This window comes from Lactuca saligna, chromosome 4 (genome assembly GCF_052625555.1).
Source record: "Lactuca saligna cultivar CGN05327 chromosome 4, ASM5262555v1, whole genome shotgun sequence".
NCBI classification, from domain to species: domain Eukaryota; kingdom Viridiplantae; phylum Streptophyta; class Magnoliopsida; order Asterales; family Asteraceae; genus Lactuca; species Lactuca saligna.
The window spans coordinates 281,088,061-281,160,149 of record NC_136420.1 but is presented as its reverse complement, the minus strand read 5'-3'; the positions used below and the strand labels follow the sequence as shown (position 1 = coordinate 281,160,149).

At 35.3% G+C, this 72,089-nt stretch overlaps 2 protein-coding genes across 2 annotated transcripts; one reads left to right on the top strand and one right to left on the bottom strand.

The window, feature by feature from the left end:
• Positions 1-17,927: 17,927 nt before the first annotated feature.
• On the bottom strand, positions 17,928-20,779 carry LOC145043670 (HECT-like ubiquitin-conjugating enzyme (E2)-binding protein). The gene is made up of 5 exons (XM_078992386.1): positions 20,344-20,779; positions 19,991-20,069; positions 19,286-19,882; positions 18,955-19,206; positions 17,928-18,254 (listed from the first exon to the last, which is right to left on the bottom strand). The coding sequence occupies exons 1-5, from the start codon at positions 20,765-20,767 to the stop codon at positions 18,101-18,103; spliced, it is 1,506 nt and encodes a 501-aa protein (XP_078848512.1). The 5' UTR covers positions 20,768-20,779; the 3' UTR covers positions 17,928-18,100.
• Positions 20,780-38,504: 17,725 nt separating this feature from the next.
• Positions 38,505-41,284, top strand: LOC145043669 (peroxidase 72-like). The gene is made up of 4 exons (XM_078992385.1): positions 38,505-38,759; positions 38,911-39,102; positions 40,397-40,562; positions 40,642-41,284. The coding sequence occupies exons 1-4, from the start codon at positions 38,529-38,531 to the stop codon at positions 41,052-41,054; spliced, it is 1,002 nt and encodes a 333-aa protein (XP_078848511.1). The 5' UTR covers positions 38,505-38,528; the 3' UTR covers positions 41,055-41,284.
• The last annotated feature ends 30,805 nt before the right edge of the window (positions 41,285-72,089 follow it).

Here is a 72,089-nt window from a genome sequence, read left to right as displayed (position 1 = left end):
ATCTGATTGTAGATTGTCTAGGTGTTTTAGACATAGCACAAGTTTGATGCAGTGTTCATGAGTACTCCTAGAATAAGATTCGAGTATTGGAGTAAACTCACGCTCATCTGAATCACTTCATGGATTTTATTATGAGTGATTGTGAGATGATAATATCTTATATTCTTGAAACCAAGACATGTGAGTTGTAATTTACAAGTCGGTTGCACATTGACATATTTAACCGGACCAGTAACTTGGTGTTATAAAACATATTGTCAGGTTTACATATCACCAGGACAATTTGATAGGATGGATACATGAGTAAGAGGTTATTTATGATTTATTAATATATTATAAGCTCTAATATATTAATATGAAATCATATTATTTAATTAGTATTGATCAAGAATTAATTTGGAATTAATTATGTGATCAAAAGAGACTAATTAAATATATGAGATTGATTTGGTAAATCAATGATTCTTATAGTGTGGGCCAATTGTTATTTAGGATGGGCTAAACCAATATGGTAGTCCATGGAGTTTTAACCCATGGATCCTAAGTAATATGAAAGGTCATGGACATTAGGGTTTGCATTGATATAACCCTAGACTTTGCCACACTATAAAAGGACTCCCTTAGCACCCAAAATCGTACACTAGAGTTCTTGGAGTTCATTAGAGCCGATTTTGGAGCTAGCATTACCTTTCTCAAGTTCTCATTTGTCCTAGGTGTGTTGTGAACCGTTTGAGGCATCACACTTGGGGTGCTAAGTTCTTCAAGGCCAAATACAACAAGTTCTACAAGCTACATAAAGAGGTAAACTCCTAACTAGTATTTTATGTTGTTTATGTCAATTGCATGCTAGTTGCAGGCTTAATGATTTCGAAACAATATTGCATGTATAGTTAGAGAAAACATAGATCCAAAGCATTTAGGGTTGTATGTGCACAATAGGATGTTGTAGTATACTAAAACCCAACACTTTGATCCACGTAACATACTCTCCTTAGTCGGACTCGATATGATGTGACCACTAGATTCAGAATAATAATCATCTTCTTAGTCATTGTCGAAACAATGGTAACGACAGACATGAACAAAACATAATCAATTGATATGATCTTTTTATGATGCAATTCAAGATCTGGATGTTACCTATTGCGAACTCAAGTTCTGGATGTCGATGGTTTTTTAGTTTGGTTTTTCGATACTTCCAATTAAAGCTGAGGAAGAAGGTCGGATTTACTTTCATTTTTAATTTTATTAAATTGATGGTGGATATGAACTGGTAAATTGTTTTGATTTTTTATTTTTGAATTTTGATATCAAGTTCTGGATGCCGATGGTTTTTTTAGTTTGGTTTTACGATAATTCCAATTCAAGCTGAGGAAGAAGGTTGGATTTACTTTCGTTTTTAATTTTATTAAATTGATGATAGATATGAACTGGTAAATTGTTTTGATTTTTGATTTTTGATTTTTGATATCAGATGATTTTATGACATCTTTTTCAGTAGTAGATCTACAAGCGTTAATTTCTCTCTCTCTCTCTCTCTCTCTCTCTCTCTCTCTCTCTCTCTCTCTCTCTCTCTCTCTTTCTCTCTTGTCATCGTGACTCCATTTGACGATTATGAAATTGCCAATTCTTCTTCAAGGAGATTTGTTTGTCACTAAATATATACAATCCATCTTTCATTCATTGATATCACCATTGATCGATGTGATATCATAAAAGGCTCAGCAACTCTAAACAACAACTGGAGCACCAAAACGCATCGTGTTGTCCTACTTCCTCCATCTCTCAATATCTCTCTTTTTTGTTGAATGTCTACTCTTTATGTTGAATCTCTTGTTGTCTTGTTTTTGCATTTTGTATCGTAAAAAGAGTGAGCTTCGTGAATTTCCTTACTGATTGGTTGATTTAAAAACGTTTTATATGATTTTATGCAATGTTGTAAAACTCGCAGAGTTGGCTGATTACTCCTCCGAGTACTCGTTACCCGGCCCTTACCGAGGCGAGTTACAAAATTATGAGTACTCCATGATCGGCCCCTTACTAAACTGAGCAGTGTTGTAAAACCTGGTCAACTCGGTGATTAATATTTATAATATACTTAACGATTTATTATTTAACGCTCACACATGTGATTATTACTATATATATATATATATATATATATATATATATATATATATATATATATATATATATATATATCTTAAATTTTCATTAATTATTCACAAAAGTAGACCATTATGTGTTTTTCAATTTTTACGTATTCACATTTATCTAATTTTGTTATATATTTCAATCAACTTAAGATTTTATCTTATGATTTTGATATATATAAGTTCCCTAAAAATATTTCTACATGAATTATTGAATCCGGGTACTCTCCGAGTACTCCCGAATACTCCCTACTCGGTAGTCGGCCGAACAGGTACCGAGTAACGAGTTCTACAACCTTGATTTTATGCGAACATTGTGATTATTGAAGCTGATTTTGTATTTTGTTTGTTTTTTTGGTTATTATAGAAGTTGTTTTTGTTTCACTAGAGTTGTTTTGTGATTGTCATTTAATTTGCTCACATGATTTCAACCGAGGATATAGATCGATACACCATGCTTCATTTCACTTGTAAGTAATATTGACAATTAAATATTCGTGTATTTTTGGCTTTGGAATGGAAGAATGATTATTGTTATATGTCTTTTACTGATGGAAAATGGACCACTAGCAATTGATGCTGGTAGACACCCTATGCTCAAAAGTCTGCATAATGATTTTCTTGTATATTGGTTTTTATTTCTCATTAATGTCGCTTCATTTGTGACTCTTAGTCAGTGGAAAGCCTACTTATAGCTAATGTTAGGTGATTGAATTTGCATTGAATCCCAACAATATCTTTCTTTTAGAGGCTTCAAAGAACCTCCAACAACATCTTTCTTTTGCGACCTAAGTCAACTCAAATCAATAGGTCAAACATACAACTCTTTTTACCTTAATCATATAATCTTTTATCCTTTTATTTTTATATATAAGGTGTGTGTCCTAAGTCCTAACTAACTTGTAAAGAGATATCAGATATAAGAGACAGATGGGATTTAACAAGATGCTTAGAATAAAGATAGGCCCCAACCTCAACCCCAACTCCAACCACCATATCCTCATCCTAGTCAAACTCTAGCACCTGAACTAGCTTGCTTAGGTGCATCCGTGCATCTCTTTTATTATTATTTTTATTATAGTAATCGTAAATCATAATTATTAGTTGTCTTTCTAATATATATATATATATATATATATATATATATATATATATATATATATATATATATATATATATATATATATATATATATATATATATATATGACGAAATTGCAAGAATGGTCCTGTGGTATGTCAAAACTAGCAACTTTGGTCCAAAATGGGTTTGGCTCGCAAGGATGGTCCAATAGTGTCATTTTGTTGCGATTTTAGTCAAATTTCCTATGAAATTTTTATAATGACAGATTTACCCCTTATTATTTTATTTTCCAATTTTCTTTTATTACAATGATTGAATAACAATTAAAAATAAAACAAAAATTAAATCTCTCTCTTTCTTACTCTCTCTCTCTCTCTCTCTCTCTCTCTCTCTCTCTCTCTCTCTCTCTCTCTCTCTCTCTCTCACTCACTGATAAACCAATACAATCAACATATATCCTTGTTCTTCCCTTCTACATTCGTTCCCAACCTAGAACACAAGAGCATTCTTGTTCTTTTCATGTATACCTGCAAATGAGAAATACAACCACTCCTTGTTATTACTTCATCTTCTTTCCATGGAAATTTCAAGAAACCAAAACACAAACCTAAACCTAGTGATTTACACCCCATCAATTATGTCAAGCAAAACAAACATACACCCATCGATTTCCTATAAAAGATTAACCTCACTCATCCATTCCATTTATCCATTTCTGTCAAGAATCAATCAACAAACACTCATCTTAACCTAAATCTATTGACTAAACCCCATAGATTTACAATCAAAGTAAAAAGAAGAAAGATGAAAGGAAACATGTGATTGTCGAGCAAACAACAACCCCGAACACCCCCCATTGCACCTGCCCTTCTTCCATTCGAGCTCCATTGCCAAACACACCACCTACACCGATGTTGTTGCTCTCCTAGATTAACCAGTTCTCCCTTCCACATCGTACCTTGTTAACAGAACAGGAAGAGAGAAGCTTCACTTCCTTCCCCTTCCTTCTCTTCAGCCCCATCAATTTTTGGAAATAAAGCTTTTGTAGGAAATCGACCCTCACTACTACCCTACCCATCCCGTTCCTTCACATGTTCCATGGTCGAAGACCACGTTATACCCACCGACGATCTCCCTTGTCGCTATCAATCAACCCAGCAACACCGGGATTAGCCGCCCGCGAGCCTTCTTCCCTTCCCCTCCGGTCCCGTCATGCGCCGGAGGCACTTCATCTTCTTCACGATTGGTCATCAATCGGAGGCTAATGTTTGATTTCATTCATTTTTCCTTCGTGTCTACTGTGGTTTATTCGCGTTCATATCACCCAATCAAACATCGAACACGGGCACAAAAAGCCTTTTCCCTTTTATCCATCTAGATCGATTCAAGAATCCAAATAAAAATTTTGCATTATTATTTTTTGATAATTTGGATTTTTAGGGTATTTTCCTTTGTAATGTTCTTGGGTAATGTTCTAGGTGATGATGATGATGATGATGAGAGAGAGAGAGAGAGAGAGAGATTTACTTTTTTTTTCTTTTTTTCTGTAATAAAAAAGTTAAAAAAGAAAAATACCAAGGGCAAATCTGTCATTATAAAAAGTTTTAAAATTTTTGGACTAAAATCGCAACAAAACAAAACTATTGGACCATCCTTGCAAGCCAAACCCATTTTGGACCAAAGTTGCTAGTTTTGACATACCACAGGGACCATTCTTTCAATTTTGTATATATATATATATATATATATATATATATATATATATATATATATATATATATATATATATATATATATATATATATATATTGCTGGGATTAAAACCTTAATTGAGATTTGATGAACAAGATGCGGAAAATAAGAACAAACACAAATATGAAGATTATGTCGAATGATCACTCGATTTATTCATAACAAGAGGAATAAATTACACTTTCAGCATAGACTAAAGAATCTAACACTACATAAGAAACCTCACGTGGCGGCTACATTTTGCCTCACTCTCTTAACCCTAATTATGAATAATACATGACTATTTATAGGGAAAAGACAAGTCTTGGGCTTTTAACCTACACTTCATCAAGGGGCCCATTGCCATCATCCATGGAGTGATTTGAAACCCTACAATCTCCCCCTCAAAGTATGGAATGGATGACAATGCTTTAACTTCCAAAACAAGCATCTAGCAAATAAAAAGATCTGCAACGAGGAATATATGAAGCAATCCACAAATCTTGATTCTTCAATAGTCTTCAAACACGGGCTCTAGGATATATGAATCAAGCACTGAAGTAATATCTTTAAACTTCATTTTCGAATGTAATCCCAAAGAATCTTCATGAAAACCAAACCCGCCATAAAAACCCATTTCAGAACAAAGAAACCGAATCACTTCTTGTCTTTGAAGAGCTCCCCCTCCAAGTCACAATGATCTTTAAATAAGCTAATGATATAAGCCATCAAAAAATTTCATGTAACAACCCAAACTTTAAGATTCGTAACGCCACTTGATCGAGAAAATACAAGAAGTCAGAGATATAACAAGTCCTTAGCAGAGCTCGATAAAGAACTTCCGATGTAAAGGATACTTCTCTGTAAAAGCTTTAGCAGAGTTCGATGAAGAACTTCCGTTGTAAAAGCTACTTTCATAATTCTACCACAAGCTTTATAAAAAATCTTCAAATTTGAAAAGTTACAAATCCAATTTCGCATGACCATACCAATTCTCCCCCGATTTATAATAAAAAAACATGATTATAAAGCCTTCAAATGGTCATGAGAATGATCTTGAATGGATAAAAATTTACTAAGCTCCCCCGCGACAAAATGATATACACAATGAAGTATAAGACTCGAAAAAGTCGTGAAAAATTTGACGTTATCACAAAAATGACTTTCCGAACCGCCAAGACTTGATGGAATCATTATTTTGCTGTTCACGAAAAAAAATATGAGCGTTGAAAAATCCAAAACTGTTCACCGACCCTCAATGTAGTAAACTTTTTTGAACATTGGGCCGAAACTGTCACTTGCTGAAATACAGGGGCTGGAATGGTAATTCAGCATCAATATACACCTTTATTTGAAGCAAAAACTAGAAATGATCCAAAAATACCAATCTGTGAAAACAACAGGGACCAAAAGTGCCAATGCGCTGAAGTTGCAGGGACCAAAAATTAAACTTTACTATCTTCTTCCCCATTTAGATGTAGATGAAAGAGCACAGCATCATACTCCAGTTGATCTTTTAACGATGACTCAAACTAGACGCGAAGCCTTGAAATTGGCACATATAAACATCGACTGCAATAGGTTCGCTCCGAGTACAAGCAACCGAAACCAAGTTCGGTCCAGGTTCATTGAACCGAAACCATGTTCGGTCCGAGCACAGGTTCGCTTTCGGTTCATCCTCTGTTCGCTCCAACCATTATCAAGCGAACCCAAGTTCGTTGTTCCAGGTTCGGTCCAAGATCATCAACATTTACCCCAAGGTGAATCTCCATTCACAGGTTCGCTTATTGTTCTCACTCTACATTCTCATCAAGAGCTTTCGTTCCAAGTTTTAACAAACGAAACCAAGATCGTTCTAGGCTCGTTCCGAGTCCGTCGATCAAAGCGAATCCACATGAACGAACGTTAGAGCTAGCCCAGAAATAAATTCCAAATCCTTTCGCTCCGAATCAGTCTCACATATGTTCGTTCGATCATTCGTAGGTAAAGTAATTTTGACTTTCGTTTGACCAGTGTTCTTCCAATTGATTCCCTGTTATGATTTTATTCCGATAAACTCTCAAATCTGATTACATTCGTTCTCAGTGAGTTCACTCGCACCAAAGATTTTGCAATACCAATTTTGACCTGCAAAAGCGAACAGACACACAAAGACCATTCCATCTCGTTCCGATTGACGCCATCCAACATCACAATTCTGAATATGTCTTTCATTTTCGGTTCTGATCGATCCATTGCATCATCGTTCCAATTCCGATTTTAGTTCCAAATGCGAAACCATCTCGATCCAATTTTGACTTTTCTAGATTGACCAACCAAATCGAAATACAGTCTGTACGTCGACCTTATTTTCTTCCAGTCATTATCAAGCAATTATCATTACGATTCACCTTTCACAATTACAATCACTTCTTATAACAAATGCACTCCGAAATACATAACCACAAATCTATTTGATTTTGATTCTTCAATACACACCTTATTTTGTATATACCGAGATTACTGATTCAACAAATACGAACTGCATTTGAATGACAATAGAAAATCGAAAGATATTTAATTGTTTCATATATAGGATGAAATCGATGATCTCAATCAAACAAAACGCCTGGATAAGTCCACAAGTTGCCAAACGATTTAAAAGAAATGAGATTCGTTTAAAGAACAAAAAGTCAATTGAATAAGGAATACATCAGAGCAACAATCAATAGCATGAGAATCATGACTCATAAGGAGCTTGAATCGCTTACCCAAAAAGAGATTTAGTCTACAAAAGACGATACTCGTGAATCGGTGAAGAACGTCAACAGGAAGACAGAACACATGTGATGGATTAAGATTAAACGAACAATGATAAATTGAATTGGGGCCAGAAATAAACAGATGAACTGTAAAGAACCGAATCTTTGGGCCAAATCAAAAGAAATTGATCTACGAAGCAATATATTGATTTTAGACTAAAAAATCGATCAGATCTAACAGAAAGTATGAATAAAATACGAGATGGATTAAAATAATAATCAAATGAACAGTGACAGAAAACATAAGTTTTCATGAACAGTTTCTTGAATAGAAATTTTGATTCCATACCGCAAAAACACCAAAATCTTCGATAACTTGTGCAGAAAATCACCAAATCAAGAACCGATACTTCAAAAATCAGTAGATCTTCAAAGACTCGCTCTGATACCACTTGTTGGTATTAAAACCGCAATTGAGATTGGATGAACAAGATGCAGAAAATAAGAACAAACACAAATATGAAGATTATATCGAATGATCACTCGATTTATTCATAACAATAGGAATAAATTACACTTTTAGCATAGACTAAAGAATCTAACACTACATATGAAACCTCACGTGACGGCTACATTTTGCATCACTCTCTTAACCCTAATTATGAATAATACATGACTATTTATAGGGAAAAGACAAGTCTTGGGCTTTTAACCTACACTTCATCAAGGGGCCCATTGCCATCATCCATAGAGTGCTTTGAAACCATATATATATATATATATATATATATATATATATATATATATATATATATATATAATATGTGAGAACTCAACTATAAAAGTGGAAGAACAAGACTCTTGAAGAAGATCAAGGACTGCCACATGGATGGGATTCCAAATGTCATCCAAAAACTCTTTCCATCAGGTTAGTTATAATTGATAATGGTCCATATTTGAATTTTCTTGAATTATGGTATTTGTTTTAATCATGGTGTAATGGTTATAGGTAATTCTAAAAGAAGATAACAAACAACTTTCTGCCATTGCTAGGTACTAGTTATATGAATTTGAATTCTAAAAGAAGAAAACAAGTTCATTTTTAATTACATGTAATTCAAATGTAAATCACAAGTGAATCACATTTGAATTACATGTGTTTCACAAGTAATTTACATATGAATCACATGTAAATCACAAGTGAATCACATATAATTTCATGTGATTCACATATGAATTACATGAGATTCACTTGTAAATCATATGAATTACATGTAAATCACATGTAATTCACATATGAATCACATGTAATTCATATATGAATCACATGCAATTCACATGTAAATAACAAGTGAATCACATATGAATTACATGTGATTCACTTGTAAATCACAAGTTAGATCACATATGAATTACGTCTATATGCAAACATGTATTTTGTGTGAGTGTTCTTCGTTAATTTTTTTAAAAAAATTCTTGTGAATTCCACATTTGAATCTTAAAATATACAATCACATGTGAATATCTCATTATATAAGCACACGTAAATCTTACATTATATATACATATACATTTTTATGAATGTTCTTGCATTAATTATTTTTTTATTTTCTTCTAGATTTAAAAGAATTTGTGGAAAATATTGAAAGGGTGAAATTGATAAATTGAAGAAAATATGGAAATCTTCACATGAAGACATTAAAAACGTTTTGAAATTTTGTAGTATTTTTTGTTTTTTATATTTTATTTTGTATCGAATAAAATATTTATACTATTTGTTTTATAGATTAGTAAGTAAAAATGAGTTTTTTTAAAGATTGACTTACGAATACTATAGTATAAAAAATATGTATATATGCACTTGAAAAAAATATGCATATAAGTTCATGAAACGTTTATTTTTTTGGTTAAAAAATTATAGTTTTTGTTTAATATTCCAGTTTTTTATAAAAATTATTGACTTTAAAAATTTTACTGTTTTAAAAAAGTTACAGTTTTTAATATTTTTTTTTCAATTTTTCTAAAAAAAAAAAGTAAAATATCAGTATTTAAAAAAAACGAAAAAACTAATATTCACAATAACACAAAAAATTAAAAATTAAATGAAATTGATAAGATAACGATCATCCCCTTAATGAGTTAATTTTGATCTAACGTTCCACCTCAAGGCTTACCTGAAGTAAGTAGATTAACACCAACAGACGAGATAAACATATTTATAAAGTTGTTAGCTGCTCGACACGACCATATCAAAAGAATTGTGCATAAGCCTTCTAATAGAGCCTCAAACTATTGTGAGAGCAATGTTCCCAACTATTATCACATCAGATAGAGGTAAAACTAGCATAAACCAAATTAGTTTTGTTTTAAACTCTCATATAATGATCAATTAATGCATGTTAGTTTAGTAATTTTGATGCTTGTTGATTATAAGTTATATCTTCTATAATTGGAAGTTTGGTAGTTTAGTTTATATTCTTACTTTGGTATTTTCGTTTATGTTAGTTTGGTATTATAATATATATTTGATAATTGAAAGTTTGCTATGTAGTTTGGTATTTTGGTACGTTGATACCTTGATAGTTTGATATGCTGGTAGTTTTGGTAATTGGAAGCTAGGTATGTTGGTAGTTTTGGTATGCAATAAGTTTGCTTTATGTTAATTTGATATTTTGGTATGTTAATAACTTGGTAGTTCGGTATGTTTGTAGTTTTGGTAATTGGAAGTTTACTCTCTCATTGGTAGTTTTGGTAAGAAATGTTTACTCTCTCATTGGTAGTTTTGGTAAGCAATGCATTTGGTTTATGTTAATTTGATATTTTAGCATGTTGATAACTTGGTAGTTTGGTATGTTGGAAGTTTTGATATGTTTGTAGTTTAGGTTTTTTTTTTAAATTTGGTGTTTAATTACTTTGGTAATTTGTACTTTGGTTTATGTTTTTAATTTTTTTTTGATAATTTGTATATATTTATTTTGTAGCCGGCGGATCCTATAAAAACTATTATTAAAAACCAAGTATATGGCAATTACGAGACCGATTGTTACAACAAGACGATGTATTGGGTATAATCGATGTTTTGAAAACCGGACCGGAGATTGAACCGGTCGTCTTACCGGTTCGATGGTTCAGATGGTCCAACCGGTCAGACTGGTCTCAAAAACCGGGAAAACCGAATGATGTCATAATTATATTTAATTATATAAAAAATACAAAAAATAAAAAAAAATAATTTTTTTTTAATTTTCCGGTTTTGACCGGTTTTGCCGGTTCAACCGGACCGGTTTGTACCGGTTCAACCGGTTTTTACTGGTTTTCACCGGTTCAAATGAATACCGGTTTTTTGGCATTTAAGAACCGGAACCGGATCCGGGACCGGGACCGGTTCCCGGTTGAACCGGTCGAACCGGCCGGTCCGGTTTTCAAAACATGGGGTATAATGATGAGGAGAATGAGGTCCGGAGATGATGATGATGAAGATGATTATTAGTTTATATTTAATATATATCTTAAGTTTGTCAAACAAAAGAATATAATATATATTATGGATTTTGTATAATGAATTTTATATGAATTTATGGATTCTACATTTCTACTATTTAAATATTGTTTTTATAAATTTTGTATTTTTGGGGTTTATAAAACTAATAGTTGTAATTTTATCAAAAAAAAAAAAGGTAGCAGTGGTGACAGCTTTAGCGATAAAGAAGGATTTTAGTGACAAAGAACTTTTAGCGAAGAAACAATAACGGCAACAACTAGAAGCTCTAGCAACGACATTTGTCGCCACTAATAGCTTTTCCTTTTTGTAATTGTGTGGACTATGGAAAAGTCTCAACACGAGTTTTAAGGCACAAAGTTAGAGAATATATTATGAATAGACGAAGATATTTAAGGAATTTCATCTCAACTTTTTACAAATTTAATAAAATAAATCATGATTTGTTATTGACCGATCCATAGTTGTTAAAGACAATGTCACTCGGGTTTTATCTTAGATACAGGCCCGAGTGGTGTTGTTATTATGACACATGTACACAAGAGAGAGAGAGGCTTTGATTTGTGAAATTATCTTGAATTAAGGCTTTGACTTGTGAAAAAAACTTTATTAAAGGCTAAAAAGGCACAAAATCATTATAAGATTTTGTCAAATTCCATTTTCACAATTGGCAAAGTCTCTTTCTGTCATAAAGGTGAGTCTCAAGATCATCAGATAAGATGGCAATTTGGTATGGTATGTGAAGGTCATATTTAAGCATCATGGAAAGGTCTCGATTCAAGTTTGTGATGCGAAAACAAGCATGAAATTAAACTAGAGAATATATTATGCCCACAGAATATTTATTAGGAATTTCAACGTAACTTTTTTCTAAATGAATGAAATCAAGACTTCATATCGACTTTTCCATAGTTGGCAAAGACAGTCTTACTCGAGTGACCCTTGAGATTCGCTTTAGATATCAGACCAAGTGGCTATTACTAGGGCACTTTTATGAGAAAATTTTGAGATTTTTATTTAATATTCCATGTATTCATGTGTCATGATAGCATGACCTTTCTTTTCTTACACGATTGAACTTGGTATATCAACATAAAAACGTTGTGTTTACATGATACTATCGACATTTAGAAAAAACTATTTTCAAGCATTTCTATGATTAACTTAACAAGCTATACCAGTTGCACCCAAACACTAGGGTTATATACATTCGATGGGACTTTTAGCCTAAGATAGACTAGTATATTTTATGTAGACTCATTTTATGTTCAGTGTATTTTGTTGGTCATGGAATAGTCCTTTATAACTTGTTTGTATTCTAATGTATTCATATGAATATATTTAGACATTCATTTCTTATTATGATTTAAAACCATTTAGTCATTAGCCTACCCACTTCACAAATAAAAATTATTCTTTGTCAGTACCCTGATCCTTAAATTTTCATTTCTTTAAACCATGTAAAATACACACTAACCCCATATTAAACATGAGAGAATGAGTCTACCAATTGCAGGCTTTAATTGTAATAACATGCTCGTTTTTTTCCGAGTTAAATGTTCTTTGATGATATACTATCTTATGTAAACATTTTTTTTCTTATATTTTATCTTAATTTTTAATATATTTGAAGTGTTTAATGTTTTCATGTTGGTTGGGTATTTGGAATTTTAAATTACTAGCATGTATTTATGTTAACACTTAAAAGAAAATCATTTCTATTTTCATAGTATTACTATTTTTCAATTCACGGGTTTATCTTTTTCTAGTTCTTTGCGGATTTATTTTTTTCTAGTTCTTTTCTTGAGAACAATATATTTAAGCTTGGGGTATTTCTTAGGTTGCATTTCATGCATACAATCATCATTTAATAGAGTCTATGTGCTTCTTAAAACAATATAAAATAATTATCTATTGAACAGTTCTTCTACTCTTCCTTTCTATCTTCCAGAGCCCCACCTCTGGAATCTGCTTCTTGAATTCCCTAAGGTAAACTACCTCAGAGCTCAGCCTTGAAGCGGGTCAACCGGGTTTCCTAAGAGGTCGGGGTAAATTTTCATCTCTAAGGCAAACCATACTCCAACAACTCAACAACACCATCACCACCATATGTTTCCACCTCCCCCATGGGTGCCATCACAATGCAAAACAACCTCCCATTTCCCGATGTCTATAGCACAACCACATTAAAATGATATTCATGATTTTGCATATAAAAGGAACTTGTAAGCTATTTTTCTATACTCAAAGGGCTACCCGTATCCATATACTAAGCTTTTTATTACATCATTCATCATGTGGTTTGTTTGGTTGATTGCTATCAAACCAATTAAATTGTTACTTGTGATGACAATAAATTCTCAAGATGAATATAATCAGACAAATATAACAAGTTTTGAAGCAATTATGCAAAATAATACATTTGTACATATAAGTGTATAACCTTTTTTTTGTTATATTTTTAAATTTGACCAATATAAGGTTTCAATTCAAACAAACAAACACACTAAAACTTTCACCTTTGCTAGGTGTAAGAGAGAATAATATAAATTGAATTGGTTTGTTATCAAAATATAGAAATAATTTGTCAAACAAGAAAAGGTTTGACATGAGAAAAAAGAGATTGTGAGGTAGCCAAAGAGACGGCTCATACTTGACCAACAAGGGTCTTTGAAAAGACCAAAAATCCCTTTGAAAAGTAGAAGTGGCAAGTCATCATTGGCTACCAAATGACGCTCTTTTCTTCATGCAAGACCTTTCTTGTCCTTCCACCATGGATTCACACACTCAATTCCCGATTGACAACTTATAATTGTCTATATTTAGTAAGGTTTTCCAAGGTTGTATTTATAACCACCATAGCACAAAAAACATCCAATAATTTTTATTATCATTCTTGATGAAATGGAATCATTTAAGGTTCTCATGTCCGTACGTATCTTTAATTAAGGCTTTGACTTGTGAAAAAAAAAGTTTTAAAAAGCTAAAAGAGCACAAAATCCACACAAGATTTTGTCAAACTTGTAGCTTCACGGTTAGCAAAGTCCCTTTCAAACATATATAAGGATTTCATCAAATAAGATAGCAATTTAGTATGACTTTTGTATATGGCACCACAAGAATCCGATATATTTAAGCATCACATAAACCATAGAAATGTGTCCAAGCTTGTGATGCCAAAACAAACATGAAATGAGAGAACATATATTCTTCTCACATGATATTTATTAGAAATTTCAGTCCACCTTTAAAAAAATTGAATGAAATCAAAGACTTGCTATCAATTTTTTTGTAGTTGCCAAATAGAGCCTTACTCAAGTGACATTTTTTTTGTAGTTTGCCAAATAGAGCTTTACTCAAGTGACCCTTGGCCCTTGGGATTCTCTTTAAATGGTAAACCGCATATGTGTGCCACTCTTAAATCCCATGTGAACAGATGTACAGGCCTAATTTTTTTCATTATATATTTTTGTTTACAAAGAAAAAATTATCATTAAGATAAGGTTCATTTTTTTATTGTTCGTCCTAGGTCTTTAAAAATATATTTAAATTTTCAGGACTAGTCCTGCTCCGATCAGTTTGGCTTATATAACTGCCTAAGTGGGTATTCCTATGCCACTTTTGTAGAAATTTCGGATATTTTTATTTAATACTCCATGTATTCATGTGCCATGTTTGCATGACCTTTCGTTTTTTTACATTCCGAATTTGGTAGATCAACATAAAAACTGTGTTTACATAATACGACAATTACAGATAATGTACCAAATTTCCCAAATATTTTCCTCACCTAATACAAGAATTTACATGATAAAATTATTCCTTTGTTTTTATTTTAGTTTAATTTTGTACTTGTCAAAAGTGCATAATTAGCGGTAAATGCAGAAAATGAAAGAAAAAAAATAGGAAAAGAAAATAAAAACAAAAACAAATCGAAAACAAGATTTTTTTTTTTTTTTTTTGAGAAAATACAAATGAAGAAAACTAGTCATAAATGTTAATAATGATCATGAAAACACTTATTTTTTGGGTTATGGTTTATTTAGTTGTTCGTTTATATCTTTAGCAATGTAAATGTTTATTTTTTAAGAGGGTAACCAATTTTTACTTTTGTCCACATTTATTCATTTTTTTTTGTACACCATTTACTATGAAACTTGTTTTTAGTGATCAAAAAATATCATTATGACTGGCTTTAATCGGTTTTCGACGATTTTAACATCTCTAGTGACTCTCAATAATCTTTTGCAAGCTTCCGGCTAATATGAGTTTTCCAGCAAGTTATTGGCACATCAAATAAGACCTTCAAGTGAAATCTAGAAAAGGTTCAAATGATTTCCGGAACTCAAGAGCACAAGATCATAAGAAACCAAGATCTGAAAATCGAGTTCAATAACATGTTTTTGGAACACGTTTTTAGGTTCAAACCATTTCAAGAACATCTTTGAAGGTTCATCCATGGTATAAACATGATATGTTCTTGAGATCCGTTATTGATTTCATCGTATATACTCTTAAGATTTGTTCAAGTGTTTTTTCTGGTGGGTTCATTAGAAACGAGATATGTTCTTGAGTCCTTTAGAAACGAGAACTCATGTTCAAGAATCAATTCTTCAAAAATATGGAAAAATTGAGATATGAAGGGAGAGTCGTTGGAGATTTTGTTTATGATGTGTCACGATTTCATTGGAAAACTCATGTTGCCCGAGAAGATGACAAGGAGATTAAGAGATTCATCAGAGATGTCAAAGTTGTCGGAAACTGGCTAAAGCCAGTCATAATGGTATTTTTTTTAACATGAAAATGAGTTTGTTACTCTCATAAGTCATTATCCATTTTCTTCTTCTTCTAGTATTCTCTTAGGCTGCATTTCATGCATGTGATTGAATCGTGTTATGTGATTCTTAAAATAATATAAGAAGTCCCTCTAGTGAATGGTTCCTCTACTCTTCCTTCTGCCTTTCTGGCATCTGTTTCTCGAATTGTCCAAGGTAAACTACTTTATAGCTATGAGACCGTTACTAAGCCTCGATAGCAGCAACAAGGTCCAAATGCAGACCATACCCCACAACTCAAGAACACTACTACCACACGACCACCATTTGCTTCCCCCTCCCCCACCAATATCATCACAACACAAAACAACTTCCCATTATCATTAAAATGATATTTTTATGGTTTTGACTATGAGAGAAGCTTGTTAACCTCTTTTTCCGTACTCAAAAGACTACACATCTATATATTATATATGTAGTCAAGAATTATTTCATCTTTTTGCTACTATGCTTTTTATACACCATTCATCATGTGGTTTGTTTGGTTTGATTGCTATCAACCCAAATTGTTATTTGTGATGACATCAAATTCTCATGATGAATATAATCTAAAGCAACATAACAAGTTATCAAGCAATTATGCAAAATAGTGCATATGTACATATAACTTTTTTGTTATATTTTTAAATTTGACAAACACAAGGTTTCAATCCAACAAAGGAATAAAACTAAAACTCTTACCTTTATTGTGTGTAAGAGAGGATAATATAGATTGAATTGTTTGTTATCAAAATGTAGAAATAATATGTCAAACAAGAAAAGGTTTGACATGAGAGAAAAGAGATTGTGAGGTTAGCCAAAGAGACTGCCTGACAACCAACGAAACAAATGGTCTTTGAAAAGACCAAAAAACCCTTTGAAAAGTAGAATGCAGGCAAGTCATCCTTGGCTACCAAACAACACACTTTTCTTCATGCAAGACCTCACTTGTTGTGCTTCCTCCATGCATTCACACACTCCCGATTATAAATTGCTATATTTAGTATGGTTTTTCAAGGTCGTATTTATAGCCTCCATGGCACCAATATAATCCAATAAATTTTGTTCTTTTTCCTTTTTGAATTGGCATCATTTAAGATTCTCATGTAGGTCTCAACACGAATTTATGACGCTGAAAATTAGAGAATATATTCTAAACAAAGAAGATTTAGTAGGAATTTCAACTCAACTTTTATTACAAAATGAATAAAATCAAGACTTGTAAATTATCGGCTTCACACGCCTCCATAAATTGGTATTGACTTATCTAATGATTGGTTTATATGGTGAATGGTATACTTGCATAAGTGGTCAAGAATTCGTGTCACTTTCAATTTCAATGTGGATTTGTGACTCTTTGTAAGTATTGGGCTTTTATGTTATTAACATCTTATATGATGCTTCTCAAGACAATGTGGGCCAACTTATATGTTGGAAGAATAACCTTTAATAAAAATAGCACACGACTATTAACAACAATTTTAAGTTTTTAACTGACCCTATGTAATTGCTTTATATTTTATATTCTTGTGATCATATCAATGGAAAAAAAAAAAAAAAAAAAAGGCATCAAACACAATTTTCTTGTGGTTTTACTTTTTATGGAACACGACCTTACAAATATGATGCAAAATCAACTCATCCTTCAACAATAAATATTCCAAAATCAAGAGAATTAAAACCACTTTCGATTTCAAAAGTACAAATATCAACAATTTTTTTTGTAGTTATGAGCATGAGAAGGGCATTCACGTCTTTTGCACACACAAGAGAGTCTATGTCCCACAACCTTAAATCTCATATAGTTTGAATATATTCTCTAATTTAAGAATCTAAGTACATGATCCCAAAGGGAATCTCATTTCTTCAAGAATTTGTATCTCAAAACTCATCAAAGAAGCAAAAGTGCTATTTTAAGATAATATTTTTTGTAGATTTATAACCCAATATCACAAAACCACACCATGTAAATGCTAATTTCCAAACCCTAAATCATCTAGAAGACTAGGACTACAAACTTCACAACAATATTAATCACTAAATTTACTATAATTTTTTAGTGAAGTTTTAAAATGTTGATTACCTATGTAAGAAAGATAAAGACAACCCCTGAAGAGATGCATGAGAATGTGGAAGCATTCGGTTTCCTATTTCCAATGATTCTGCTAATGCTTTTGTCATCAACATATAAACATCTTCAACTTGATTCTTTTTAACCCATTCATCTAGTTTCCTGTATAAAGATTCAAAATTGTTTTTCATTATTGAGAAAGTAATTGTAATAAGTAAAGAAAGTAAAAAAGTATAACATGTAAACACCTTTGAACGCACTCACAAACATTTCTGTAATTTCATCTGTTTCATACAGAGGTGTTTCATACAGAGGGACCATTTCTGTAACTTTATCTTAGATGGGAATTGTTTTTGTAATTTTGTTACACAAGGACATTTCTGTAATTTTTTCTCACACAGGGACCATTTCTGATCTGTAATTTTGTTAACAAGGACCATTTCTTTAATTTTGTCCAACGTACAGGGACCATTTCTGTAACTTTTGCTACACATGGACTGTTTTTCTTTAACTTTGTTACACAAGGACCATTTTTGTAACTTTCTCTAACACAGGGACCATTTCTGTAATTTCATCTATTTCCTACAGAAAGACCATTTTTCATTTCTGTAATTTCATCTATTTCCTACAGAGGGACCATTTCTGTAACTCTATCTTAAAAGGGGATCAATTTTGTAATTTTGTTATACAGAGACCATTTCAGTAAAAAAATTCTGACACAGGGATCATTTCTGTCATTTTGTCTATTTGAAAACTATAGGGACAAAAAGTGCATTTCACTAAAGAAAAAAAAAAAACTGAAAGAAACCTTTTTTAAAGGTGAAGAAGAAAGAAAGAAAAAATTAAGATGATAATTACAAACCTTAGCTGAGATTCAGTGGTGTTACTGCAGTCTGAAAATAGCACTTTAATCATAGGGTAGATATTGATCTTGGGAATTGATACAATTTCATCCATACAATCCCCAAATGAGCACCATGAATTAGGGTTTATCAGAACAATTTGCAACATTGGAGATCTTGTTTGCAGATTTCTAACCACTGTTCTGAATGAGAGTTCATCTTTTGCACTTTCCAACAACTGGCTACTGAACATCCTCTCTAAACTGTATTTCCTACAAAGATTCATCAAACCACATAAAAATCATGATCTAAACCTAATAAAAAGTAATAACATAAAGATATAAAATTTACCTAAAAAGGTCATTTGAACCTCCAATTGGTAGTGAAGTAGATATGAAACATTTGAACAAGTGAACACTATCATTCAATGGGAAACCATCAAGATTATCATGTGGGAATGCTCCAAGAAGAGATGAGCAATTAGGACATGAGATTTCACTCCATTTTATGTCTTTTGAAAGATATGGAGATGTGACCATGAAGCTATTTCCAAGAAGACCATTGAGGAGACTGGTTTTGTTTGCTAGTAATTCATTTGTATCAAGTGTTTCCTCTTCATGTTTATGAACATGGACACATTCATGATCATGGAGTTTTTCGTTTTGACTACTATGATCAACATTCAGCTTTTTAAAGCTGTTATTCAAAGAATGAAGAGATTTGTGTTCTTGGAGTTTAATTTTGTCAGGAAATTTATGTCCTATTAAGTCATCTTTGGAGATGACAATAGATGTAGCATCCACTAGGCACATTCCTGATGAACATGTGTATGAGTTGGCATATTTTGCTACAAGTTTCTCACTTACACCCCCAAAAGAACAGCAACAAGTCCCAAACCAGTTATCAGCTGCCTCACGCCAATTGACAGATGGCATTTCCTTGAAAAATCTGTGTATATGATTCGGATTCACTGTTAGGTTAACTATTAGAAAGAGTTGTAGAAAGACTCAAAGAATGAATGTAGAAGGTATGGTGTTAATGGGGAGAGAATCCTACCGAACAGCTCTAGTTAACTTGGTAGAGCAACATCTGCAATAAAACTGCACCTCTCCACAGGAAGCCAGCTTCTTAAGATCTGAATTCATAAAGTTCAAATGGATAAGAATGAAATACAAGAGAAACACGAAGTGCACATTGGAAAAGAAGATAGTGTGAAGGGTAAATGATATGAAGAAGAGGAATAAGATGCAATGTTCTAAGTAGCTTTGCACACCATGACACCATTACAGAGTTCCATATACCGGTTCTTTGTTTGATGCAAGATAACTTTACTGCTGGTGATAAATTCTAAGAGCTAAGATGCCGATGAATAGTGAAAATCAAAAATAAAAAGAATATATTTTGATTACCAGAATCCAATTGAAGAGGTTGAAGTTCATCATCTTCCAATGCATTCTCATCACCATCTTCAAAATCAAAATTCGATATAATCGGGTGGTCGACGGGAAGAATCAGAACAAATTTAACTTCAATGTGATCATCCAGTGCTCGTAAATTAATCGGGGAATCAGCATCAATCAAGACCCTAGGAATCGGAACCCAAAGTGACGCTGCCGTCGCCGGTGACCCTACTTGATTTTTGTCGAGCCAAGTAACTTCGAGTAGAGATTTATCCGATAAAATAGTCACCTTCAAATCGGTGCATTGAGAGGAGGGTTTGGTGTTGGGGTGAAAGATGTATAACCGGATAATGGGGACGTGAGAATTGGATTCCCATGTGAACCTCCATTTTCTAGGGTTTTTAGTGGCGGGAAGAAGTTCAGAAATGCTCATTTCTGGTAAAACTAAAACCCACCCTTTATTGGAGGACTTGAATGTATAGTAAAAGTATTGATGATGTTGATATTTCAATCATCTACCTTGTTTATTCACTTCGTGACACTTTTGCCCCTCCATGATATTTCGTGTATGCATTCGATAGTGTTTGAAAAAAAGGAAAATTCATTAAATTCATTAAACTAAGCATTATAAACAAAACATTTGAAAAAATAACCATTATTTTTACTTTTTGAAAAATAATTGCTTACTTCGGAATATCATATTATATATATATATATATATATATATATATATATATATATATATATATATATATATATATATATATATATATATATATATATTAAAGTTCTGAAGAATTGTAACAGTATATTTGGAGCAAATTTGTCTCTTTTGGTCACTTTAGTTGTCCCCTGTAGATCGTTTGTTTATTTCCTTCTGATATGTTTATTTGCTTCTTTTTCAGGGATCCTTTAGGTCATTTTTAAAACTGAAGATGCACACGGAAGTTCTATCTGTACTTCACTACTTCACTGAGTTATTTGTAAAAATGGAGCAGTTTTTAAAAAGGTCGGTAGAAATGGGGCTTTGTAAAAATGGGGCAGTTTTTTAAAAAGGTAGATAGAAATTGGGCTGTTTTGAATGCCTTTGTAGAAATAGGGCTGTTGGCTCACTAAATCAATTCGTAAATATATATTGAAATAATGGATCCCTCACAACTTACAACAATAGTCCAAGGTTTTTTATAATATGTTAAAACTTTATCCTTTTATATATTTTTTTCTACATTTTTACTACATCTTATTATATTTACGTAAATATTGAATATACAAAATAGTTCATAAAAATATTCAACATTAACCTTATTTTATAAAATATGTTACCACTACATCTTATTATATTTTTTATTTGTATTTTGTACATTTACTTAATTTAATAATATTTAATGTAAATATATTATATAATTTATAACTAACGTTCATTAGTTTTTAATACCAAATATATTTCATTTATACATTTCCATTAATACCAACATTTAATATTATAACAATAAGAAATAGGAAAACACATACTAAGATTAAATTACTAAAATTCAAAAATCATAATAAAAAATCACACAGGAAATACAAGATCAATGAAACATGAAATTACAACACAATAAAACAAAAACATAGTTTACTACTAATGGAATCTTGGTTGAGAATTTAAACAATTTCTTCTATTATGACCTGACTGGTGGCATAGTGTACATCTACGAGGTTCATTAGGATGACGAATGTCCATCTCATTATGAATTCGATTTGCATGCCTTCATCCTCGATGAACAAAAAGTGAGTAATCTGCTTCAACCGTCCAGTTTGAATCCAACCAGTAATCAGCATAAGGAAGTGGTACAAACCGAAAATTATATTGTTGTCTGCATGTCATAGTAGTGTACACATTGTTCACAATGGAAAGAAGGTTGTCCCCTCTATTCCGACAAACTGCAAGTGCATGTGAACATGGAAATCTCTCCATTTGCCACTTACCACAAGTACACATATGTTGAAAATAATTAACAGTTTGTGTATTTCCTCCGGTTCCATTTATCTGTGACTTTGTGACAATTCTGTAAACACGTTCATTTTAGTGAAACTCATATAAAACATGACTTTGTGCACGAGTGTCACGTTTAAGAAAGAGACGCCACATACATTTTGGTAGAGGTGTAATGCAGTTCATTGCAATACCACTATGCTTTCTGAAAAGTTGCATTGTTCTATTGAATGTAAGGTCAATACACACCCTAATTGGCAATTGTCTCGCTCCTCGTAATGCATTGTTCATGCTCTTCGAGATATTAGTAGTTAAGAAACCCTATCGGTGATTTTCATCATATAAAAGACAGCATTGTTATGTTTACTTTCATACACCTTAAACTCTCTATTTTGACTGATAGACCAAAGTATTACTGCATTTTTCACCTGCTGCTTACTTTCAAATTGCATTCCTAACCTAATTTTGTTTTTTGTTTCCTTCCAAACATCTATATGAACGTTGTCCTCTAAATTTTCTACGACATCATCTCCTATATTTCCAATATCATTCATAAAGTCTACAACGAGATTGTCACTCACATCATCAGATTCTTCCTCAATATGGCTTAGTGACTCACTACTGCATTTTGAGTTGGGATCATCAAATCCAAACTCCTTATTTGGCTCAAATCTATCATCACTCGGCAAAAGAAATGGTATTTCAAAATTACGAAGGAGATCTACCAAACTAATATTTGTAGGTATCACTATTTTCTCAATATCAACACAAACTTGACCCCAATAATTCTCATCAGTCTCAGCTAAATAATACAACATGTCTAAGGTTGAATCATTTATAAGTGGTGCAATATTAGATCTCCTAGAATATTGGGAACATAATGACATATTCAACTTATATGAGGATTTTTCTACTCCAACAAGTGCATAAACCAAATATTGAAATTGTTCGTACCGTATTTTTTGCCTAATAATGTCTGAAGCAGACACAATTGATTTGTCGCCCTTGATGATTCAATTCTCATATTTGACATTGCCACCCCAATAGAGAGTAATCATAAATGGACGATTTAGAGCCATGAATATAACTGCAAGACAAATCATATGATAACAAATGCAAATTAGTATCATATATATAGCGTTTTGACAAAAAAAATATGCAAAAATATTTAGAAATTATATATACCTTATGTTAAATATATGAAAGAACTAATCATGTAAATATTATGGAAGCATGAAAGATCAAGAATGTATAATTGTGTGGAAACAATTTTGTAAGAATGATGAAGAACCTTGGCTCGTAAGATCAAATTTATAGCATCAAAAAGTAAAATAAAATCAATTAAAATTTTTAGACATGTCAGTTCATGCAGCTTTAGCTTTTATGATATTTCAATAAATAGTGACATTTTATTTTGGATAGAGTGTTTGCTTTTGTTTTGGATAGAGTGTTTGCTTTTACAGATTAAGTATTTGATTGGACAAATCATATATAAATGTTACTATTTATTTTTTAATTTATATGATTCTAACAATATTTATACGTTAATTGTATTTGTATAATTGAAATACTATATAATATTTTAAAATTTTGGAATATAAATGAGATCGTTTGTGTAAAAAGAACAATTAAATGCTATATATAAAACTTAATAATATATTTAAGCTACAAAAATTAGGTAAATGTAGAAAAAAAATATATAAAAGAATAAAATTTGAATATATAATAAAAAAGAAAGGACTGTTGTTGTAAGTTGTGAGGGATCTTTCATTTCAATATACATTTATGGATTTATTCAGTGGGTCAGGAACCCTGTCAGGAACCCTATTTTTACAAAGACATTTAAAACAGCTCTATTTCTACCAACCTTTTTGAAAACTACCTCTTTTTTACAAAGAACCCATACTTCACCACCCGTGTAATCCGATCGGATTAAGATCAGTGTCATTAGCCAATTTCATTTTGTTTCTATTTCCCACCGCTTATTTTAGCTTTCTCCACACCGCCGCTCGAATCGATCCTTCCAGTTTCAAAAGAAGCGACCATCTCCCTCTCCGTCACCAGCACCCCAGTTTGCTTTCTAAGGGCGTTGGTCTTGGTGGTGATCGACGAGCAGGGGTCTCTACCGGAACCGCCGTCGTTGACTTCATTATAGTATTGAGTTACGATTTTGTTGGTTGTGCAGATATTAGAAGGATTCGAAAGGAAAATCAACATTGTTGTTGCCACCAGTCCCGTCTAGCATGTGTTTAACGGAGGTTATTAGGTCAGTGTCAAACATCTTTGTTCCAATCGATTAGTGCTTCCTCGGTTTTGCATCGACTGATGCTTCGTCATCTACATCTAACTGAACAGATGTTGTCTCCGGTCTTCAATCTGTAGGGAAAAATAGGTTACCTCAACAACTACAAATCAAAAACATGCAACTCTTTTATGGTAAAGCTTTTACTTTTTTATGTTTTGTTCTCACTTTTTGTGCAAGGAATATGATCGATACAATCAGGACAACTTGTCTAAGAACCGGATTTTTTTTCCCAAGGTAATTTCATAGTTTTCCTCCAATTTGTTTGGTTTCTTGCACGTAAGGTGTTTGACGTATTGTCTCTTTGTGTATTTTCGATTTTTTGCTACTTCATTATGTTTTCATCAAGGTGTAATCCGGCCAGGATTGGAATGAACAACTAAGAGGGAATGGTTCAACCACTTGGTATTCATTCCTTTAATCTGTTTATTTTGAGGTTTGTTAATAAACTCTTATATAATTCTGATTTGAAAAAAAAAATTATGGAAATAAATATTGAATTAACTTCCACTTTGTTTCTTTAATCAGTTAATTATCTCATTCACTTCTTAATAATCAATTCTAAGATGCGTTACACTGATCAGTAACCCACAAATCGTGAGTTTGAAGTCATTAAACACCTTCACGTTTTACTTTCATACCTTGTACTTTCATATATAATCTTTTGTTTATCAGAAGTAGAAGCTGAACAATCTTTGTCTATCCTTTCATTTTGCAGCTTGATTCTTGGAAACTATATCTCCGGTCACAAGGTTGTATATGAGATTCCTTTTTTACCCTTTAACTTTTGTTTTTTTGGATTTATATAATCATGCAATTCAATTTCTTATTCAGGGACTTTGAAGCAAACTATATTTTAGGAACCATTCCACCTGAGTTAAGGAGATTATATAATTTAAAACATTTTGTCTCCATCTAGATTACAAGCTTACTTGGTTTGTGATATTGATTTTTAAGAAAATTCAATAATTTTTTGTCACCACCTTTTCTTCACTATTATAGGCAGTGATTTGGGATTTGTTTTGTCAACAAATCCCTAGGAAAATGGATCCATTTCTATGCAGAGAAAAATCATTTCGTGGAGAAGATAAGTGTATGCAATGCTTTGACTGATATTTACTCAAAAAGTGGAAACATCGACAAAGCAAGCCATCTGTTCGACAAAATGCATCAAAGAGATGTCGTTTCATGTATTACAATTATACTATGAAGCAAAAAACTCAAGATGGAGCCTTTTCCTGTCATTTAATATGTCATTCCATTATTCAAGTTTGTTAGGAGACTTAAACCGTAATTATTTCTTTATATATCATAAAACTAGGTGTGAGACCCATGTATTACATGGGTTTATTTAAAATAAAAATTAAATATAAAATTCTAAACATTAAGAACTTTGAACTTATAAGAAAAATGAAAAAAATGTTGAATTATAAAAATTAAGGTGTTTTATTTCTCTTTTAAATTTAAGCAAATAATTTAGATAAGTAAATAAAAGAAACTAATAAAACTTTAACTTGGTAATTTTGAAATTTAAAGGAAAGTTTATTAATGAAATTGATATGCATTTATTAGTACATTTAATATTATATGAAATTTCATAAAATGGAAAAATCATAAAATGACGTGTAGAATAAAATTTAATTTAAAATTACCATAAAATTACATGTGGCAAAATGAATGAGAATGTGATATGTGGAAAAAAGATCATTATTTATTAGAGTAGACATTTGATATTAATTTTTAGTAAAAATGTTTTTAGTGGGAGGCTCTTGCCTGTTAATATGCATTGAAAAAATGAATTTATGTTCTAATTTTATATAATTTTTTGGATTATAGAATTTGTTGTTGTATGGGTATGGTGCTATATTCAATTTTCTTGGGATACTTGCAACAGTTCTTATCAAAGGTAATTTTTGTTCATTCTTAGGAAGAAACTGCAAAAAAAAATAGTAAAGGGTAGTGTGTTGTTGGAGCATACTTCAATAGTTGTAATGACGGCAAGGAGAGGAGATGGTCTAGCTTTCCAGTATCAAGACTTGTTGCTGGGACATATTCTGATGAGTAGAGGACTGTAGTTACTTGAGACTAGGTAGATGTTATATACTCGTTACATTTCGCGGGTTGAGCGGGAGAGGCTAGCACAAGAGTTTCTAGATTCGAGGCTCGGGGGTTTGCTCGAGGCCGGAATGTGAGTCATAGGGACTCCGAAAAGGAGTGATGATTATGTTTAGCTGGGGTTTTGCAGCTGGAAGTGGAATGGTTTATTGATGGATTGGACTGTCGTTTTATAGGTCAAGGATTGTGCCATTTCAGTTTTTTTCAAGTTCGAAGGAGTGAGCAGGCTTGCGACCCCAGGATTAGGTTGTATTCCAGCTCGGGGTCAGTTGGTTGCAGGGATTGGCGATATTATTTCAGTGTCGGTGAGCGCAGGTGGGTCGATGTGGCATAAGTATTTTGTGAGGTCCAGGTTGCCTTAGATCTCTTGTATCAAGAGATAAGGACTGACTATGAGACCTATTGCACTTTTGGGAATTGTAGACTATGTCTGAGGAGTAGTTTGTAGCCCAGTTTAGGATAGAGGTTGCTTCAGGTTTGGCAGTTCAACTGTGGATGTTTGAGTGGGTGAGCAAGTCAGGGTGCGAACCCTGTATGGAATGGATTCTAGAGCCCGATAACGGGAAACTTGTTTGGAGCACCTTTGGAAAAAGGGGTATTATGTGGAAGATCTGCGAATAGGGTCCTATAGAAGGGTTATTCAACATTGTTAGGATTCAGTGGATTTTACCTTCTGTTAGTGATTAACAGATGAAAGCGCCAAGGGAAGTAGCTCATCGCTGGGGTATTAGTTGGAGCATCTATCTTTTGGTCTGCAGGATTTGAGTGAGGGGTCATTCAAGCATTAGTGATTGTTGGTTTCACTAGGATTCGGGAAGTGTCCATCTGGTTCTTAGGAGTGTGTGATCAATTGGGTTTGGCTAGTAATGGAGCGCTAGTTAGAAGAGTTGGTTGTTGTCGGATCAATTGTTGGAAAGTGAGAAAGATTGGGAATTCTCCAATTTTCAGGTATTGTGAAGACTTAGTCGAATCTAAGTGGGGGAGAATCGTTCCTAGATACAGAAGCAGGAGCGGTGCTGAAAATGGGATAAGTTTCGCATCGTTGTTAGGAAGGAAGACAACCCAAGTGGCTATTTGGTTTGAGGGATGTGTGGGTTGGGAGTTCGGTAAAACTCCCCAGCATGTGTATCATGTCTTCTCAATTGTTGATAACACGATTTAGGGAATCAGGTTGGAGTTCTATTCATGAATTGAGTTCAGTTCGAGTACTCAGTCGAGTGTGTGCTCGACTCTAAGGGTTTTTGGATTGATAGATTGAGGGTTTTGTTAGCTGCCAAGGCTCAACAATACTTTTAGCACGGGTATGCGGGATATTTAGCGTATGTGGTAGATACGCGGGTCAGGGAACATACCACGGATTTCTGAGAGGGTGGACAATCGACATGGGGCCTAGGGTTAGGCCAGGGTTAGAGTCCATGGAATGGATCAGGAGTTCGGAACCCCAAGTGGGTGAGAACAGTCTGCATGGAAACGATCACCAGGAGGGGTGGTCCAAGGAGATACTCAACAGTTTAGAGTAGTTCAGATATACTGAAGGCCTGGTGAGGCGGTCCATTCATGCTGAAGACTCTGTATTTGTTTGTAGATCTATGTTCAGGTATTGAGTATGCTGCTATGCTATAGCAATCAGAAGGTCTGTCCCCAAGTAGTGAATATGCTGACGGAGTAGGTTGAAGACTCCGGTGTATTTTGATTGGATCGGAAAGTTGTTATTAGAGATCGGATGTATTACTGAGGATTTTGGTGATCTCATGGGTTTTGAGTGTCTTAAAGGACTACTCTTCTTGGATCGAGCAATACTCCAGTTGGGGACTGGGAGTGGATCCGAATGGGTATTCATCAGCTTTAGGAAGGCTTGGGTTTGGAATGTTTTGTCATTCAGGTTCTGGGAACCAGGTTAGATCTTTCTCCTGGTCATCTATGGAAACACATTATATGTGTTATGGGATAACAACTATTCTGCAAGTGGTTAGTGTGGCGTGAGGTTTCAGTTCTGTGATGCTTGTTGGTGTTGTGAAGGACATTGATTAAGCCCTCTTAGGGCAATGGAGGGGGTGAGAATCTCCCGAATGGAGTGTTGGGGCAACTGAAGTGATGACAACAGTGTCGATAGGTTATAGGGAGCATTCCAGTCATGAGCTGAGGGCCGGAGAAGGCATACCAGACTCATGTTGTGGGCTTAGAGGCAATCCATACCTATGCGAAGGACCATGTAAGGGTATTCCAATCATAGGTTGTGGGCATAGAGATTGCGTGGTTATGTCTCTTGTAGGAGCATTCAGAATGGTTGTATTGTTGAGATTCGGGGGAGTTTCACTCAGTTGTGATGAATCAGAGGATAGTGGATGAAATGCAAGGATAGATCCTTGGATCTCAAGTTAGGAGTAGACCCGAGTGTAACGCCCGTAGATCCAGACTAGTCAATTTAGAGACAATAAGTGTCAAAAATGACTTTTTGGCAAAAGATTATTTATAATAAATAGTCTTAACCAAGTTATAGAATATATCTCAAGGTTTCGGTACATATAAAGAACGTAAAAATCCGAGTTATAACGAATAAGTTATGGCCCGTCGAAGTTTTATGATAAAACCGATACGACACGACGCGACGTAAATAGTGAATTTATGATAGAAGACTTTTTAGCCTTATAAATCTAAACAAAATTTGTATTATATATTAAACCGAGAACATACAAGAAAAGAACGCCCAAATCTGACTTCGTATGACGAAGTTATGAATTTTCTAAGATTTGGCTTAGCAGTGCACGACCCGAAACTCAATTTTTAGATCGAGTGGTTTTTGGCGTACGTGACCTAAATGAGAATTGAATATCTCATTAATAGGAACTCAATGGTAAAAAGACGGACGAAAACAGAGTCCGTATGTAGAAGTTATGAATTTTACGCGGACATTTAATAGTATAATCTCCTCGTACTATTAAATTTAAGATCGGTCAAGAATTAGCCGACAAAGTCAAAATGAAAGTTGTAGATCTTATTTTTTACCTACGCATGGATATAAAGAACGTCAAAAACAGAGGTCGTATGTGAAAGTTATGGATTTTAGAAGTCGGAAGTGTGCTGTGCGAAAATGGGTGATGTGGCATAATCTTGGCCATTGCTTTCTCCCCAAGTCTTGCCACTAGATGGTGACATGTGGCACCAAGTTCAACCATTTTCACCCTATAAATAGAACCTCTCTCACCCTCATTTTCTTCACATCTTTCCCATTCTTTCTTCTTTTTACTCTCTCTCTAAAACCTCTCTCTAGCCCCGAAACCCCCCGAAAAGCCTAGGGAACCTCCCTAGCACGAGGCGGAAGCCCCAGTGCTCGACGGCTCCGAGAAGAAGAGCTTTTCGGCTCGGGAACGCTGCTCCAAGCAAAGCCCAGTTTTCTATAAAACCCGTTGTAAGTGAGCTACGACTACGCTATTTTTAATATACCTTTTATTTAATTATAGTAATGTTATTAGGAACTTATAATAAGTACTTGGGCTATTATTATGGGTTATATAAGTATTTTTTTTACGCTTATATAATAGTAATAATAGCTAGACTATTAATTAGTCTCGGCGAATAATATACTTAACTCTAGTGGTAATAATACTAGGTTTCGTCGAAGGAAATTATTTTTTTAAGAAGCGAAGCGCTGTCTGAGTTCGGAATCACCACCTTTTCAAGTGAGTGCATAGTCCCTTTCATCTTACACATAGATATGAAGTATTTTAATATAAATTACATGCTATGTGTGCATATTGTCAGAATATTTACACATAGATATGAAGTATTTTTATACATGTTTTAAATGATGTAAACTGTATAAAGTATTTTATATCTACAAAATATGTTGGGTAAAACATGGGTAGCTAAATGATGAGGGATAAAAGCTGAAATAGAGGAACATTAGTAGTATGGACCTAGTGCCATATAGGTAAACATTAGCAGCAATGGACCTAGTACCCTATAGATGAGCACTGGCAGCTACGCCACAACCCGTAGATGTTTTAGATCTATGGTAAACGTATTAGCACCTGCGCTCTAAGGACAATATCGGCAACTGCACCTAATAGGGAGCCTTATGACCATGACAGTAGCGTTTAAAGGTCAATACCGAAAGAAGCGCCTCATAGAAAATGTTCTAATTCTGGCAGCGGCGCCTAAGTGATAGAACTAGCAGCTGTGCTTGACAGTTGTGTCATTGAAAACAATGGACTTCGTACATACTCCTTAGGATAATCCTTAGGAATGAATGAATGAGAAGTAGCTGATCCTTAGGGTAAATCCTTAAGAAGATAATGGGAATAGGTAATTGGGTTGATTTTTTGATATTTAAATATAATAATTATATTATTGTGGGTTGAAAACCCTATGTACTCACCAGATTTCCCAACCTAACCCACTCCAGCTTATTTGTATCACAGGTGTCGATACGAAGCTACTTTACACTAAGAGATTTAAAAGAGATGTAGATCACTAGTGTAAATGAATGTAAGTTTTGTTTATGCTTATGTTCCTGTATTGACGATGACATCCCAATGTTTTAAAATAAATAAAAAAAAAACGTAATTATCATGTTTTTCCGGGGACAAATTCTGCAACACTTGTATTAAAAAAAATACTCTGATTTTTATAAAGCATAAACAAAAATCGGTCTTTTCTGGCCGTGAAAATTGGGGATGTTACACCGAGTTATGTTCATAGAGGTATTCCAATCTAGGGTATTCCATCCTGAGGATGAACGGACCCTATGATTTATTGGACCTATTATGTTTGGTATAGGGTTGATTGGACCAAACATGTGTGGGATACGAGGGTATTCCATCCTAGGGATGATTGGACCCGTCGTAGGCATGCCTTGTATTCCAGCCCGGGGTTGATTGGGCTAGGCATGAGTATTGTGTTTATTAGTGGATTGATTTTGTATGATATTTTGGAAGCTGAAGGACGCATTATCCTGTCAGCACAAAGGGTTCACTTCAGGAAAAGGGAAAGTTGGGTTTCCGATACTTTGGAGCATTAGGATTTTGTCTGGTTGGCCGGTAGTGGTAAGTATGTTGTTGGTGGTAATCGCTCGCGGGATTGTATTCTATGGATGTGGTGGACGAAAAGGAGCAATGTGGTAGATTATCGTTGGTAGTTTGTGGACCTCTAATCTAGATGGTCTATTAGGTGGCATGTTGTGCTTGATCAGGCTGAGGTGGTCCTACTCTAAGCAGTAGGCCAAGATACCCGGTGCGGGCCGACGGTAAGTCATAGGCATAGGGGTTCAACAGAGTATGATCCATTGTTCTATTTTCAGGTAGGAACCTCATGATCCTAGGGTTGAGTAGCCTATTAGTAGTAATGGGCAGAGTTCTAGCGTTGGATAGTATGAGTGGTCTGGTAGGGAGTTAGACCGAATTTAGGTTTCCATATTGCAGGTTTAGGTGGAGTAAGGTTGTCTGCCGCTTGGGTTTATGGATTCATCTTCTCTAGATCGAAGAGATTTGCATGGGGTTTAGTCTCTTTCAAAAGACGTCGGATGTTATTCAAGTCGATAAGCGCCTGAATTATGTTGAGAGGTCTGTGGTCATTCCGGAGAGGAAGGTGAAGGTTCTGCAGAACAAAGAAATACCTTTGGTAAAGGTATTGTGGGAACACCGAAGAGGGTCCGAGTGGAAGTATGAGCCGGAGGCGGAAATGCGGGAACACTATCCAGGGTTGTTCATCGCAACAGACTTCAAGGACGAAGTCTAGTTCAAGTGGGGGAGAATTGTAACGCCCCGGCTCTCAGGTGATAATTTTATGGATTTAATTTTCATAAATTGCAAGGTCTACTCGACGAGTTGGATGCCCTAAATCGTCGAGTAAAAGCGGTTTGGGCCACGTGTTTAAGTGACCCACTCGCCCGAGTCCAAGATAGGACTTGACGAGTAGGAGCTGGAGGATGAAACCCTAAATTTTTGGGGTTTTGAACCCTATTTAAAAGATCATAAGCCTATTTTAGCCCCTTACAGCCTCTTGAGAGTCCAACAAACCCTAATTCGTGTGTGTGCTTCATTCTTGTGTGTTTCAAGCTTTGGAAGGTGGATATTAGTGAGGAGAGCTTAAAGAGCAAGTTGCTAGAAGCAAGGAACGTGTGGGGATCTGAAATCTACCTCAATTATCATGTTTTGGAAGGTATCAAGTCGTTTCCTTGACCTCGTTTCATTCTAGATCTCATTGGGTTAAAGATTTGGGCTTTTCTAGCATATTAAGAAGCTATTCTTAGGTATAAGCTAAGCTCTGAAGTTGTAACATCAGATCTGGACTATCTTTGGTCTCTAAGTCCATAAATCTTTCAGCTTTAGCAAATATGAGCCTCTCCTTAAGTGAAAAACTCCATTGCAAACTTGGTTTTGACATTATGAGCCTTGCACGCATGTAAATCTTGCAACTTTACGTGATAAACATGCCTTAGGAAGTTGGATCTGCAATATGGGACCTTATCATGGCTTAAAAATCATATGAATGGATAATAGACTGAAGGGACTCGACGAGTTGCATGTTCAACTCGGCGAGTCCGATAAAGATTGTCGTGCAAGGACTTCTGCATGGACTCGGCGAGTCAACTAGGGTTTTCTTGAATTTTTGGCACGCGTGAACTCGGTGAGTTACAGGAAACTCGACAAGTCAGTGGGGGGATTTCACGACTACTCGAGTTCTGGAAGGATTCGACGAGTCAGTGACTACACTCGACGAGTTAGGTCAACATGGACTGTTGACCTTGACCGTTGACTTTGACCTTGACCAAGGGTTGGCTAATTGACTTATGGGGCATTTTGGGAGATTGGAAATTTATGAGTATGGTTCTATGGTGACTATAGGCGGTGGAGTTTGTGGTGGTGAGCCTAGAGTTGGAGCTTATCCTTCAAGTAGACAGTTGCGAGGTGAGTTTATCCTCATTGTACTCAAGGTTCTAAGGCACCAAGGCCTGCCGTTTGTTTGATTATTGGAATTATTACTGTTATGATATGTTAGATCGGTATCCTGGTAGATAGGATGGTTATATGCTAGTATGATATGTTAAGATCGGTATACTGGTAGATCGGATGTGGTTATGCTTAGTGACCTATATTTGGTCTGATTGTCTGCATGCTAGTTTTTATGCTAGTTAGGTAGATCCGTTGGACTACTTGTAGTATTATGTGATTATTTGTATGTGCATTAGTTATGTTATATGTTGACAGATTATGTGGGATGGGTTGAGGTAAAGTTGCTCCGTGCGGTAACCAACGAACCGGGAGCATTCCAGATACGAGCTGAGGGTGACTCATACTGTGGGATCGATGGCAATCCAGATGTAAGATGTGGGCCCATAAGGTAATCCAGACTCACACTGTGGGCCCACGGGTAATCCAGTTTTAAAGTTGTGGACCCAGTACATGCTTTTATTTGTATATGTGTTATGTGAAGTGTATCGGTATGTTGACATTCCAACCCAATGGTTGAGGGCCTGAGGCATTCCATCCCGATGGATGATTGGACCCATAGTATTTTGTTTGTTATTGTATGTATATTGTTGTGTGTATGGGTATTTTGGGGGTAACTCACTAAGCTTTCGGGATTACAGTTTCAGTTTATTGTTTCAGGTTCAACGGATGGCCGCAGAAAGGCGAAGGTGTGACCATACACTTCCTTGATTGATGATTATGATTTCTGGGAACTCTGATATTTAAACTATTTTGAAAACAAATTGTAATGACTGAATGATTTTAAATGATTTAAAAAGTTTTAGATTGGCTCAAATTTTATGGATGTTACAAAAACCAACTTAGAAAACCATCACAACATGCTTGATGTAGCAGCAAAATGGTATGAATTGAAAACAGAAGTTGTGTTATTCAACGATATTTATCAAAAGATTGAATACACACGTATTAATGATATTGAGGAAGACATCTTGGAGGCGGCTAAAGAAGAATACAAATTCATTAGCAACAGATAGATTTTCGACTATGATGCCCTTTGGAATATTTTGAAAAATCTCCATTATTTTTAACTAGTACAACATTTTCTGTTGCGCTTGTATTACTTTATTTATATGTAATATGGTTGAGTTTTTTTGCGTTTTTATTATGTTATTTATCCGTTTTTTAAAACATAATACAACAACAAATATTATGATACATTCAAACAAAAAAATACAAATAACATAAAAACATTACGAATAAGAGGTACGACTGACAAACATTACATAAAACATTACAAATAAAAGAGTCGTCTACATGAAAAAAGGTTTGTTTTTAATGAGATTCCATACGTCCATATACTCGAAATCATTTCCATCAAACTCGCAAAGGTAATATCCGTTCACGTCTTCAAAAAGTTCTTCATCGTCTGCATGAGAGCGTCGCATTTTCTCATAATTGTAGCATCGATTGAACCATGTGACTTTATTCTTTAAATCCATCCATTTACTCACAATATCGGGTTTTAGCCATTCTTGTCCTTGTCCCACCTCATGGTTGAATAAATTTATTAGGCGTAACCATTCATCACCAACAAGGTAATGAGAGGGAGCCATTGCTGGTAGACCCTCATAAACGGTAATCCAACATCGTGTTAGGACCAACACCTCTGTTGTCATCCATGGAGATGTACAATTTTGTTGGAGCTATTGCATCTGATGGATTTGCTACATTCTAAGAAGTTGGTACATTGGACGCCATTTTGTGAATAAAAGATGCAAATTTCATGTAGATACAAGCTTTATTATATAACAAGATAGGTTATGTGTTACGCAGACTGCCAAGTCAGTTATGCGGACTGATAAGTCAGTTATGCAGACTGTCAAGTCAGTTACGCGGACTGCAAAGTCAGTTACGCGGACTGATAAGTCAGTTATGAGGACTGACAAGTCAGTCATGCATACTGTCAAGTCAGTTACACGAACTGTCAAATCAGTTATGCGAACTGACAAATCAGTTACGCGAACTGCCAATTTATTTAGTTACGCGTACTGCCAGTTCAGTAACTTCTGTGGATTGACAAGTCACTTACACGGATTGTTTAAACAGTTCTATGAAATAATGATTACAAATTCCTTTTAAATTGGACAACCATTTTCATTTTTAGAAGGTGTCGAAAGTTGTGAAAATGAGTTCAGTCAATGAGGTATTCAAAAAAAGTTTCTCCAACCTACCGATTTTTTTTTTCATAATTTGCAAAGAATTAATCCTAACACCTTCATGTGCATTAAGAAAGATCCTAACACCTTTACTGTACCGAGATCATGCTTCTTCAAATAGTGAAAATAAATAGGAAGTTTGGTAAAACATTCTGCAGAGGATCCTAACAACAGTTCCATAGCATATTGTTTTGCATGTCAAGCTTGTCTGTAACTTACATTGATTTCCAACAAAGCATTCAAATCCCTTAATATTTCATTAGGCCTCCAAACCTTCGAACGGATTTTTCCTATAATCTCATGCAATATAGTACCCATGACTTTTTTTATTTGCGTGCTTATGATTTGGGTGTATCCGTAACGCCGAACATGTGTGCACGTTGTTGAAAGTCTCGATTTCAAATTCATCATTCGAATCAATGCGTTTTTGCATATAAACGCCAACTACAGTTCTCAATTTCACAATATACCTCGTAACAGTTTTGTTAGAATGTTTGGTCTTAAACTGAAACTTTTCTCTGGTTGCTTTAAGACTCAATTTCATAATATACCTCGTAACGGTTTTTGTTAGAATGTTTGGTCTTAAACTGAAACTTTTCTCTGGTTGCTTTAAGACTCAAAGAAAATATTAGTTGTTGTTTGTTATCATACATTTGACGAACACACATATCATCATTTGGACCTAAACAGTGAAATGGTCTAGGTTCAACAATGGGATCAGGACAATCAGGTATATGAGACATACCGTAAAAGATGTATGAAACTTATTTTCTGTGTGTAAACTCATCTTCTGACCAACTTTCATTTGACTCTTCATCATCTGACAAAGTTTTGTCATGTAGTCTTCCAAACTCATATAGATTTTCTTTTTCCACCATATTCACTGCCACAGTTTTTTACTGTGGAGACTCTTCAACATTATCAGATATAATGTTTTCAATATTGTATGGTATAATCTTGTCAATCGCTTCTGTCTGTTTGACCCATCCCTCAAACACCTCCAAATACAAATGCACAATCTCCTTCATTTCAAACATTACATTTCTGAGTTGATGAACATCTGCTTCATCTACAATATTCATAATATACCAATGAAGCGAGTGTGGAAATGACAATGATATATTATTATTGAACGTATTAGACTTACTTTTAACCAAATCAAACAATATTCGACGGTCAAAACTAGGCGGAAGCAGTAAACTTAAGTTGTTAAACTTTGGTCTAACGTAGGTGTTAATTTCATTACTCATCTGCCAAAAACCCTCCATACATAAAATAACAAAACTCATATTTTCTATTAAAAAAAAATGAAACCCGAAACCGATTGAATATTGTAGATAGATAAAAAAAAATCTTTTATATCACAAAAAAACGTCAGTAATATCATTGTAAAAACCCATTCCGTGGAGATTTTAAGGCATTTGCGGAGCCCTCGTAACAACCTCTGCGGAGGATTTAATGAACATCTAAAACAATCACTCTACAAAGGGTTTAATGTCTCTACGGACAATCATTTTCAGACTGAAAACGTACGGAATTTATAGTTCCGCAGAGAATTCATCGTTCCACGGAGCCCTATAGAGCTTCCTCCGCGGAATGCATATCTATAGCCGGAAATAAGTGTTTTCATGACTAAATTTTGAAATACCTCCCCAAAAATGACTATAACCGGTATTTTTCCTTGTTTTTCAAAGTTTAAATACACCAATGATGGTATAAAGTAAAAACAGGCACCTCGTTGATTTTTAATACTTAATTGATAACGTCTTTTTATCACATTTGTAGGTGTAATATTTGCATTTAATTGAAACAAACTTTTAAAATAGAACTAACAATCACATTTTATCACATTAAAAAGTAGAAACCTAAATGATAAAGGTGTGCTTGCATCCAAAAACCATGTGGGCCGCAACCACTCTATCCTGCCGAGTATGGCCTCCCACCACAACCACCGGCAGCCAAAGCCACTTCATCGTCTCCGCCAGATATTCACGTCCTCGCAAGAACATCAATTACTACCCCGAAGACGAAGATGATGAGGTAAAAGAAGAAATAGACAGTTGGAAGCCGCAAGAAATTGGGGATTCAGATGATGTATCATCATCCGTAGCGAAAATTAGCGGATCTGTTGTTCTGTTGGCACTGCAAAAAGCTAGTTCCCAGAAAACCTCCAAACAGATGACAAAGAAGATGAAGAAGAAGAAGAAGAAAGAAGTGGACGATAAAGGAGATGCAATTACAGATTACAGCGGCGTGAAGCCATTGTGCGTAAAAAGCGATTGGAAAGATAAATTGGATGAACTCGAGACACAGCTTCATCAACTAATTCATAACGCATGATCTTTAGTTTCCATTTCTTATAATTGTTATTTTTTCTGTATTATTTTGCTTCGATTGTTGTTGATGAATCATTTCTGTTTATTTGGTGATTTGATAAAGTCTTTACCCTTCATATAAAAAAAAAAATCTCTAATGGATTTATTAAAAAAGAAAAGACACAACTAAAACATTAAAGATTGAAATTAAATTTTAATTTGTGAAAGAGAGGAGATGAGAGTAGAGTAGGTGCTTCTACTCCTGTAGCTTTAGTCACCAAATCACTATAAATCCATTAAATCAACTCCTAATGTATCATATTCGTATTAAATCCAAGTATGATGCCTCAACTAGCGACCAATGCTATATTTGTAGTACCCTTAGCTTTAGCACTTGTACTTTGCTTCCCTCCGGCCACCTTTGCCGGAGTTCTCTACCCACAATTCTATGACTTCTCATGCCCACAAGCCAAAGATATCGTTAACTCGGTTGTTTCGAAGGCGGTTGCAAAAGATGCTCGTATGGCCGCCTCTTTGCTTCGTCTGCATTTTCATGATTGCTTTGTTAAGGTTCGTTTATGTCTTATCATGCTTTTAAAACTGCAATTCTTGTCTCTTCTACGGATTAGAAATTAGAAAACACAGTATAACATGTGATGTCTTTGGATTGTATAGCAAAGGCGCCTAATTTTGTTAATTATGTTTGTGACTAATAATGCAGGGTTGTGATGGATCAATACTACTAGATAGTAGTGGAACAATAACCAGTGAGAAGAGATCGGTCCCTAATCGTGATTCGATTAGAGGATTCGAAGTCGTTGATGAGATCAAATCTTCGCTTGAGAAAGCATGTCCGCAGACTGTTTCTTGTGCTGATATCTTGGCTTTGGCCGCTAGGGATTCGACTGTTTTGGTACCATAATTTGAAGTGCATTTTTAGCTCATTTACTTGAATAGATTATACTTTATTGTACAAAATACAAGATATAACTACTATCTTCATCTTTATATCTGGTTAACCACTTAACATTTTTTGTAGTATTAAAAATTTAAAACCATTTTTACCTTAAAAACTAATAAGATATATAAAAAGTAAAACATAATTTTATCATTTTATCGTGAAAATAACATTTTTCTATTAATTTAGCATCTAATAATTATTATAACATTCTTAAAAAGTGCATAAATTCATCAAATTCGAAATATATTTATGTACTTTACCCTTTTTCAAACTAGCTAGTTGGAAAAAGAATACCTTTCTTGGATATAAAATGAAGATATTGGTTTATATTTGAGAAAACATTATTCTCAAATGAAATAGCTAAATTGATAAATATTAAAACTGTACGTAATCTTTCTATCATAGTTTATCAGTAACGAGTCAAATTATTAAAATTAAAACAAATTCTATATAGATATATGTGCGCGAAATTTTCGATAAAGTTTTAATATTTTAGGTTAGTTTAATTATAATATTTATTTTTTAAACAAAAAAGTCTCGATTATCTTCATGTATACATTAATCTATCATTCTATGTTGAAAAAAATAAAAAATGTTTCGTTAGTTTGACCAAAATATAAAATAATCGGAACTTTTCTGTTTAAAAAAATAAAAATTAAGATTCTGATCCAAAACATTGAGATTTTTCTGTTTAAAAAAATATAAATAATCGAGACTTTTCCTAAATATAATGGTCCTAACAATAAGTGCTTTTATTATCTATGCTATGGTGCACAAGATATCTTCTTGATAATTTCATTACAAGTTTTTCAAATATACTCATATTTTTATCGTTAATGTGTTTTTGTATATTATTTTTAATTAGTTTTATCAAATATTATGTGTTGGCTTATCAAAACAAACCTAATTTTTCGGTTAGCTTCTCAAACACTGTCAAAATTAGTTTATTACGTTAATAATGATTTTTAAATCATTATTCAATTAACTAAGGGGGTGTTCGGGATATCTTCCGAAAGGGTAAAAAATTTTTTGGGAAAAGATAACAGAGAAAAGATGTTTGATAAAAAGTAAAAACTCCTTAAAAGCTCCTTTAAGATTTTTTATAAAAGAAAATTTGACTTTTTGAAAAAATAGTAAAACCTGATTTTTTAGAACTTTTCCCAAAAATTTTATTGTCTCTCAAATATACCCCAAACACCCCTTAACTTTCTATTAAAATTTTTAATGTTTTTGTGTTTTTATGTAGACGGGTGGGCCAAGTTGGGATGTCCCGTTGGGAAGAAGGGACTCACTAGGCGCAAGCTTGAGCGGCTCGAACCAGAACATACCAGCCCCAAATAACACCTTCCAGACAATCCTCACCAAATTCAAGCTTAAGGGTCTCCACATTATCGATTTCGTAGCACTTTCAGGTAATCTTCAACCCCAATTGATGAACACAACGATCAATTTCACAAACCCTAGCTCAAAACACCACCTTTTTTGTTGCAGGAAGTCACACAATCGGAAACGCTAGGTGCACCAGCTTCCGGCAAAGACTGTACAACAACTCCGGCTACGGGCAACCGGATTTCTCGTTAGAACAATCGTATGCTGCCCGACTTCGTGTAAACTGCCCGAGATCCGGTGGTGATCAGAACTTGTTCGCCATGGATCCTGAATCACCGAGAAAGTTTGATAATGGGTATTATAAGAATTTGATTGGTTTGAAAGGGTTGTTGAGCTCAGATGAGATGCTGTATACGCAGAATCAAGAGACGATGGAGTTGGTGAGACGTTATGCGGCGAATCAAGATGAGTTTTTTGATCAGTTTGCGAAATCGATGATTAAGATGGGGGATATAGCTCCATTGACGGGTAACCATGGAGAGATTAGAAGGATTTGTAGGAGGATTAATGGTTGATTGAATGATTGAATCGTGATTTGTGTGTTTGTAATTTGTAAATGTGTTCGATTTTTTTTTTTGAAGTGGATTGAAGATTTGATTGTGTTTGTATATTGTAACACCATGATTTACCATGATTTCCGATGACCTCTAGAACTTTGATTTGCTGGAGGATCACCATTCACCAACAATATGAAGTGCATATATACAAAATGACCATTTCTGCAAATTTTATGATTTATAAAACATACTATTGCATATATACAAATGACCATTTTGCAAATTTGATTGTGTTTGTAATCTAAGACTAACCAACTTTTGAAGACATATTGCAATAAATAATTATTATTTTTATTATTTTTTTATTATTATTTTTTTTTTGCATAATAGTTCACCATGAAATGTCTATCCATGACTAGCGAAAATGCAACGTCCTAAAAATCACGGTAAAGTTTTTCATTTTTGAAACAAATCCAAAACCATAAGTATTTTCAAATTGTAGTTTCCAAAAGTAATAAATATTAATCGGAGTAACTCAAAATCATAATCTCATAGAACCCATGATGATGTGCACGATTAAGTCTTTATCTTTTCCCGATCATCTGAAGTACTTGAAACATAAAACTTAAACTGTAAACATGAAGCTTAACGAGATCCCCCAAAGTACCAACACACAAATAGATAACGACATGCATACTAGGTCCACAACTAACATACTAGATTACCCCTGAGCCCACAACATAAGTCTGACTTGCCTTCTAGCCCACAACTCATGTCTGGCTTGCTCCCGATCCCACATTATAAGTCTGGCTTGCCTTACTGGTCCACAACTTATTTTTGGCTTGCTCATGAGCCCATAACATAAGTCTGGCATGCCTTACTGGCCCGCAACTTATGTTTGGCTTGCTCCCAGGTTTGTTGGCTTCTGCATAAACCAAGATTGCCTCAACCCAACCATACCATATTGACATATACATAGCAGATACCATGTATCAAACAAACAGATAATCACATAACCAGTCAGACAAACAGGTAGATCTACATATCACTACCGCATCACAACATCCTATATACTAGGACACAGATCTAGCAGATCACTACCACAAAGAAACATCCTCTATACCAAGATACATAAAGTAGTAGGTTGGTATTGGTGCCTTCAACCCACGAGTATAGTGAGGAAAACTCACATGAATCGAATTTTTTAAAACACTACGATACAATCCCTTTTAAGCGCTGATTGGGCCCACTAACATGCTAATCACCAAAAACCAAGTATGATCTCAATCAATAGGCCAAAATCCTCAATTTTGACCCAAAGTCAAACTTGGTCAAAAAGTCAACTGTAACATCCCAAAAATACAGTCCAAATTTTTTATTTTAAATCATTAAGAAAGCCATAATATCAAACATCATATAAAAATCATAAGTCGTGTATCTCAAATTACATAAACATCTGTCAAATATATCAGAGTATAAACATCCCAAGCTAAACAAATGGTGTGTGCACTACAATCATCCTGAGCTCTTCCCCTTGCTACCGGAAGTACTTGAAACCAAAACTGAAAACTATAAACATGAAGCTAAATGAGTCTCCCCAAACTACCACATACCATGCACATAATCATGCTACTAGGAGATACGGGCCCCTCCCACACTCAAGGTGATACGGGCCCCGCCCACACTCCGCTGACTAGGAGATACGGGCCCCGCCCATACTCGACTAACTACGAGATACGGGCTTCGCCCACACTCAGCTACTAAGCTTCCATACAGGTATCACACCGACAACAAGTATAATCAAAACTATCAAATAGTCCTATATCCATACTTAAATAATGCTATGAGATACGAGCCTCGCCCACACTCGGCTATCTATGAGATACGAGCCTCACCCACACTCAACTACTAATCAAAACATATACGGGCCAACCTTGGTGCCTTCGACCCATTCAAACCAGGAGGAAACTCACCTCGCAAAGCTGACTGTGAAATCTCGCGATAAGGAATCTCTAACGGCTGCTCCAATGACTCCTCGACTATCATTATCACAATTAGGGCTGACAATTCTCAACACGACACACGACACGACCCGCGACACGACACAAAATAAATGGGTTTGGGTTGAGTTTTTCAACCCGCCAACCCGTTTATTAAACGGGTCATATATGGGTTTCTCAAAAAATAAACGGGTTGACCCGCCAATCCTTTTATATTCTTAATAAAAAAAATTATTTTATTTTTAAATGTATTTATGTATCAAGTATTAATATTTAATAAGTATTATATAATATATATCATTGATTCATAGACCATTTGACTGTTTTGACATTTTGACTCGTGGTGGATGGACAAAGGTCGTAAGTCGTGACCTATAAGGCTAAGTCTGTAACATGTTTCTATGAATGTTTTTAATTTTCATTTGGATGTTTAAGACTTAAATGTCTAAAATTCGGACCCACGAACCTGCCAACCTGTAAACACGTATAAATAAATGGGTTGGTGGGTCATATATGGATTTATGTTCTAAAACCGCCAACCCGTGACCTGTATATTTAAATGGTCATGTTTGGGTTGGCATATTTTGACCCGCCAACCCGCCAACCCGTGACACACCAACCCGAACACCACACTATTGCTAGGCCTAATCACAATAACACTTAGTCAAAATCCAATAATCCTTCTTAGGGTAAAATTGATGGGTTTTGGTCCTTAGAACATCCTATGTGCTCATACAAACCCTAATACTTGGATCTAGGTTTCTCTATTGTACATGCAAGTTATCCAAGACTATAAACCCTAATTCTAGCATTCAAAAAATCATATTAACATAAGAACAAGTTTATAATGTTACCTTGATTGTTATGTAGCAATAACAATCCCAAATCTCCTTGTATTGACTTTGGAAGGCTTAGAGTCACAAGTGTCACTCCTCTAATGGTTCACAAACACCATAAGCAAGAGGATGAAGAGGAGAGAGGATGGAGGCTACCAAAACTCGTGTGAAACCCTAACAAGAAGCTTAGCCACGTTTTTGGTCCTTAAGGGATCTATATATAGTGAGGCAATTAGGGTTATCTAACAAGGAAACCCTAATTCGGATGCTTAAGCCCTAAGCAACCCATGGAGCCCTTTCCTTAAGGCCTTGGATGATTTCATATGGGATTCCCCCATAGAATTCGTCCACCTTATAATATAAGGCAATCCATGGCCCAAATTGTAATTATCTTATAATTACAATTCCAGTCCCTTAAGTTTAATTAATCTCTTTTAGTCACAAAACTAATTACCAATTAATTATTGACTAATATTAATTAAACAATATGATTTCTCCTTTAATATATTATTCCCATAATATATTAATAAATCATATTTAATCATTTCTCTCCATAATTCATCCTATCAAGTTGCTTTGGTGAAGGCAACCCAAAAGGACCATGCACCATCGGGTCAAGTACATACCAAAATAGTTATGGACTTAGACACTAATCCAATAGTCTCCCACTTGGATAAGTCTAATAACTATTATGCGTATGACTTCAAATCCTGATCTGCAATCGTAGCTTTCCAAAGCCGCTGTCAACTCTGATCATATCAGATACGCGTGTCCTTAGATAAGGGATCATATATTCCTCCATTCTAGATATCGTATGAGATATGATTTCTAATCATTCTCTTTGTACTATTTCTCGATTTCCCGATTTATGACGACTGACTAATTGAACAAATCAAATTAGCCCTAGCCCGGCCGAGCATTTACGTTTGTCATCACTAAATCATCGAGGGGCCCAAAGATATCGCTTTTATCCTTCTTTGGATAAAAGGAACGAATAAACTTTGATACAATGCTTGCTTGCACTCACTCACCGAATCACACACAACAATATATTTTATAACACCAAGTTACTAGTGCGTTTACATATTATCAATGTGCAACCGATTAGCAAGATACAACTCACACATCTTGGTTTCAAGAATATAAGATGTTATCGTCTCACCAATCACTCGTGATACAATTCATGGAGTGATCCAAGTTAGCGTGGGTTTAATACAATGCTCAAATTCATATTCATAAGCACTCATGAATGTTGCAACAAACATTTGCTTATGTCTAATAATCTTTTAGACAATCCACACACCAATTCACGACAGTCTTCATTCATACCTACTTCCAACATATGAACGACTGTGGCCCGTTCGAATAATTTGACTGTTCTAAACCAATTAAATTATTTAGGAAGTCAAAACATGCAAAGTGAAACACAAGAATAATACTAATCCCATATGGCCCCAAACCCTTGAGCATAAATAAAACTCCTTTTATTTATCACCATATCAATTACTCATTATTTGTCGTTTCGGGTAATCAACTTCTTACTTGAATTATTACTACACTTGTCCCATGCTCCTAGCATGCACACAATGTTTACCTATGGTTCTTACTTTGTGAAATAGATCAAATTGAATACATTTCCAATCATTCTCATTTCACAACTCCAACTCCTTTCTCATAAGTGTAAGAATATCAAATTCTTGCCACTTATAGAATATGCTAGATTCTAACATTTTATGCAATCATCCTTTCGTAATATCACTGCACCAAAGTCACAAAGACTATTGCCAATGAAAATACAAAGTCCTGTATCGGAGATTGTTACAAGACAATTCCTTAGATATGATGTCTCTCACTCAAAGTACATTCCTTTGAACATCCTTTTGCATAAAAGTTTCTAATCTAGTCATATATTTTTGAATATTCAATTTCCCAATATGGACACATTTCCATATTTTCCATATGACAACTCATTCTTAATAGAATCTTATCTATTTGTAATAATGTCGATATGGTCCATCCAATATGGAAACATTTCCATATTTTCCATATGACAACTTATTAATAGAATCTTTTCTATTCATAATAATGTCGATATGGTCCATTCAATACCATGCTTCCAACTACTCATAAGCAACCAATCCTCGTCGAACTTTGGATTGTCCTTTGATAGTTGTTTAATTATTTTAGTCAAAACCGATTCTAGTCCTTTTTCCCTCTAAATGCGCTAGACATTTGGAAAATTTTAGAATGGTCAAATATTAAAGCATCAACAATCGATCCTATACCCGAAGCGTATGGGACATGATGCATAATGTTTTATTTGTTATGTTCTCAAAATTCGAATTGTGAAGAGGCATGTTGTAATTATAATCGAAATTTTAAGAACACACTATGTACCATTGACTAAATTTATTAACATTTCTCAACCTAAGCTTTTAGATTTGAAACGAAGCATAATATTCTCTCCCTTAATTATAGCAAAACAACTTGTAGCACCTGGTTTCCGGTATGTGAATTTTATTTGAGTATTTCCCTATTTTAGCCTTGGACTCGGCGAGTCATAAGGTCCGACTCGCCGAGTAGGGACGAGACTCAGGACACGTTTAAGTTGGCGACTCGGCGAGTCCATATCCCGGACTCGGCGAGTCACCGCTGTTGGATGAAACCCTAAATTTCAAGGGTTTGCACCCTATTTAAACCCTCATTCCGCCCTAAACTCGTCCCCATTCACCCCCAGAACTCCCAACATCGTTTATTCCCTTATTTCCTTGAGAGATTGAAGTGTTTTGGAGTGTTCTTGAAGATTTTGAGGAGAAAGAAGAGTAGATCAAGAAAAGGAGAAGGAGCCCAGGCATCTTTGTGTCATCTCAACGTTTTCCTTGAGGTATAGCTCGTTTCCCCTCTGTTTTCAAGCTTGTAATCTCTTTTAGCTTCATAGGAGTCCTTCTTGGGCTCTTCCCCAAGCTTGTTTGTGCTTTGTGGGTTGTAATAAGTTGTTAGCCTTTAGATCTAGGCATGATTTAGTCCCTGGAGCTTGGATCTAATGCCTTTATGGGGTTATATTGCATGAAAGCCCTAGATCTACCTCTTTTGGTGACTTTGAGCCTTAAAATCCATATTGGTGAATATCTACACGTAAAGTTGGAAACTTTACGTGTGATTTGTGTCCTAGAAGCCCAGATCTGTGAATGGCATGGACTGAGATCGAGCAAATCGGTGTATTTGATAGATGTATGGCTGCGACTCGGCGAGTCGTATATGTGACTCGACGAGTCTGGTCGCGAGTCACTGAATTGGTCCCTTCATGATGTGTCGAGTTGAGCCGTGAGTCACAGGGGGTGACTCGGTGAGTTGGGAGCTGAACTCACCCATGTTAGGACTCGGCGAGTCAATGCCCTGACTCGGCGAGTCCAAGGCAATCTTCATAGATCAAGAACAGACTCGGCGAGATGTTTATACAACTCGGCGAGTCTTAGCATATGTGTTCTTCGGATGAAGATGAACTCGACGAGTTGTTCATACAACTCGCCGAGTAGGATGAAGGAGTTGAATGTCAGTTTAGAAGATGAACTCGTCGAGTCATAGCCCAACTCGACGAGTAGAATCAGGGACCCAGGACAATAGTCTGGACAGGGACTCGGCGAGTGGAGATCCACTCGGCGAGTCGGGTCAACTAAAAGTTGACTTCGAATTGACTTAGGGCTAGACCAGGGGTAAAATGGTCTTTTTACCCAAAGAACAGTTAGCAGTGTATGATTAAGTATATTGTGGGAATTACAGCCAGGGAGTTTCCGGAGCAGCAGCAGTAGTAGGTGATCAATTCCCACACAGACTAGCAGCTATTTCGAGGTGAGTTTCCTTCCAGTAGTAACGGGTCTAAGGCACCAAGGCCGGCCCGTATAGACGAGACGTTAGTATTAGAGTGTGGGCCGAGCCCGTATCTCTTAGTTGAGTTGATTATGACATATGCCAGTATGATAGAATTGTTTACACTTGTTGTCTGTGCGATACTTGTATGATATGAGTTGGCGGTTGAGTGTGGGCGAGGCCCGTATCTCTCCGAGAATGGAGTGTGGGCTAGGCCCGTATCTCCCAGATAGCGAAGTGTGGGCGGGGCCCGTATCTTCACGAGTGTGGGCGGGGCCCGTATCTCCTAATTGCATGTTGTTTGTTAAATGCTTGCATGGTATGGGGTATTATGGGGGAGCTCACTAAGCTTTGTGCTTACGGTTTCAGTTTGGGTTTCAGGTACCTCCTCAGCTAGGGGAAAGGAGCCGGCGCGGTAGCAGCATGTCACACACACACACTCTTCGGTTTCCTCATTTACGAGCTTTTCTGGGATTGATACTCTGATATTCTGATTAGTTGTATGTTTTGGTTTTCAAACATGGTTCAGTTTATATTATGGATGATCGAATGATGTTTTAGTTATTAATGTTTTCTAAAGTAACGTTTTTAAACAAAAAAAATTTTGATGTGAAAATTTGGTCGTTACACAACTATTCCATCCTTACGACTTTGCAAAGAATGACTCTTGTTTTCTATAATTAATATTGCCAACTTGCAATACTTGCCTTAATAATCATACAATCATAACATTTATGCTCCCACTATCATGATGATTATTATAAACATAACACTTATGCTCCCACTAGCTTTGACATGTATTTATAAACATATTAACTTTCAGAAAAACAATACCTATTGAATTTCTTAAGTCCATGTTTCTAATACTTAATGCTTTGATAGTCTTTTATCAAGGCTTCTCGAACTTATACACCTTTTCCTTAGATAGTTCATATGTGTGTCTAAACAATTAAGACTATTTGCCAAACCTCACAATTCAAATCATGGAAAGGGATACCGTAACCATAATCGAATTCGAGAATGCAATTTTACAATCACTATCTTCTTAAAATCTTTCTTAGTGAAAGCATTTCCTCACAATCATTTTCATGAAGGAGGAAATATTATGACACTTAGATTTAAACGGTGTATTTGTTCCTATCCATGTGAATTTGTCAAAACCAAAGTTTACGACAAATTCAAACTCATATGGATCGAACTTTCTTAATCTTGATTTCTTGTCTTACGGTGGCACAGCTGCCCACCATGTCTTCCAAGTAGTTAAGCAGCTCACCCTTTCCTATCAATGTACATTTCATTGATTAAGGTGCCTTGCCTTTTATGCATTCAAAATGAGAACTCATAGAACTCACATGCATAATTAACTCAATTGGAAACAACACAGAAACAAAATAATGTCAACACGATAGGTTGTAAACCTCAACTCGTGTGCTAGTGATGATCGATAAGGTTTATTTGATTTGTTCTTGAAACCTTTCAAGACCATTAAGACTCCCACTGACTCCTTGGCATATAAGATTCTCTTGTCAATAAACATTTCTTGACAACCAAATATTCAAGAGTTAGTGTAGTTTTTATCATAACACTTCATAAAGTTGTCCTAGTTGGTCTTTATCTTATCCAAGACATCACAACTTTCCACATTTGATGAATGTTAAAAACCTTCTTAATACTTGTCACTTATTGCCACAATCTTAACTTTAAGACTTGTTATTGGAACGAAGTATGATTGACCTTTTGATTTAACCATTTCTGCAATTCTTGATTCCTCTTCTTAAACATACAATTGTACTAAGACTCACTTAGAGGATCAATTGGGATATGATTCTTAATCATTAAGACCTATCATAAAGCATAAAAGGTACTCTCTCTTCTTCTTAGAATGGAGAAACTTTTATCTCTCTGCCTACTTGATTCTTCTTATTCGTGCTGCTATTGATTTAAACTTTTTCAATCAATTCATAATTACACTTAATCTTATAAGTATAATCATATTTACTAAACCTTTAGTAAATCATGACGAATATCTTTGTTATTCTTGTGGTGGACTTGATCAACACACAACTGTGTGTGCTCGATCTCCTAGTCCTTCACTTGACACTTTGTCAATGAATTAGTCTAATTTCCAAATATGAAATTTCTCATTCATCAAGCAACCAAGTTGCATGATTCCATATTTCTGTCCAATTGAAACTTGGGCGATGAGAAACTCTCCCTATTTGGTAAATTCTCGACTTTTCCATAAACACCATAAATAAGAATCATATCCATTTGTTGTAGAATTATTCAAACATCAATTTTCATAACGATTTCATTGCAAGGAAGTAAACAAATAAATAAATAAGTCACACAAAATTTATTTTATTTATAAAGGCAGCGGAAAACATTTGTCCTTACAATGCAAAATCCATTGAAAACTACGTATTTCAAAAGGAAAATTTCTAACAACTCTATCATAACTATCTAAGCTCAAAATCTAATCTTCAAGTCCATGCGATCAAGATCCATTTCTTGTGATTAGATTCATCTTGCTCTTTCACCAACCTTCCTTTCTTTTCACCGATCCTACAAAAACATTCAAATACAATCTTATCACATCATGTATTAAGAATCAACGAATAGGAACTTAATTAAGTTAGATAATGGGTTTTACCTGAAGTGCAGTCATACTCTTTGACTCTCCCATCTTTGGAATTTTCAGGCTCTTGGGGCAGACTTCTATCCAACGCCCTTTCTCTTGGCACCAAACGCAGGTTGCTTCTCTTAAAACGTCCTCGGAAGCATGGTCGGTTGACTTTCCCAACAAATACGCTCCATTGCTTCGCCAAATCATTTCTGTTTCAGCAGCAATGGGCATGTAAGTTAGGTCAATGAGGTTGTCGTCATGATCCATCATATAATACTTTCTTTTGAACTCATTATATGATTCGGGAAGTGACTGCAGAACCCAGTTCACAGCCAACTTATCCGGGAATGACACACCCAACATTATCAACCTATCAATGTGTGATTTCATTCCTAGAACGTGGGCACACACGGGTTTACCATCTTCATGTTTCATTTCCAATAGGGTTTTAGTGATGTTGAACCTTTCAATTCTTCGATCTTGTGGGTTAGGGAGAACAATTGGAGGAGGTGGAGGAAGTGAATCATGATATCTTGTTCCTCGATCGAATCGTGGAATACCATCTTCATGTGGAATGCTTGTTCCACGGGATTTGGGAAGATCATAGTTGTCAAACTCTAACATCTACAAAACGGGAGAAACAAATTCGAGTTAGTCGATTGATTGAGTCCTTGGTAAATCACCTAAATGAAATTCCAAGGCTAGGACCCAACACAATACGCTACAACCTAGAAAAGTGATGCCGTAATCTAGTTGTAGAATATTTGAAGGTAAGTGAATGACGATTCACTAATTTCCACCATGAAAAAACGAAAAAAAAATTAAGTTTTAAATCTATGAAAACTCCTAGATCCTTTGAGATTCATTGAACATTTCAATGGCATGTTTAAATCTCGATATGCCCCTTTTGTTTGTGACTGGGATGCCAAGGATCACAAAGCGGGTGTGAATAACCATGCAAACTTACATGGTGCCCTCACATGTTACAGTCACCTATTCGATGTGCCGGTAAACCACACACGCTCCACTAACGTCTTCACAAGGGCACAAAGTGTAATTTCATGGAATTGCATCAATTCACTTTGCCTAAGTAACTAAGATTGGGAATTTGTAAAAAACATTTAGTTACTTTTGTATTTCATTATACTTATAATGGAAGGTTTCGTCCTATCCTACTCGTTCGGCTAACGATCCTCCACTAGTCAAAAGTGTGGTGGGTAAGAGTGGATACCCATTCAATCACCATTTTATAGGCAATTTCCTTAAACACCCCTTATAGACCAGCTTCGTGAATGAGGCCTACTAACGGTAAGACTAACTTTTACTCATACATATATATAATGTTAGACTTTTAATGTTATATATAGTATAGGGTGCATTTTACACTTTTAAAATACTAGGTGATCAAATTTAACAATTATACGTTTAATTCAATTAAATTGTAAACCTAAACTTTTGATGGATTTATTAAACTTCTTTTAATTATACACCTTAATTAATTAATAGAACCATAAGGGTGTGATTTGAACTTTTTCAAAACATTACTAGGGTTTTAGAATTTAGCGTTCCTAATTAAACTTTTAATCAACTTTTAAATTCCAAAACTTGAGGGCAAGTTTTGAAACATTTCAAAACATTATGGTTTAGAATTTAAATATACATCAAAATTAAACAATTAATCAAAATTTAAATTCCAAAACTTGAGGGCAAGTTTTTAAACATTTTTCAAAACATTAGGGTTTCAACTATTTAAATTTCAAAACAACAAAACTTTTGGGTTCAAATTTAAACTATAAAACCTAAAAGGGAAAATATGAAACTTTTCATAACAACAAGGATCAAATAAAAAATAATCTAACTTAAAATTTAATCACATAATTATCCATATTTGATTTATTTAATGATTTCTTGCAAAACAATTTACCAATTTAATCAAAATAATTAATCAATTATCACATAAGGAAACAAATATTTTATTAATTGATAAATATCTTCAATTAGATCAAGAATATAGTCAAATATCTCATAAAATCGGATTTATATTGATCTAATACTATAAGGTAACTATCCCAAAGCAAAAACAACAAGAATTCCCGAGATATGCTCCATCTGACGAGTTAACTCGTCGAGTCAAGCTTGGACTCGTCGAGTCTGCATGGACTCGGCGAGTCCAGCCTCCAGAACATCAAAAATTGAATTTTTTGAACATGTAATGCATCAATACAATTGAAACCAGTCTAGGCTCTAATACCACTGATGGGTTTTAGTCCTAAGAACATCCTATGTGCTCATACAAACCCTAGTGCTTGGATCTAGATTTCTCTATTGTATATGCAAGTTATCCAAGACTATAAACCATAATTCTAGCATTAAAATAATCATATTAACATGAGAATAGGTTTATAATGTTACCTTGATTATTATGTAGCAATAACAATCCCAAATCTCCTTGTATTGACTTTGGAAGGCTTAGAGTCACAAGTGTCACTCCTCTAATGGTTCACAAACACCATAAGCAAGAGGATGAAGAGGAGAGAGGATGGAGGCTACCAAAACTCATGTGAAACCCTAGCAAGAAGCTTAGCCACGTTTTTGGTCCTTAAGGGATCTATATATAGTGAGGCAATTAGGGTTATCTAACAAGGAAACCCTAATTCGGATGCTTAAGCCCTAAGCAACCCATGGAGCCCTTTCCTTAAGGCCTTGGACAATTTCATATGGGCTTCCCCCATAGAATTCGTCCACCTTATAATATAAGGCAATCCATGGCCCAAATTGTAATTATCTTATAATTACAATTCCAGTCCCTTAAGTTTAATTAATCTCTTTTAGTCACAAAACTAATTACCAATTAATTATTGACTAATATTAATTAAACAATATGATTTCTCTTTTAATATATTATTCCCATAATATATTAATAAATCATATTTAATCCTTTCTCTCCATAATTCATCCTATCATGTTGCTTTGGTGAAGGCAACCCAAAAGGACCATGCACCATCGGGTCAAGTACATACCAAAATAGTTATGGACTTAGACACTAATCCAACAAAAATGACCATTTTACCCTGGGTCAAAGTCAACATTCTAGGTTGACTAAACTCGCCGAATAGACCCATCAACTTGTCGAGTTGCATAAATCAGAAACCATGAAATCACAATCCAACTCTTCGAGTTCCTAAAAAACTCGTTGAGTTTCTCATGTCATCAGAATTGGGACTTTCCAACTCCACTCATCGAGTCCGTCCAGAACTCATTGAGTCTTTCCTTCTACAGGGTCTAGGCATTTTGACTCAGCTCGTCGAGCTCTTTTGTGAACTCATCGAGTTCTTCAATCTGTTAAGCTTCCCTAATGAATTAAGCTCATATCCTTCAGTTCTAAGCTCCATACTCCATCTACATACTAAAAATGTCCTTTTAAGGGTAAAGTTTCCAACTTTTACCCTTTAATATCATTCCTTAAAGGGTTTAGCTCAAGCACTAACTCTTTAAGACCTAGATCTTGATCCAAAAGCCATTAACACTTCATGTCAAAGCATACAAACTAAGATCTAGACCCTATACACTACATAAACACGTAAAGTCTCTGACTTTCTCTCCATGCATGGCCTTTTGGAGCTTAAAAGGCCAAAATGATGTCCTAAAGCTTGCATGGAGCTTCAATGGCCATAAATTTTACACCTTTATGCCATGAAAGCCCTTCAAGATCCTAGATCTGGAAGTATACTCACTTGGGACGTCCATTTCCGAAGGATCAAAGTATTTGGACCAAAAACCCCATAAAAATGAAAATAAAGAGATATAAGAAATCATTAAGCAAGTTTGAGATCTACTTACCAAAAAGTGACGAGGATGGGATGAAGTTTCTAGATCTACTCACTCCTTCTTGAGTCCTCAAGCTTCTTCTTCTTCTTCCACAAGCTTCAAATACACAAGTTTCTCTAAAAAATGACTCACAAGCTCACACAAAGCATTAGGTTTTCGAGATTTAGGGTTTTGAACTTGGAGGTTGTAAATGAGGCTAGCCTTTGGATGTTAAGGTTTTTAAATAGGGTGCAAAACCCTGAAAATTTGGGTTTCCTTCTGCCAGGCCTGTCGAGTAGGATTTACAACCTGCATCTAATTTCTATTCCTACTCGACGATTTTGGGGCCTCTAACTCGTCGAGTTACTATACCAAAAATGAATAAATCTTTAATTAAATACATACGATGAACTAGGCGTTACAATTCTCCCCCACTTGTCTTAGACTTTGTCCTCAAAGTTTGTTGCATTGGGAAACAACTCCGGGTAGTGCTCCCTCATCTCCTCCTCGGGCTCCTAAGTCCACTCTGAGCCCTTGCGATGCTGCCACTACACCTTCACCAACTCCACCCTCTTATTCCTTAGCCCCTTCAAATTCTTATCGAGAATAGCTATTGGTCTTTCGATGTAGTTTAGGTTATCATCAACATGTATATCCTCTAAAGGCACGAATGCATAGTCATCCACTAAGCACTTCCTTAGCTAGGAGACATGAAAAGTGTTGTGGATCTGGCTGAGCTCTGTTGGAAGATCCAAACGGTAAGAAACCTGGCCCATCTGAGCCGAAACCTTGAACGGACCGATATACCTGGGGTCCATCTTGCCCCGCTTCTTGAACCAGATGACACCTTTCACAGGTGACACCTTCAGGAGAACCATGTCGCTCACCTGAAACTCCAAGTCTGAATGACACTTGTCGACATAGATTTTATGCTGACTCTGTGCAGTCTGAATCCTGCTCCAGACCTGTTGAATCTTCTAAGTGGTCTTGAGTACCACTTCAGTACTCCCCATGACTCTCTAACCGACCTCGCCCCAACAGATTGGGGTCTTGCACTTCATCCCATTGAGCATCTCGAAGGGAGGTCGGTCTATGCTAGCGTGGTAGCTGTTATTATACGAAAATTCTGCTAACGGAAGATACATATCCCAACCGCCTCTAAAATCCAATACATACGCACGCAACATGTCCTTTAGAGTCTGAACCATCCTCTCACTGTGCCCATCATTCTGAGGGTGGAAGCGGTACTGAAGTGAAGATATATAGATATCGGAAGCGATACTGACACAACCGAAACCGACACTCCATAACGCACCACCACCTCACGTATATAGATATCGTTAGCTTCTCAGCAGAGTAATCTCCTAGATCGGAATTAAGTGAGCACTCTTGGTTACCGATCCACAATAACCCATATCGAATCTATTCCACGTGCGGTACTGGGAAGCTTCATGATGAAATCCATAGTTATATCTTCCCGTTTCCGTACAGGAATATCCAATGACTGCATCTTGTCATGAGGTCACTGATGTTCGACCTTGACTTTTCGGAAAGTCAAGCACCGCTCTACGTACCATGTTATGTCCCTCTTCATGCATGGCCACCACTAATCAAGGAGAAGATCCCAATACATCTTCATTGCCCCGGGATAGATGGAGAACCTCGACTTATGGGCCTCATCCATAAGAACCTATCGTACACCGCCCCAACATGGAACCCAGATCCTCCTCTACAGGGTCAACAACCCATAGCTGTCATAGTCAAATGAGGCCACCTGGCCTACGATCCTCTCATACTTCTGATGCTCTTCCTTCATACTGTCACAACTAGGAATTCTAATGCTTTGTAAAATCTTAACAAGGATAACATTGTAACTAAAACTTGAAAGCATGTATGATGCTTATTCAATGACAACAAAATTTCCATCAAACACTCTATACAAACATTCAAATAGTCAACAAAAGGTTGGAAACCCTAGAAATCCCGGTTTAAGTCCATTATGGACTAGGATTTCCTTATTGGGCCTAATGGACCAATAAGCTTCCAATTTGACTGTTTTGGGCTTAGGACCCTTAAATGGGCCCTAAATGGACCCACTTGCATGAAACATAACATTTTGGACCATAATGGATCTAAAATGGATTAGTTTATCTTAATGGGCCTTATTGGGCCATAACAAATCTAATTAGCCCTAATGGGTCATAAATCCATTCTTTTATACAAGATTGGGCCGTGAGCTACCCTAAGGGCCCAATGGGCCGAAACCCATCAAATTGTACTTCATATTATCGGACTCAAGCACTAAAGACCTAAACCACCTCTCTCATTTCTCCCTCTCGACCCAACATGTATATATAAAAAAAGGGAAAGGAAATGGAGGTTGACTTTGGAGGTGCCACCTCCATATTACACAACAAATAATAAGACAATTGCATCTCATACTTCCATGCAAGCTTGTATGATCCAACATGCATCAAGGTTTCTCTCTCCTCTCTTCTTGATATCTCGGCCGAGAGCCACAACCCACACAGATAAACTTCTTCAAACATCTTCCTTAATCACTCTTAAGTATTCTCTTCCTTCTCCCTCCAAAAATCTCGAAGTGTTGCTTGTGTATCAAGGGTATTTCCACAAGAACATCATCATTTCTTGGTAAGTTATACATATCCAAGAATTATATAACTCTTTTCTCATGTTGGATCACTTCTGTTAAACATTTTTGGTAATCATACTCCTAGAATCATCTCAAGTTCGAGATCTACTCAAAGGTGTTGCTAGGACCAAAAACCTCTTCATCTTTTCTTCAAAAACCGAACCAACAAACCCAAGGTGAGTTCACACCCATCTATTTTTTGGTTTTCACATGTTTTATGGAGGAGAATACAAGTAAAATGTGTAGATCTATGTGTATTTGTATGTTATGTGTGATTTCTTGTGTTTATATGGTAAATATGTGCCAAAAATGAAAGATATTTCGAGATCTATAGTTCATGGAGGGAAAATATGTCATCTAGGATGTAATACACTTAAAAAGTTAAGAAAAACTACCATATAAGGTTTATAATAAGCATGTTACAACATAAAACTCATTATTGGACTATTTTTGTCAAATAAACAAAAGTTGGGGAAAAAGTTGTCATTTATGGTTTTTACAAGGATAAAAAAGGTCAAAATAGTCAAAATAGAAGTTTTTATAAACACCATGCTTTTTAAAGGACTAAAAATGTAATTTTTATCCTAATGGGCTAAAATTTTGGGCTTTTGGGCCCATAGGCCCCAATTTTCGAAAAATATGGTTTTAAGGGGGCTGAAATGGTAAATTTCTCAAAATAATGGGTAGAAAAGTAAATAAATCTATTTCAGGGGTTAAAATGACCCTATTTACCAAAAAGGATTAAAAATGTAAAGTTTTTGGATTTTGGGTCAAATTTGTAAAAGTTGCGAAAAGTTTGGATTATAAATGAAAATCTTTTTACTAAAGGGGTTGAAACTGCCAAAAAGTAAACATTGGGCTGAAAACATTATTTAAATAAGTCTTTGGGCCAAAGTGTCAAGAAAAGATGGTTTAAGGACCTAAAATGTCATTTTTTTTTATAAAAAGGGACTAAAATGGTCATTTTTATTAAAGAAGGGCTGAATAGGTCAAACCAATAATTTTGAGTCAATTATTTTATTATTAAGATATTTCGATCAAAAATACCAAATTATAACTTATGAATTTAGAATGAAAAATATACATATATTGTCATAAATTTAAATACCGTTATAAAACAATCGACAAACTTTGTGCATTTGCGATTCAACAATTGTTCAAACAGAATCCCAACATTTATACTATACAAAACAAGTAAACATTCAAATTGTTGGGTTTGAAAGATTCTAATCATGCTTATTGGGCCTTCGTGACCATTAACATGACTTTTGGGCCTAACATAAATAATACATGTTTATTGGGCCTCATGTGACCCAATTACATGCTTAAGGGACCCTCAATGGCTTTTACATGCTATTGGGCCTCAGTGGCCCATTAGCATTGCTAGTAAGGTCCAAATAAATCATATGCGAAATAGGCCAACGTGTCCTTTGTATAGTCAATAGCCTTAAATAACAAACATGATTTGTAGGACCTTGTGGTCCTCTTCTCCTCGTCTGTTAAGCTTACCTTCTATTCAAGTAAACAAAAATCAGGTTGTTAATCAAGGTTAATCAAATTCATTCTGATTAAGTGAGTAATAACGGGCGACACCAATAAGTGTCGGTCGTAGTCTGTAGTTATAATCAAAGTCTCCTGGAGGGAGAGTGAGAGTTTGTGAATAGATCTATATGGGGGTGACTCCCCCACACCTAAGTTGTTCGCTACAGTTAGACTCGGCAAGTCTAGGGTGACAAAATCTTAAGATCAATTCTGGCGTTCACTAGAATGCCAAGACAGACGAACTAGTCATTATCATGCATGGTTCTAACGACTCACATAGAGATCCAATACCATCTAAGTAATCAGGGGAAATCATATTCATTCGTTGTGACGATATAATAAGACAAAACGATCACACTATTTTATCGAAAAACATCGGGTTTTCCGGGGAAATCAACATTATTCACTTGTGCTTTCAATAACTATAATGGAAAACTTCTCATTTATACACAATTTGAAATCATTCATGCATATACCTATGGATCATCACACTTTTTGTATAAAAAATTACCGTTTAAGAAAATATCGGATTTTCTGGGTTTTATAAACTACACAAAACATTTTCATATCAAGCCTGCTTATGAACTCACCAGCATTCTAAATGTTGACGTTTTCAAAATAACTTGTATTCTCAGGTAACAGATAAGTTTAAGAACAATACCAAGTGTGTTAGGATGTTATGTTTTTAAAACTCTCAAACAATTTATGCTATGGATATGTAATATTTAGACAATGTACTTGATGTGAACAAGGTCAGTTGTAATGTATTAATGCATGGTGATGTTTATGTTATGTTTCATATATATTCATTGTGATGATATTTCAATTTAGGTCATGCGAGCCCTCGGACGTTTCCGACATCTGATTCGGGGGTGTGACAGGTTGGTATCAGAGCTCTGTTTATAATGAACTGGCATATCTAACCATACATTGATATGCAACTATAAACCCAAAGAGGGACTAAATAACTCTGAACAAAACAAATAAAATATTATAATAAACACCCTTACTTGTGCGACTTAGGAAAATGAACATAATACCAAATCAAATAAGATGATCCTGACATCTCGGTTAAGCCAGGACTGTTCATAGTTGTATCAAGGGGCGAATGTAGCCTGATCAACTACATTTCCTCCAGAATACAGCTATCACATGCTTTGGAGTAACCGCGATGGTCGGTAAACCTAAAAACATACCTTTATGATTACCACGAAGAGAACATCAAACTCAAATAATATAACAACTAAAACATCTTAGGAGTAATAGTAGTTTATTTATATACCCTCCTTGCGTGTTCCCCATCACAGTCACCATGGAAGAAGAGAATCAAGGAATCCAGTTTCACCAGGCCTTGGTGGCCCACAGAATAATTGAAGACGACCCCGAGGAAGGGAAAGGAGCAGCTCATGATGTTGGACCCGACGAGTACATCGATATGGATTATGAGTTTGAAGGGACCGATGACAACACAGAGGGGGAGGGGGCGCAGACGAAGCCCCTGAATCACCTACCAAGGAAACAGACCATCGCCATCCCGCCCTACCAGGAAACCCCATGGGAGAGGATCGTTCGTTGGAAGAAGAGGTTACCACACTTCGACAAAAATTGTTTGCCATGAAAGCAAAAGTCGTGCAAGCTGAGCAAGAACGAGATGAAGTCATCGGAGAGATGATGGAGATGGCTCAGCTGCTGGCACAACATTTTGGGATATGATATCATTGCCACCATTAGGAGATTTACAGCTTGGTCAGGATCAGTAATATGGGCATTGGTATTAGGACTCTCTTATAAGATCTATGTTATGTACAATCGACTCTATGTTTAAGTGATTACACTACTCATAGAGTCGTTATGCTGCCGAACTTTGTAACCTTTATGTATGCTCTTACGAGCAAATTTTCATGTATCAAAGTACGGATATTATTAGTGGAAAATGATATGTGTTCTATTGTGATGCTGGTATCTGTTATGTGTTATGTTTCCATGTTGTATTTTAATATGTAAAAAAAAAACTACCTAAGTATATGCTATACACCTAGCTTGTAACGCCCGGGTTTTCAGGGCTAAGCATTTTTGTCAATGTAATAGTCTAGGTCAACTATTGTAACTGTTTTTGAAGTAATAAATATAAAATATTTGAGTATTATGTGAATTATGTGTGTTTATGTGTTTATTATTTAATTATAAATGTATAATTAATAAAGAATAAAAATGAGCGTCAAAATTAAAGTGTGAGATAATCCCGATATCTCTACATAAAGTTGTAGAATACGTCTCAAGGTTTCCGTACATATAAAGCATGCCGAAATCCGAGCTATAACGAAGAAGTTATGGCCCGCCGAAGTTTTACGGCAAAACCGGCACGGCACCGGGAGACGTAAATAGTGAATTTACGATAGAAGACTTTTTATCCTTATCAATCTAAACAAAAGTCGTAGAATATGTTAAACTAAGAACATCGATAAAAAGAACGCCCAAATCTGACTTCGTATGAAGAAGTTATGATTTTTCTAAGATTCGGCTTAGTAGTGCACGGCCTGAAACTCGAATTTTAGTTCGAGCGGTTTTTGGCTTACGCAACGTAAATGAGAGTTGAAGATCTCATTAATAGGAAATCAACGGTAAAAAGACAGACAAAAACAGAGTCCGTATGTAGAAGTTATTAATTTTACGCAGACGTTTAACAGTATAATCTCCTTCTACTGTTAAATTTAAGATCGGTTGAGAATTAGCTGACGGTGTCAAAATGAAAGTTGTAGATCTTATTATTACCTACGCGTGGATATAAAGAACGTCAAAAACGGAGGTCGTATGTGAAAGTTACGGATTTTAGAAGTCGGAAGTGTGCTGTGCGAAAATGGGTGATGTGGCACAATCTTGGCCATTGCTTTCTCCTCAAGGCTTGCCACCAGATGGTGACATGTGGCACCAAGTTCAGCCACATTTCACCCTATAAATACCACCTCTCCCACCCTCATTTTCTTCACCTTTCCCATTCTTTCTTCTCTTTACTCTCTCTCTCTTTCTCTCTAGAACCTCTCTCTAGCCCCGAAATCCCCCGAAAAGCCTAGGGAACCTCCCTAGCACGAGGCGGAAGCCCCGGAGTGCTCGAAGGCTCCGAGAAGAAGAGCTATTCGGCTCGGGAACGCTGCTCCAAGCAAAGCCCGATTTTCTATAAAACCCGCTGTAAGTGAGCTACGCCTACGCTATTTTTAATATAGCTTTTATTTAGTTATAGTAACGTTATTAGGAACTTATAATAAATACTTGGGCTATTATTATGGGTTATATAAGTATTTTTTGGACGCTTATATAATAATAATAATAATAATAATAGCTAGACTATTAATTAGTCTCGACGAATAATAAACTAAACTCTAGTGGTAATAATACTAGGTTTCGTCGAAGAAAATTCTTTTTAAGAAGCGAAGCGCTGTCTGAGTTCGGAATCACCACCTTTTCAGGTGAGTGCATATTTACTTTCAACTTACACATAGATATGAAGTATTTAATATAAATTACGTGCTATTTGTGCATATTATTTGAATACTTGCTATCTATGCTGGATGAACGTTTTATACATGTTTTCAAAGATTTAAACTGTATATGTATTTTATATCTACAAAATGTGTTGGGTAAAACATGGGTAGATGTAATAGTTGCTGTGTGACAAAATAAAATAATGAGAGGCCTCGTTATAGATGTTATTGATGATCCAGTCATCTAGCGGAGTATAGATGACGACCACGGACTATTCTAGACAGTCCAGTGGAACACTAGCAGGCTCGCAACCTGTAGGTGTTTATTTGAACTGTGTGTTTATTTGAACTGTGTGCTCACCAGATGTACTCCATCCCCCACATGGTTGCCTATTAGGACATTTATTGCTGAGGAATCCCCTTAGTAGCAGTGTCCGTCCCGATGATGATCCTTAGGCTAGGTCCCTTATGATAGGTGTTTAGGGACGTAAAGTGAGGATAACGGGAACGGGTAATCGGGTTATTGTTGATTGATGAAATTAATAAACTATTTATTGTGGGTTGAAAACCCTATGTGCTCACCAGACTCCCAAGCCTGACCCACTCAGTTTTATGTATTACAGGTAGTGGCGCTTGAGCATATATATGATGTTTGGACGAGGGATTACGGATATAGGCCTGTAGATATGAAATAATGTAGTAAGGCTTGTATTGTACTGTTTATGCTTTTGATCTGTACGAACATGACATCCCAAGTCTTTTAATGAAATACATTTCTATGGAAATGCTTTTGATAAATCTTTATCATATTATTGTTTTGGGACAAATTCCGCAACACTTTTATTTAAAATGTTACTCTGATTTTTAAACAAAGCATAAACAAACCGGTCTTTTCTGGCCGTGATTTTGGGGATGTCACATAGTTGATAGGACCACAAACCCACAAAAATTATAGGCACTCAACATCTTTCCGTTCCTTGACAGAAGGATGCCTCAACGACCCATCCATGGAAACCCCGAGCCGATACCACTAGATATCAACTCAGTTGCATTTCAAGCAGCTATATCTGCGGCAGTCACAATGGCACTGACGTAGATCCACAATGGGGACCATGGTGGAGGCAATGAGCAAGGGGATGGAAGCTCAAACAACGGAATGAACCAGGGGCCTACCAAGACATGCTCCTACAAAGATTTCACCAATGCCAAACCACGAACCTTTAATGGCACAGGGGGAATGATAACCTTGAAGAGATGGATTGAAAAGGTGGAATCAGTGTTCGAGATATGTGAATTCCCCGAAGAGGTCAAGGTGAAGTTTGTAGCATGTACATTCGTTGATCAAGCTCTCACCAGGTGGAATGGACATGTGGAGGCTATGACTCTTCCAGTGGCTAACGCCATGCCATGGATGGAACTAAAGGAAATGCTAATGGCTGAATACTGCCCGAGTGGCGAAATTTAGAAAATGGAGCAAGAGTTATGGAATCTCACCGTCCAAAACTCCGAAATCGATGCTTACATATCAAGGTTTAGTGAACTGTCTCTGTTGTGCCCTGGCATGATTACTAATCGTAAGTGTGCTGGTAATGATGGATTTGGGGAAGGAATGGAGTAGTCTATTCTACTTAATTGAGAAAAAATTGTATATTTTAACTAATGGAATGAATAGACAGTTCTTGAAGGAATGTAATTTCGTTAATTTTGTTAATTTTATTGCATAGTCTCGGGGTACAGTGTTTTTTCATGCCTTGATGAAATGAAATGATAAATAAAAATATTATCCTTTTTTTTTAATGAATGATGCTCAAGAGGTACCTACGAAATCTCCAATTATTTTAAATTCTCATAAAATTACAAATACAATTATACCTAACATTATCAAAAGTTAAGATACCGTTATACATTTTACCTTACTTTTTAGAAAACCCAAATTACCCTCCATTGGTATGGTAATTACAACTCATCAATGGTATTTACATTGGGATGTTTTTAGAAAAACCCAAATTGCCCTCCATTAATCATGCTTAGTATGGTTATTACAACTCATATTTGGTATTTCCATTGAGATTTTTTTTGGATTGCACATAATGAAATATTATTAAGTGATCTAAGAATCATGCGACTTTAAAAGTAATTAAAAACTTGGCGAGGAAACAATTGTCACAACATGAGAATGTGTCGTGCTTGGCACGAACCTATAACTTTTCTAGTATATATATATATATATATATATATATATATATATATATATATATATATGTATGTATGTATAGGGAGTGGTTCAAATGAGAACCACAAAAGATTAAGAACCTTAAAAACCTCCATTTCATAAATAAATATGTATTGTGAATATTACTACATATGTTAAACTCCCAATTTTTTTCTTTTTGGAAAGAAAATGGCAAAATCATAATTTTTTTGTCTAATATTTTCATTCATTCTTACATTCATTCATATTCTAACACAATTTATATAAAATACAAATTTATACAGTCCATTTATAATTTAATACGTAAAGTTAACAACTTAATACAATCAATTTTATACTAATTCACAAATTCTAAGAATTATCAAACTCTACCACCACTAACACCACCACACACCGCCACCAACCACATGTGCCAACATGGCAACCATCATTCCTTACAAATTAAATTTGTGTATAAAGTAATGAAATGAGAAGTTAAATACTACATTCATAGTTTAATAAACCTGCTAATTTACTTATTTTTAATTTAATACAAAACAATTAATAAAAACTAATGCACTCTTATATAAGTATACAACACAAAAAATAAAAATATTCACAACAACATTTATACAAAAATGCATACATAAACCATTCATATTTTAACACAGAATTTATTCAAAAAAATCACAGTAAAATGTAGGCAATTCACAGTTTAATACAGTCAATTACTGTTTAATACGTAAAATGTACATCATAATATACTAAATTAACAATTTAATAGACATATATGCCATATTCTTAACTTGAACATTTATACATTTAGATGTGGTGGCTAGTGTTTTGTTCAAAGTTTAATTTACATAATATTCACAATTTAAATTTTATATATTTATTTAAAATTAGAGAAAATCATATATGTGTATAATGTTTCTTTCTTTACATATTTCATAAGCAAACACAAAACTAACCCATAAAAAAAATCAAAATTTAATATAATCAATTCAAAAACTTAATATAGTCAATTCACAGTTTAATACACAAAATTCACAGCTTAATACAATAAATTCACAGTTTAATACATAAAAATTATATATTCACAGCCATATTCTCAACTTAAAACTCACATTTATGCGTTAATATTTGGAGGAATGTTTGTGTATAAAATTGTAAATGTATTAAGTTGTGAATAAAATTTACAACTTAATACACAAAATTCACAATTTAATACAATACCTTTACAACTCATTGGCAAGTATAATCTCATATTTCAATGTATAAATAGCTCGTTCACAGTTGAACACATAGATAAATTATCACTTATTTCCGAGGCAAACATGAAAATAAAAACATGTACATGACTCATAAAAGAGGATAACTTATCTTAAATCAACGAAGTAGATGAAGATGAGTGAGAAATATAACATATCTTTACTCTACCACCACCATTAGCATCAACACCGCCAACTACCATATATTGCCATCGACCACCACGACCACCAACCATCTATGCCAAAACCACCAACATCTTTCCCTAAAAAATCAGATTTGATATAAAAAAATTAGAATTCACAATTTAATTCATCATTTTAGACACTAATTCACAACTTAATCCAACATTTCAAACACTAATTTACAACTTAGTGCATCAAAAAAATACACATTTACAGCTTAATAACTAACATATTCACAAATTAATACATAAAAACACATATTCACATTTTAATACACTATATTCACAACTCATTTACATGTATAAAATTCAGATCTAAAAAAAAGTCAAAATTTACAATTTAATACAACATTTTAGACACTAATTAAAAGTTTAATTGAATATTCAAAACACTAATTCACAAATTAATGCATAAAAAAAACCATAATTTATAGAATAATATGCATTTCAAACACTAGTTCACAACTTAATACAAAACTTTAAACACTTATACATAACTTAAAAGCTTTCAGATCTCGTTGAGACATTTCATCAAACACTTTGTGTTTGCATTGTTTCCACCACTTAATTTAATATTTCAGACATTAATTCACAACTTAATAACAGACATATTCACAAATTAATACATAAAAACACGTATTCACAGCTTAATAACTTTGCGAATTTCGTTGAGATATTTCATCAAACACTTTGTCTGCACCAAAGATACTTTATTCAAAATGATAGAAAAGCATATTTATACATAATGCTTCTTTTCCAAACATCAAATAACTAACATCTACATATATAAATAACATGATAACTAATATAAATGTTTTTTGTTAAATTTGTATTAGATCTGTTGGAAAATTCACTTTATTAATTTCCAAAAATGGATTTTCTCCATTTTGAGCACAAATTTAATACTCTAAATACAATCAAAACGAGTTATTGATTTTATAATTGTGTTCTCCTCCGTGATATCTACGTTTCGATATATCACATGTCCAAAATGGATTAAAAATGAATGATAAATTACTTGTCAAAGTAAGGCAATTGAAGAGAAGATAAAAGGAATCAAGTGGGTTTTTAAAACTCATCCCACATTGGTGGAAGAAGGAAAAGAAAATTGGTTTATAACTAAAAAGACTACCTACCTTTGTAAGGCTAATTCGAACCAAGGCTCTCTCTTACACGCGCACACAGGGGGGGCGGGGGTGCAAATGCGAGCCAAATTGGCTTCGGGTCATTGAACTTGTGTGTGACATCCCTAAAATCTCAGTCCGAAAAGACCGATTTCATTTATGCTTTTTAAAATAAATTCAAAGTAAATCCTTTTGATTTAAAAGAGTTGCGGAATTTATTCCCAAAAACAAAATATGATAAAATAGTATTTATCAAAGCATTTCATCAAGAGATGCATTTTCATTATATAATCAAAACTCGGGATGTCATGTTCCGATACAGACCATAAACAATAAACGATAACATTACAAGTCATTCAAAAAATATATACATATACAGACTTGTAAACAAAACAACTTGATGATTCATCCATCTTATGCCCTCGCACCACTACCTGTAATACGAATAAACTGAGTGGGTCAAGCTTGGGAGCCTGGTGAGCATATAGGGTTTTCAACCCACAATAAATAATTATATTTAATTTCACCAACCAACAATAACCCGATCACCCATTCCCATTATCCTCACTTTTTGTCCCTAAAACATCTATCTCAAGGGACCAAATCTAGGATTTTCATCGGGACGGACATTACTGCTAAGAGGTTTCCTCAACAATAGATATCCTAAAGGCAACCATGAGGGGGATAGAGTACAGCGGTGAACACATCGTTCACAACACCTATAGGTTATGAACCTGCTAGTGTTCCACTGGACTGTCTAGAAAGAGTCCGTGGTCGTCATCCATACTCCGTTAGATGACTAGGTCAACATCAACAACATCGAGGCCTCTTATCTATTTATCACACATCAACTATCTACCCATGTTCTACCCAACATATTAGTAGATAAAAATATATATTTTTATACATAGTTTAAAGCCAGTATGGCATGTTCAATCAATACGTATTCCACATAACAGATGAAGCACACACACATAACATGTATTTCATAGAGAATATAGAAGAAAGTGAATATACATTCACACATATAACAAAAAATTATACACATAACACACATTTTATATAAAATACTTATAATTATGCATTAGAAGAAAGTTACTACACACTCACTTGATCAAAAGATGATCGTACAACACTACGACTTGTAGAAGTAGTATTCTTCAGTAGATCTGGTAGATCTTCACAAAAACCGGGCTCCTCGCGGGCAGAGCTTCGACTCGGGAATCTTACTTCTCGGGATCTTCGGGGCTTCAGGACTTGCTTCGGGGCTCGGGGTTAATACAGGGCTTCGGGATACTTTTGGCATGTAAAACGATGCAAAACGGGAGAAAGAGGAGAGAATTTAGCAAATGGAGTCGGATGCCCTCGCAAGCCTTTTATAAAGGCTGAGGCCTCGCATTACGCTGGGCGTAATGCTCTACGCGGGGCGTACGCCTCTGGAAACGTCACTGAATGCGTCATCAGAGCACTCGAGTCCGAGGCGGTGCATGTATCGGGGTACGCGGGGTGTACTCAACTACGCTGGGCGTAGTTCGGATTGGGTCGATGACTCCTTCGGATATACATCCGAATTAAAGATTAATTAATAAATATTAATCATTTAAAAACTTTGGAAATTCATATCTTCTTCATACAAACTCCGTTTATATCCACGCGTAGGCGAGACTACGCTCTACAACTTTCATTTAGACTCCGTCGACTAATTTTGACTTTTATTTTTATTATTTATTTTTAGTAGGTCGGGACAGCAAAACTCCATTATAAATTCATAACTTCTTCATCCGACGTCCGTTTTCGTCTGTCTTTTCACCAATGCGCTACTATCAACGAGATCTTCGATTCTCGTTTAGATTGTTTCAACCAACAATGACTCAATCTCGAATCGAGTATTCGGGCTGCATACTGCTAAGTTGAAACTTCGAAAAATCATAACTTCCTCATACGAGGTCAGATTTGAGTGTTCTTTTTATGCACTCTCTCGGTTCAACGAACTCTACAACATTCCTTTAGATCACTAGGGCTAAATATCATTCTAATGTAAATTCACTTTTTACGTCATTCAGCGTTGCCGGTTCTATCACGAAACTTTGACAGGTCAAAACTTCTTCGTTATAACTCGGATTTCGGCATTCTCTTTATATTCGGAAACCTCGTTTCAACTACTACAACATTATCGATAGATATTGAGCTTATCTAAAATTTAATTTTGACGCTTATTTTTTATTCTTAATTACATTAAGACACACAATTTAGCACAAAACACATAATACTCAAATAATACACTTCTATTATTTCAAAACGTATTACAAAGGTTAACCTAGACCATTATATCAACATTAATGACAAGCCCAGAAACACAGGTGTTACAATTCTATCCACCTTAGACAGATTCCGTCCCCGAAATCACACATCAACGATCAAATGCGGGTAGCGACTCATCATTTCACTCTCCGTCTCCTAGGTGAGATTTGGCCTATTCGTGTGTTTCCATCGGACAAGCACTAACTCGACCATCTTGTGTCGCAACTTCTTAGTCTTTCGGTCAACGATTGACTATGGTTCTTTAATCAACCTTTTGTTCTCATCAATTCTCAACTCCCAAATTGGAATCATGTCGGGAACTTCTCCCGCGAACTTCCTAAAATAACACACATGGAAAGTGTTATAAATTCCATTCAGTTCTTCTGGTAGTTCGAGCTTGTAAGCTTGGTTCTCAATCCTCTGAAGAACTTTAAATGGTCCAATAAACCTTGGACTTAATTTTCCCCTTTTACCAAATCTTATAAGTCCCTTCCATGGTGAGAATTTAAGCAAAACCGAATGTCCAACTTCAAAAGTCATCGGTCTTCGCTTGTTGTAAGCATAGCTCTTTTGACGATCCTGAGCTGCTAACATTTTTTCCCTAATTATTTTCAACTTTTCAGCGGTTTGATGAACCATCTCGGGTCCCATAAACTACTTTTCCCTTGCCTCAAGCCAACAAGACGGCGTACGACACTTCTGTCCGTACAAAGCTTGATAAGGTGCCATGTTTATGCTCGAGTGGAAACTATTATTGTAGGAATATTCTACCAAAGGTAAATGTTCATCTCAATTACCTTGGAATTCCAGGGTACACGCTCTCAACATATCTTCAAGTTTTTGTATCGATCGTTCGCTCTGACCATCAGTCTGTGGATGGTAAGCTGTACTCAAACACAACTTGGTACCCAATTCCTCTTGTAGACTCTTCCAATACCTCGAGGTGAAATGGCTGTCACGATCCGATACAATTGTTAACGGAACACCGTGATGCCTCACAATTTCCTTCACGTAAGAATTTGCAAGCTTTTCCATAGACCATTTGTTGCTATGAAGTGCGTACTCTTAGTGAATCAATCAATGACCACCCAAATCATGTCGTGACCACTTTTTAATCTAGGCAGTTTAGTGACAAAATCCATAGCAATGTCTTCCCATTTACCCATAGGCACAGGTAAAGGTTCTAAACTCCCATATGATTTCTGATGTTGTGTCTTGACTCTAGCACAAGTCACACACTCGGCCACATACTTTGCAACATCAATCTTCATCGTCGGCCACCAGTAGTAGGGTTTCAGGTCCCTATACATTTTAGTGCTACCGAGATGAATCGAGTACATGGTCTTGTGAGCTTCTTCCATCAGAAGATCTCTGACTTCTTCTGTCTTAGGTATCCAAATCCGATCTTGGAACACCTTCAGTCCATGACTTTTTATGCCGAACACCAACGTTTTGCCCAAACGTTCCTCCTTTCGGTCATTCTTCTTAGAAGATTCTTCTTGAGCTTTCTTTATACTTTCCACAGTTGTCGAGACAACTTCTATTCTCAACGCTCTTGGCCTCTTCCTTTCAAGATTGACTTTCCGACTGAGAGCATCAGCAACAACATTAACTTTACCAGGGTGGTAAAGTATCTCATAGTCGTAGTCCTTAAGTAACTCTAGCCAGCGTCGTTGCCTCATATTCAATTTTTCTAATTAAAGAGATATGGGAGACTCTTATGATCAGTAAAAAGTTTGCACTTCGTGCCATATAGGTAATGCCTCCATATTTTCAAAGCGAAAACTACCGCTGCCAACTCCAAATCATGATTCGGGTAGTTCTTTTCATGTTCTTTCAATTGTCGAGACACATATGCGATCACCTTATCTCTTTGGGTCAAAACACAACCCAATCCAACCCCAGACACATCGCTATAAATAGTGAAGTCTTCAACTCCATCGGGCAGAGAAAGTATCGGTGTCTCGCATAGTTTCTTCTTTAGCTTCTTGAATTCTTCTTTATGCTTATCATTCCAAGCATAAATAGCTCCTTTGTGGGTCAAAGCTGTTAATGGAGTAGCGATCGAAGAAAAGCCTTGGATAAACCTTCGATAATATCCGGCTAATCCCAAAAAGCTTCAGATCTCCGTGGAACTTTTCGGTTGTTCCCACTTCATCACAACTTTGATCTTCCCTGGATCAACCATTATCCCTTCTTGGTTGACCACATGACCCAAGAATTGGACTTCTTGAATCCAAAAATCACATTTGGAGAGCTTTGCATACAACTTCTCCTTCTTCAACACTTCCAACACTTCTCGCAAGTGTCTGCCATGCTCCTCTTGGCTTTTCGAGTAAATCGGAATATCATCTATGAACACTATCACAGATTTATCTAGGAACGGATTACAAACCCTGTTCATTAAATCCATGAATGCTGTTGGAGCATTGGTTAGTCCAAACGACATAACCAAAAACTCGTAGTGCCCATATCGTCTTCTGAAAGCAGTCTTCTCTATATCCTACTCTCTTACTTTCAGCTGATGATATCCTGACCTAAGATCGATCTTCGAGAAATAGTTCGAACCTTGTAGTTGATCGAACAGGTCATCAATCCTCGGTAATGGATATCTATTCTTTATCGTTTCCTTGTTCAGCTCTCTGTAATCGATGCACATTCTCATACTTCCATCTTTCTTCTTCACGAATAACACCGGATCTCCCCAGGGTGATGAACTAGGTCTAATGAAACCTTTGTCCAATAACTCCTGAAGTTGCGTCATCAGCTCCTTCATCTCCGTTGGTGCTAATCGGTAAGGTGCTTTTGCTATTGGTGTCGTCCCTGGTAACAAGTCTATTCTAAACTCCACTTGTATATCAGACGGTAATTTGGGAAGATCTTCGGGAAATACTTCCGGATAATCACATACGACAGGAATGCTCTGCATCGCCTTTTTCTTCTTCTTAGCATCGATCACGAATGCTAGATACAATGTACATCCTTCGGCCAAACACTTTCTGGCTTTCATCAATGAAATGATTCCAAAATTTACTCTGTATTTATCTCCATACTGTTGGATTAGTGTCTAAGTCCATAACTATTTTGGTATGTACTTGACCCGATGGTGCATGGTCCTTTTGGGTTGCCTTCACCAAAGCAACTCGATAGGATGAATTATGGAGAGAAAGGATT

Coding starts and splice junctions, on each gene's coding strand:
- LOC145043669 (XM_078992385.1), top strand. CDS start 38,529: ATGATGCCTCAACTAGCGACCAATGCTATATTTGTAGTACCCTTAGCT. Junction 38,760..38,910: donor TTCATGATTGCTTTGTTAAG/GTTCGTTTATGT, acceptor CTAATAATGCAG/GGTTGTGATGGATCAATACT. Junction 40,563..40,641: donor CGATTTCGTAGCACTTTCAG/GTAATCTTCAAC, acceptor TTTTTGTTGCAG/GAAGTCACACAATCGGAAAC.
- LOC145043670 (XM_078992386.1), bottom strand. CDS start 20,767: ATGAGCATTTCTGAACTTCTTCCCGCCACTAAAAACCCTAGAAAATGG. Junction 20,070..20,343: donor ACCTCTTCAATTGGATTCTG/GTAATCAAAATA, acceptor TTATGAATTCAG/ATCTTAAGAAGCTGGCTTCC. Junction 19,207..19,285: donor GGTTCAAATGACCTTTTTAG/GTAAATTTTATA, acceptor GAATCTTTGTAG/GAAATACAGTTTAGAGAGGA.